This window comes from Bidens hawaiensis, unplaced genomic scaffold (genome assembly GCF_021521415.1).
Source record: "Bidens hawaiensis isolate Kalapana, Puna unplaced genomic scaffold, B.hawaiensis_p1.1 tig00022328_1, whole genome shotgun sequence".
In the NCBI taxonomy this organism is placed as follows: domain Eukaryota; kingdom Viridiplantae; phylum Streptophyta; class Magnoliopsida; order Asterales; family Asteraceae; genus Bidens; species Bidens hawaiensis.
Window position 1 is genome coordinate 73,624 of NW_027493477.1, and position 72,089 is coordinate 145,712.

At 35.8% G+C, this 72,089-nt stretch overlaps 3 protein-coding genes and 1 pseudogene across 3 annotated transcripts; all 4 read right to left on the bottom strand.

Annotated features, from left to right (window-relative positions):
• Positions 1-27,002: 27,002 nt before the first annotated feature.
• Positions 27,003-29,472, bottom strand: LOC143565407 (uncharacterized). Its single transcript, XM_077052388.1, has 3 exons — positions 28,734-29,472; positions 28,018-28,651; positions 27,003-27,903 (listed from the first exon to the last, which is right to left on the bottom strand). Exons 1-3 carry the CDS (start codon positions 29,470-29,472, stop codon positions 27,003-27,005), a joined length of 2,274 nt encoding a protein of 757 aa, XP_076908503.1.
• Positions 29,473-29,867: 395 nt separating this feature from the next.
• On the bottom strand, positions 29,868-31,715 carry LOC143565409 (uncharacterized). The gene is made up of 5 exons (XM_077052389.1): positions 31,568-31,715; positions 31,098-31,479; positions 30,909-30,968; positions 30,028-30,794; positions 29,868-29,956 (listed from the first exon to the last, which is right to left on the bottom strand). Exons 1-5 carry the CDS (start codon positions 31,713-31,715, stop codon positions 29,868-29,870), a joined length of 1,446 nt encoding a protein of 481 aa, XP_076908504.1.
• A 1,824-nt stretch (positions 31,716-33,539) lies between these two features.
• On the bottom strand, positions 33,540-40,221 carry LOC143565410 (uncharacterized). Its single transcript, XM_077052390.1, has 6 exons — positions 40,075-40,221; positions 34,380-34,647; positions 34,177-34,276; positions 33,979-34,106; positions 33,797-33,881; positions 33,540-33,705 (listed from the first exon to the last, which is right to left on the bottom strand). Exons 1-6 carry the CDS (start codon positions 40,219-40,221, stop codon positions 33,540-33,542), a joined length of 894 nt encoding a protein of 297 aa, XP_076908505.1.
• Positions 40,222-56,998: 16,777 nt separating this feature from the next.
• On the bottom strand, positions 56,999-57,751 carry LOC143565392 (uncharacterized; annotated as a pseudogene).
• Between the last annotated feature and the right edge of the window lie 14,338 nt (positions 57,752-72,089).

Genomic DNA, 72,089 nt, shown 5'->3' on the forward strand with positions numbered 1-72,089 from the left:
GGACCTTGATGCAGAATTTGGTGGTCAAGGATTCTTTGATATGGATCGGGTGGATCCAGAGGAGAACGTTCAGGTCCCAGTTGAACGTGCCTCGACTGTGCATGTTACTAGGGCAGCTACAATGGTGGCTGGCTCAGATTCCGATGATGAAGTGGCAGAGGCGAGAAGGATTATGGTGACTCGAGAAAGACTACATGGGAAAAGAAAGAGAACAGATGATGATGACGAGTCAGACTTTGAGGAAGAGGTACAACAGTTGATAAGAAGGTCAAGAAGGGAACAGATAGGTGCAGGATCAGGAGCCGGTGAAAGCTCTAGGGTGGTACGTTTCACTCCACCAACACTATCCGGTATAACAATGGTTCCCTCATCCCTACAGGTTACAAGGCCAAGCGCTACGGGTGTTCCCGTAGTGGCTACCTCATCTACATTTGGCCTTCCACCCACTACTTTCCAACTTTCGACTCCCGTGATCATTTCGTTGCCGCCTCCGACTGTTACTCCATCGGAGGTCGTGGCACGCTTTATTGAGTCGACTGTTGTGGCCACTGCAGGGCTATCGGTGACGATACCACCTGCGGTTACGTCTATTTCTACTTCTGAGGTCCCGGTGACATCGAAAATCCCTCCTCAGTACACTCAAGACATTTCACATATGAGGTTCGATGTCGATGCAACCCTCTCAGACTCAGAACGAATAGCAGCACTTGAACGGGTCGTGGCAGAACAATCAAGGGTGAATCTTATCCAGACCCAGGCTATTCAACGCCTAGTTGCAGAGAATCAGATGCAGTCGTCCCTGCTGGTAGAACATGGAAAGATCATAGATGCTCTGAAGGAGTTCTTGGCATCTCAGGGGGAGAGGAGCTGTAAAGGCGACGAGTTGAGGACCAAGAGAAGGAATGATAGAGACGATGATCCCAATGCGTCGAAAGATGCAGGTGGTGAGCTACCAAGAACTACTCAAGCTCTTGGAACTTCCACAACTCAGGGGGAGTCGACATCTGCAGCTGGTGGTGATAATGTGGTGGTGGTGGATGTAGAGGAGATGGATGATGTTTTGGTTGGTGATGATGATGTATTGCCAAGTGATGTGATAGAGAAGATTGGAGAAGATATTGTAATTGATACAGAGATAGAAGAGGGAGAGATAGTAGAAGAGAATGTGGAGCATGAGATACCAGATGTTGAGAAAGCAGGTTTGAGTGAACAGATTGGAAGCGATGAGTCTGAATGGGAAGAGCAGCCTAGGTGGAAGGAAGGCTATGCTCAGTGGTTCGTCAAAACGAAGAAACCGGCGGTCCCTACAATGTTTAAGGAGAGTTACAACATTAAAGGCTATGCTGAAGCGAAGAAAGGGATTATATGCTGGATCTATGATGAGCAGTTGAGGCTCTTCGTGATTAAAAGGTATGACGGTGTTCAGTATTTTAAAAGAATGTTAAGATCGTTGAATACACTGCCGAATGTGAAGTGAAAGACTTAGCCAGATTGGGGTTAATCAATCGAAGTGATGATAATATGGCTAGAGTCATTGGGAAAATTGTATGGAAAGAGAGTATAAAAGAGAAGAAGTTTGAGCTGTTGAAGCCACAAAAGGGAAAACTTGTTGAAGACAAGGATAGAGGTTTGAGAGCTGATGGAAAGCCTTGGATGGTCATGAAGTATAAACCGATCCGGTGTTTGAAAGAAGTACCGATGAAGCTTATGCCCAAGGATGTGCTTAAAGACCTAAAGTGGTGGTTTTTAGATTGTGAGACAGCTGAGGCGGTGATGGAAGACGAGGATGAGCAAGAGGTACTAAGAGTGTACGATCCGATGCATTTGGTAAACTTATCGCAAGCTGATATGCAGGTGCTCAATGAGAAGAAAATCTTTTATATTCCTGCTTGAAAAGACGAAGCGAGGAAATATCAAAGAGTTGTGTCGGTTTGTGTTAGAGAAGGAGTGCATGCGTGAAGATACAAGGTTGAAGATTACAAGACACGTGTTTGAAGCTAAAGAGATGAAGCTACTGCCAAGGGGGAGTCTGTTGGTGCATGATGTCAGTAGTTCAGTGTCTAGTGTCTGTAATCGCGTTTGTAATATTTTATGTTTTGTATAAGCGAAGTTGCTAACAAGTTCGCTGATATGGGCGAACTTGTTAGTCAAGCGAAGTTAGTGACAACTTTGCCTGAACATGCCAGGCGAAGTTGTCGTGATTATATAAGCCATCTGTTACGGCTTAAAATAATGGAATTCAGTTTTCGTGTATTCGAGTCAGAGAGAGTCTGTAATCAAGTGATCTTCGTATCATGTGTTTCAGGTTGGTATACAACGTGTTTGATTATCGTGTGTTAATCGTATTGTTTTCTATACTCGTAACGTCTTACGTAGGGATTCCGCACCTGCGTAGTACGCGATATCTTGTGTAGATCCGGCTGGGAACCTACATGAGTCCAAAGCTTCATGCTTCAGGCATTGAGGATTTCATGTCACAAAATCTTCTCGTAAGCCCATCGAATGAAATATGCACCTTTAACAATACCGACATCATGAATCTACAGTCCAGAGGCTGTTTCCCTCCGGGAACTATTTTCAGGCCTTTCGATCCTGCCATTCTATCCGATCTTGTTTCCAAAACTTGGATTTGCTTCCCATACTTGCCTTTCAAAATCGGCTTTTCTTACCCTTTTCCGTCTTTTACCACTGAGTTCTTTAATAGGACTGGATTGAGCTTTATCCAAACCATGCCCATGGTTTGGAGAACTCTATTCACGCTAGAAAGGCTGATTGCCGACCATGTCCTTGATTTCACTCTTTCCGAGCTCGCTTTCGTCTATGACCTCCGCAGTCACGGTTCCTCAAGATACCTCCTCAAGACCATGTCTGACCAAACCCCACTCGTTTTGAGAAATAACCAAAACAACGATCAATGTACGAAACAATTCTTTTTTGTCAGGAGAGACTCCCTTCCTCATCCTGAAAATCTTCCATATCTTTGGGTCACTAAAAGTAGGATACGTTATCCTGAAGCCATATGCTGATATGTCTTTAAGTAATACACTTTGTCTTGTTTTCTTGCAGCTTTGAAGTTCTTTGAAATTTCTCCCCAAGCAGAGTTACCGATAGCAAACTGAACTCGTTCTATCTCATAGACGAGAAGAGAGAACCTTTCACCTTCAGTTAAACTTTCAACAGCCTCTCCCTTCGGAGGAATCTGATATGTCTGGTAAGAAGTAGCAGTATGTTAGTAATAATGGTTAAGAATTTAGGGATACTAACCTCTGATCCAATAGGTAAATCTGTCGCCGCTTTTGGTCTTGAAGATATTGAGAACATGGTGTCCACCCGCAGCTCCGTCAAAAAGGAGGTCGCTTCCAGTTTCTTGCCTCGACCTAAGAGCAGTCGAGCAAAAAGTTCAAAGAAGAGGAAGAACCAGGAGACCACTAACTTTACTCCTGTGCACGATATCGACTTCCATGAAGCTATGAACAAGACTCTCAATAGGTATGCTGAACATTTATTATCCTGAAGATACTGTATCCTGAAAATAACATGTGCTGAACATCTTTTAATCTGGCAGGATCTTGAGGTTCTTTCTTCCAGGTTTGTTGCCATGAGCCTGGAGCTCCATGAAGCCCATACCCGCATTGATGAGTTAGTGAAGATCGGGACTTCTAAAACCAGTCTCCTTGATAAGAAGATCAAAGAGCTAGAATACATGAAGCATGAGCTCTCATTGGCTAAAAAGGAACTGATTCATCAGGAAGCGGATTGCTTGGTAAGAATCCAAGAGGTCACGGAAAGGGCGAAGAGGTCGGCGGCTACATCTATTTTCCAATCCCGTCTTCGTATGGCAAAGGAGGCCCAGGATGCTGGCATGGATACTCCCTTTTGGGATGTAACGGCCTGGAAGAAGGTGCTGGCGGAGTTAAGTGGAGAAGGCATGGAAGAACCAGGTCCGAGTGGAGCGGAGAAGATAGCCGACAAAGCTGTGAAGGTGGTTACCGGTGAGGTGGTGATCGGTGATGCTGCGAAGGTGGTTGGTGGTGGAGACCAGTTGGCCGATGAGGGCAACAAAGAGAAGGCCTGAGCCCAATTTTTATGGCTTGTTTGCTTATGGTAAATGATGGTTTGTGTTGGTTTGTGAACAATTTCGATTTCCTATCTTTAAACAGTTTATGCTTAGGATAATAGGATACACGGGTAGAGGGATCTTGGTTTTCAAGACGAAGCCCGTGTTATCCTAGCTTTTGGACATTGATGGTTGGGTAAAAGTTAGTTATTCTTATATATTAATTAGTAATATTTAAGTAAATAAATGAATGAACATTGGTACTTCAAGCATTGTTATGTGTTTATAGGACATTGGAAGTTAAGGAGCTTAAACGAGCTAATTCAGAGCCATCCAGATGAAGATTAAGCAAGACTCGAGATGATGGAAGCATGGGGAAACATTTATTGAGGGTTAAGAAGGATTTGGGAGAGGATTGGATGAGAAACATGAAGCCGAAGTGAAAACTGAACAACATAGGTTACCAGGAAAGTGTGTTTTAGTAAAATGGGCATATCTTGGCCTAGAAAATGAGTTACGGAATCCATAATATATGAATTTCATGTTTCTCAACGAGAGGAATTCGAATATGAAGTCAGTTACATCTTCACATATTGAGAAGATGCAGGACATGCAACTTCACGATACGCGAAGATGCTCAATGTCGGCAAAAGTTAGGGTTTTCAATATATAAACGATTTTTCGACCCTATTTTGGATATAACGACTTCCAGAGGTAAAGGAGGAGTTCTAGGGCGATTTTTCATCATTCCAAAGCTTCCGGTTTGTCCTACGATCTTAGGTTCATCAAGATAAGTGCTTTAACGATTATGTCGATGTCCGGCTAGTCGTGTGTGTTTGTTCTAGGCTAAGGTTTTGTGTAATATACTGTTATGATCAGATTCTTATGCTTAATGAATATAGCTTGATTGATTTTATATGAATTTGTCTTGCTCAGTTTGTTATTTGGGTGATTAAAGTTTGTGTTTGAGATTATTGATTTGTGTAACGTTTGTTTGGTTGTTCATCAACATTTTGGGTATAAGCTCTTGTGTTATTAAACTAGAATCATCAAACCTTATCATTGAGTTAGCTGTCCTAGACATAGATTTGACAATTGTGGAGTCCGGGTTCATTTGTGTCAACAATTCGGTTAGGGTATCGTTTGTCATCATAAATCAAACCATAGGACTAGCAATTATTACAAAACCAAATACTAGAGAATCTGTGATTGATGTATGGAACACATAACCCGAACCTAGAATGAATTCTTTTGATTAATATTGTTTACAAATCTTTTTAAGTAATCATTTAGTTTTAATTAATCTTTTTCTAAAAACCTCTTGACATCGTATGTCTGACTTAGTTTAATAATTAAATTAGTAGTATTAAAATTAGCACTTTCCTTGAGTCCCTAAGGAGACGACCTTACTTACCCGTACTTATTATAGGTATTTAAGTCTTTAAAATTGATTGTTTGAGTAGACCGCGACAGCCTACGTCAGACATCTGGTAGTGCCTGGGTGGAAGGGTCTTTTGTTTATTAAGAACGAAGCCCGGGCATTGCCTTTTATTTTCCTGCACTTAATGTTAGTAATGACATAATATTTCGGCTTTAGCAATGTGTTTTTATTTATATGTCATTTTAGATAACTCATTTGAATATGTTTTAATTAGAACATATCCGCGAAACATTTCTAAGTTTTTGAAATAGAATATCTTGAGGATATCATACCCTAAACATATTCCTTGAGCTCCTCATAGTTCCAAACAAAATATCTTAAGGATTATATCCCTAAAAAACATGTTTTTAAGTCCTATTATATATTGAGATAAATTATCTTAAGGGTAATATATCCTTACGTCTTGAGTGTTGATATATATTTTTAAGAGAAATCAACTTGATATGTTTTTAACATAACACATCCAAAATGGTCTTAAACTTTTCTATTTTTAAAGTAGGATATGTTAAGGATAATATATCCAGGGAATATATCTCCCAAACTTATCACATTTAAAAGTACAATATCTTATGTTTGTATGTGTAGAAAACATGTCCTTAATATACTTAGAAAAATATCTTAAGGATAACATATCTCGAAGATATACGTTTCAAATTTCTACAAGTGAGAGTTAACACAATTAAGCCGAAAGATCATACTTAAAACTCAAGGCAAAATTAAATGTAAATGTGCACCTCTGTAGTAGACAATAAGTCAACTAGCTTACATATGATGTCCCCAACTGTTGAATCTTCATACATCATTCTTCCAAAATTTGAACTATCCGAGCTTAGATTAACTAAGTATTTTTTGCACTTTAATGACTCAGCCAACTTTCGATCTGTCAAAACCAAGTTATATAATTCTGGCGATTAAGCCTGGTTACTGGCGATAGAGCATGTTTACTGGTGATAGAGCATGTTTACTGGCGATAAAGCCTTTACTTGAGAGACATGAAAATGTCTAAACCTTAGATAAAACTGGGGAAAATCCCAAATGTGAGAGACATGAAAATGCCGAAACCTTAGAAAACATGAAAATGTTATAAACCTTATGTGTGACACGTCTGCCACTTATCTTGAGGATCCGATCTATAGCCAACAACAACCGGATTATCAGTTGGTCTGGTCCGGCTGCCTCGAACTATGGTCGAACATCGGGCGCTCCAGGTAGGGTGTTACCCAATTCGATAGAAAGGTGAAGACCTTTAAGCCTTTGAAGATATCAAGGATATCTTATTTGTGTGGGAAGTGATCAGCCTCTAACTGTTGTCAAGATAACGTATTCGATAACTTTATCCTAAGATGGTGAGGATATGATCATACCAATTAAGGATACTAACAAAAATATGCCTTAAGATGGACATCATTCCAAGCTCTTGGTATAGGAACACCTTCCATAGTGATCAATCTATAGGCCCCTTTGCCTGCTTCTGAATCGATTAAATAAGGGCCTTCCCACTTTGGAGCTAGCTTTCCATCTGTTGGGTTAGTGGTGTTATGGAACGCCTTCCTTAACACCATATCTCCTACTTGTAATCTTCGAACTCGGATGTTCTTGTTGTAAGACTTAGCTATTCTTTGTTGGTAGGCCGCCATTCTGATCTTAGCTAGATCTCTGAGCTCGTCAATAGTGTCTAGGTCTTCAGAAAGGCTTTGGTTGTTGGACTCAGTATCTTGGATGCTGGTTCTTGCTGTGGGGATCACTATCTCTGTAGGGATAACAACTTCAGCCCCAAACACCAAAGAGAAAGGTGTTTAACCCGTTGCATTTTTTGAAGTGGTTCTATCAGCTCAAAGAACGAATGGCAATTCTTCATCCCATTTTCCCTTTTTGGACCCCAATTTTTTCTTTAAATTTTTATGATGGCCTTATTACTTGACTCTGCTTGACCATTGGCTTGAGGGTGTACCGATGTTGAAGTCACCATCTTGATTCCCCAACTTTCACAAAAATTGGATATTCTGCTACCAATGAACTGTGAACCGTTATCACAAATGATCTCTGCCGGAATATCGAATCTTGTCAGGATATTGCGCTTGCTAAATGAGATCACATCCTTCTCTTTAACTTGGACAAATGCCTCAGCTTCGATCCACTTGGAGAAGTAATATGTCATGGCCGCATAAAGACTTTTCCACCAGGAGCCTTGGGTAGCTTCCCCACAATATCCATTCCCCATTTCATAAAGTAATATGCCTTGGGTAGCCTTGGGTAGCTTCCCCACCAAGAGCCTTGGCCATTTGGTTTATTGTATGGCTTAGAGTTACTGTTCCTGAAGTAGGATTCTTGTTTCTTGTCTTGAGATTCATTTTTCACCGGAGTGCTCAATTGATCTTGTATTATTTAATCCTCCTCCAACCTGATGAATCTTAAAGCTCTGTTTCGGACTTCATCTAGATTCCTGCAAGGGGTCATCACAAGATCTTGATAAAATGGAGAGTCCTTTTGTAACCCCATTTTGAATGCCTCAACAGCTATCGGGACATCCAAATTTGGAATTCCCAAGGCCTCTCTTCCAAACCTTGTAAGGAACTGCCTAAGAGGTTCCCCACGAGGTTGGACAACTCTATATAAATCACTAGTTAATTTTTCGAAAGATCTACTGCATGAAAATTGACTATTAAATAAATTGATTAAATGAGAAAATGAAGTAATAGAATAAGGAGGAAGACTTAGCAGCCATTTAAGGGCGGATCCAGTGAGGGTTGAGCCAAAGCCTTTACACAAGCAAGTTTCTTTTAATCTCTCTGAAATCGGGTTGATTTCCATTCTTTCGCGATATTAGGCTACATGTTCCTCAGGATCCATGGATCCATCATATAGTTTCATACTGGGAGCAGTAAAGCGCTTTGGTATCTCGGCATCGCAAATTGGTGGAGCAAACCTGGATATGTTGTGGCTTCTTGCTGGTACTTCGGGAATAGGTTTGATGACTCCAGGCACACTCGATATCATATCCTTGAGCTTTTGTAGCTCATGGGCTATGGTTTGGTTGATTCCAGTATCCTGCATACCACAATGATTAGTGCCAAAAGATAGATTATCATAAATGTTACCTCTCATGTGATCAAAAGATCTAGCTCCATAGCTGCGTCCGGGGTACACTGTTTCAGCATCAACAGTTGGTCCAACAGGAGCAGCGGTTTGCATGGGTATGAAGTCGCCTTCATGGACCTCCAATGGCCTGGACCAGGGTTCCTTCAGAGGTTCTTTTCCATAAGGATAGTAGGATTCTGGATGCTGATGGATGATGGATTCTGTTTGGAAACCTAAGGATCCTGGTTGAAAGACTAAGGATCCTTGAAGTTGTTGGGTGGAGGATCCTTTACGGAATCCTAATGGTTCAAGTTGGAATACTGAGGATCCTTGCAAATGGTGATTGAAGGATCTTAAAGGTTGACCCAATGATCTTTGTTGAAGGATAGAGAATCCTTGCTAATATTGGTCAGAGAATTTTTCTGGGAGAGGTCCGAGAATCCTTGTTGAGGATAAGTGGATGCTCGGCACCTTTGATCCGGGAAATCCGGAGTGCTGAAATCAAGCATCCTCGGCATAATGGGGCTTGTGTTTTCAGCGGCCTTCTTGGTCCTCCTGATTTACTCGATCTCGTGGAGGATTATAACAAACCATAATAAAGAATAAACTAATCAAAGAAAGAAATGAAGAAATGAGAAAGAAAAGAGAAGAAGTAAAAGGAAGAATGGAAAATGTAAAGGAAAATTCCATCCCACATTGGTGGAGGGAAGAAAATGGAAGTCTTCCACCATGGTATTCACTGCCCGGTCCTCGACTTCAACCCCAAATCAACCAAAAAGAAGAAAACGATATATGGACTAGAGAAAAGAAAATGAGAAACAAAAAAAAGAAAGGTTATGACTCCAGTACCAAAACCAAAACCAAAACCAAAACCACAACCACAAATTCAACCACCAACTGCACCACAACCCCCTCCAACACAACCCATCGCTAAACTTCCCATGGAAGAAATGCTAGGCCGATGCCTAGATCAGTGTGAGTTTTTCCAACCAATAGTTAACAACATGGGAGCAGGAACCTCGACCAACCCAAACCAAAACCAAGAAAACCCGCTTCCCCCTGATGACCTCATAAACCAATCTCAGTTTGAGGAATGATGGACAAACGATTGGCAATTCCATACAATGACCACAAACCCGTACGCACTATTCCAGCCGGAAATTGCCAACTACCCCACGATGACACCGGAGCTAACCACACAACTCCGTCATTACGGGGAAGAACTTAATGAAACCACCAACCGACTGAGAACCATCGGGGATAGCCTGATCTGGCGATTTTACGATAGAGAACCCTATATATAATATATATATATATATATATGTTTATTACCGTAATTTCCTCTTTGTAAAAAAAATGGTGTGTATGTATAAAATATAGTGATGCATATATATAGATTAGATATAGAATATAGGGACACATATGTATAAATATATATATATAAAAAGAGTAAATGTCGCAAAGCTCGACGATTTTGACATATTCTGTGCCTATGTGTTAACATATTTTGTGCTTATGTGTGGATAATACCTTGCTTATTTTATTATTTAATTATGATATTAATATTCCTTCTTGTTTGAAATTCATATGTCAAATCAAGTTTCTGTTAACAACCGTGAAAATAATCACGAAAATTCCAATCAATAAAATGCTCTGAATATGAATGCTATTGACGATATGATAGCCCAAAGAATTGCTGAAGCAATCCCACAAATTGCTGCAGCTATTAGACAACCAGTAACTGTCATTAGAGATAAAACCGAAAGTAATAAACGAAAATCTGACACTGAAGCTAGTAATAGTGTGAATGGAGGAAATAAAAATAAACAACCTAAAAAGTTAAAAACTAATGGTTGTACTTACAAAGATTTCTTGGCTTGTAAGCCAACCGAAATTTCTGGAAATGAAGGAGCTATTTTAGCACTACGCTGGTTAGAAAAGACAGAAGCTGTTATAAGAATTAGTAAATGTGCTGAAGAAGATAAGATATTATATGCTTCTAATCTCTTTATTAATGAAGCATTAGAATGGTGGAATACAATCCTCCAGGCAAAAGGAAGCAACATAGTTTACATTATAACCTGGGGTGAATTCAAAGAAATAGAAGAAAGAAAATTTTGTCCTCCACATGAAAGAGAAAAGATTGCTACTATGTTCTTGAACCACAAGATGGAAGGTGTGAAATGTCATGAGTATACGACAAAATTCTTTGAATATGCAAGAATGGTACCGGCTCTGGCTTCGCCAGAAACAGTAATAATTTCTCGTTATATTTGGGGATTAGTAAGTGAAATCCGCGATCTAGTAAAATCGGCTAGACCTTAGACTATAGAGGAAGCAGTTGAACTAGCCAATACCATGACAGACGGATTAATCCGAACATAGGAAGAAAACAAAAAGAATTTAGCCCAGAAGATTTCTCAAGAATTCCGAAAGAAAGGGGCAGGGCAATCCTATGCTCAGCCTTTCTGTAAGGTCTGCAGAAAGAGGCATTCAGGAAGATGTGCGTTTAAAAAGACCAAATTCTGCAACTACTAAAGATGGCTGGTCATACAGATAAAGAGTGTAGAAGAAAAGAAACCCGTGTTTGTTATAATTGCGGAGAACCTGGCCACATCCGTCCAGAATGTCCCAAGTTGATAAAGATGCCTAACAGTAAAGCTAAGAATACAGATGGACCTAAGAGGAACGCATGAGCTTTTCAGCTTACTGCACAAGAGGCAGCAATGATTTCGGACGTCATTGCGGGTACGTTTCTTATTAATGACGTTTACGCTAAAGTACTATTTGATTCCGGAGAAAATCAAAGTTTCATAAACAAGAATTTTTGCCAAGTCCTAAACCAACCATTAACCAAACTTAAACAAGTTTGCATAGTAGAAACAGCCGATGGAAATTCCACTTATATTCATGAAGTACTTAAGGAGAAAATATAGACTTATTAGGTGAAGAGTTTAAAGAAAATTCGCTTCCAATGAATTTGGTCGGATTCGATGTTATATTAGGAATGGACTGGTTAGCAGCCAATCATGCTCGAATCTTATGTAATAAGAATTCTGTTGAGATTTGTACGCCAACAGGAGAGATTATTACAATTTAAGGAGACAAAATTCTTAGATCTACGAAGTTTATATCGATAATGAAAGCAGCAAATTACTTAAGAAAGCAGGGTATAGTATATATGATTTCTGTAAATACTAGCGCCAAAGAAAGGGAGCTAAAAATATTCTGGTAGTATCAGAATATTCTGATGTCTTTCCAGAAGATTTACCGGGACAACCGCCTGATCGTGAAGTAGAATTCATAATTCATGTAATTCCAGGAGCATCACCAATTGCTAAAGAGCCGTATCGTTTAGCGCCAACAGAAATGTTAGAATTGAAAAAGCAATTAGACGATTTGCTAGAAAAAGGTTTTATACAACCAAGCTCATTACCCTGGGGAGCACCAATGCTGTTTGTTAAAAAGAAAGATTGATCGATGCGTATGTGTACCGATTATAGAGAATTAAACAAGGTCACAATTAAGAATCGGTACCCCTTACCGAGAATCGATGATCTATTTAATCAACTTCAATGAACTCGATATTTTTCAAAGATCGATTTACGCTCAGGATACCATCAGTTAAAGGTACAGGAAGAAGACATTCCTAAAACTGCTTTTAGAACCAGATATGGTCGCTACAAGTTTACAGTTATGCCGTTTGGTTTAACCAATGCACCAGCTGCATTCATGGATATGATGAATCGGATATGTAAACCGTATATGGATAAATTTGTGATCGTCTTTATAGACGATATACTTATTTATTCCAAAACTAGTGATGATCATGTCAAACATCTTCATACACTTTTAACACTATTGAGAAAAGAGAAGCTTTATGCTAAATTCCCAAAGTGTGAGTTTTGGTTAAAAGAAGTGCAATTTCTAGGTCACTTGATTAATCAGGAAGGTATTTATGTTGACCCTGCCAAAATAGAAGCGATTATTAAATGGGAAATTCCTAAAACTCCTACAGAAATTCGAAGTTTCTTAGGATTAGCAGGATATTATAGACGCCTCATTTAAAACTTTTCCCGAATAGCGGTTCCGTTAACAAAGTTAACATGTAAAAATGTTAAGTTCGAATGGGGATATAAGCAAGAAGAAGCTTTTGTAACTTTGAAACAAAAATTAACAAATGCCCCAATACTTGCATTACCGGAAGGAACTGAAGATTTCACAGTTTGTTGTGATGCTTCCAAGTCAGGATTAGGATGTGTTTTAATGCAACGTGAAAAAGTTATTGCTTATGCATCCAGACAATTGAAGAAGCATGAAGAGAATTACACAACACATGATTTAGAATTGGGAGCAATAATTTTTGCCCTAAAAATCTGGAGACATTATTTGTATGGCAGTAAGTTTACTGTATTCACAGATCATAAAAGTTTAAAGTATATATTTAGGCAAAAGGAGCTTAACATAAGGCAAAGACGCTGGATGGAAATTCTTAGCGACTATGATTGTGAAATCCAATATCGTGAAGGAAAGGCGAATGTAGTAGCCGATGCATTAAGCAAAAAAGAGCACGAGAAACCTAAAAGAGTACGAGCTCTAAGAATAGAACTTCAAATCAATTTAATTGATGAAGTGAAAAATGCTCAAAAACAAGCAATGGAAGGAAATAACATTGCTGATGAAAAAAGAAATAGTACAATTGACCAACTGACAAAAGAAAATGATGAGATCCTCCGAATAGGGAATAGAATTTGGATACCAATCATCGGAAATTTACGAGAAAGGATTCTCGAAGAAGCTCATAAAACCAAGTATACGATGCATCCCGGAAAAGATAAAATGTATCAAGATTTAAAGAAAACCTATTTGTGGATAGGAATGAAAAAGGACATAGATAATTATGTTTTGAAATGTATAACTTGTTCGCAAGTTAAAACTGAACATCAAAAACCATCAGGATTACTTCAACAATTAGAAATGCCAAAATGGAAATGGGAATTAATAACAATGGATTTTGTTACTAAATTACTTACAACGAGAAGAGGTAATGACACAATCTGGGTGATTGTGGATAGATTAACAAAGTCAGCTCATTTCATACCAATGAAGGAAACTTTTAAAATGGAACAATTAGCTAAACTGTATGTAGACAAAGTTGTCTCATTACATGGAGTTCCATTATCCATCGTATCTGATCGGGATAGCCATTTTACTTCTCATTTTTGGAAGAGCTTCCAAATAGCCATGGGAACAAGGTTAAACTTGAGCACAACATACCATCCACAGACTGACGATCAAAGTGAAAGGACCATACAAACGTTGGAAGACATGCTAAGAGCTTGTGTGATAGATTTTGGTGGAAATTGGGATGACCATTTACCACTGATAGAATTCTCTTACAACAACAGTTATCATACAAGTATTAATGCTGCCCCATTTAAAGCACTTTATGGACGAAAGTGCAGAACACCAGTGTGTTGGGCAGAAATAGGAGGAAAACAACTATCAAGTCCTGAAATCATAGTAGAAACTACTGACAAGATAATTCAAGTCAAGGAAAGATTAAAGACCGCACGAGATCGTCAGAAGAGTTATGCAGATCATCGACGCAAACCATTAGAATTTCAAGTTGGAGATAAAGTGCTACTAAAGGTATCTCCATGGAAAGGAGTAGTCCGATTTGGTAAGAAAGGAAAATTAAGTCCAAGGTTTGTTGGACCATTTCAAATTATTAAAAGAATTAGACCAGTAGCCTATCAGCTGGAGTTACCAGAAGAAATGGCTGGTATACATGATTATTTCATGTAAGCAACCTAAGGAAATGTCTAGCCGAAGAATCAGTAAAAGTACCCCTTCAAGATATAAAGGTAAACGAAAAATTGAAATTCGTTGAGAAACCATTACAAATTGAAGATAGGAAGATCAAGAGTCTCAAGCATAAAATAATAGTTCTGGTCAAAGTAAAATGGGATTCAAAACGTGGACCAGAATATACTTGGGAATTAGAATTAGAAATGAAGCGGAAGTACCCACACCTATTTCAATAGATCTCGAGGACGAGATTTAAAATAAGGAGGGGAGACTATAACAAACCATAATAAAGAATAAACTAATCAAAGAAAGAAATGAAGAAATGAGAAAGAAAAGAGAACAAGTAAAAGGAAGAATGGAAAATCTAAAGGAAAATTCCATCCCACCTTGGTGGAGGGAAGAAAACGGAAGGCTTCCACCATGGTATAAATAGGATTTCTAACTCTTGTCCCACAACGCTAGATTACAAAACTTGTAAGCTCTTTATAAGAAAGAGAGTTCACATGATAATATTCTTATGTGCCAAATCACACCCAGTAGTCCTAGCGGAGGGTGCGAAGCACCCGACGCGCACGCGCACGGGCTCGGGCGAAGTGCGATGGGCGCAATGTGGCGCTTTGATGGCACACTTTGCACTTCGCATCGCCGCTTAAGGGCCGCCTTAGTGTTTTTGCATCTTCGCAATACGCGAAGAAGTATGCTTAAGCTTCTTCGTGATACGCGAAGATGTGACGTGAAAGCTACGCAACATTGACACCTAGCCTGACACGTGTCACGCCACATGGCATAGCTAGGGCTGACTAGGCAACCCTACTGCAACTTCGCGATACGCGAAGATGCTCAAATTCAAGCATAAATACGGCAGCAATCTGGAGGTCACAAACTCGTCCCAAAAATCATACTTTCTCTCATATTTCTTATATATAAGGCTAGCATTATACCAAGTAATTGTAACGGTACCTCTCCGATTGAAAGGAACTTTTATAACACGAATCCAAAAGCTCTACCTAACCAAGGTATGACATTATGCTATCGTGTAAAGTTTCATGTCTCGTGATTATCGTTATGATTATGGGTTTATACTAATAGAAATATACTACATTGTGTTTAATCTAGGTGCTTAACACCAGAAGGCTTGTTAAATATAAACTTGCAAGGTGAGACATTCGAAATTTTTGCATAACTCACATTTGTGTGAGACAATTGATTTTCCAACACTGTCATGATGCTTTTCCAAAACCATCAAACTCATGACGGATAGTTTAAATATTTTCAAAGGATTTAAACTACATTACAGTGATTAAGTCTCTGTAGACTTACGGGATGGTTACTACTGGTATTGTGGGGTTTTGTATACAAGGCTTGCCTACTGGGCTATTACACGTTACTTATTGGACAAGTGTTAGCCAATAAGTAATATGACCACAGTCACAGATACGGTCGAGTGACAAGTACCTTTCGGTAATTTGTAAGCAGGCAGATGTAAAAAAAATTTAATGCTGTAACTGTAAAATGTGTCATTTATAAATGAATGTACTCACCAATATTTCCTGTTGATCAAATATTTTTAAACATGTTTCAGGTGACTTGTTAGAAACAAAGGAATGATGCCAGCGGGCTTCCAGCTTAAATAAGTGGCTTGTCACCAGAATAAAGAAACGTGTTTTGTAAATTAGGGTTTATCCCTATAAAACTTTTGTTTGTATAAAAATGGGTTTTTATCCTAGTTTGTGAAATAAGAATTATGGTGTTTTTATAACTCTGATTAATTTTCCTAACTACGGTTCTGATGAAATATTCCGCTGCTAATTATTTTAATAAACATCGATACCACCACTCAACATTCACGGCTCCATTCCCGGGGTATAAGGGTCGGGGCTGTGACAAGGATCCTCTGGTTAGTCTTGTTTTGCTGCTCCATATAACTCTTCATCTGTGAACACAAAATAGAAACATCATTGTTAGACGTTACCATTTAGGAGACAGTACTGGATTTGATCCGGAGAAAATAGAAGTCTCCTTCTTCTGAGCGACTGTTGCCAGGTAGCGGTGGCAAAAGTCACTTGAGCCGGGACACTTGAAGTAGTGGTTGTAGGAATAGCTTTTCCTTGAGAGGCCATTGAGTGAGATGATAATAAAGGATTGAATAAAGGTAAGTATTTTTTGTGGTTAAAGCACCAAATGCCCCACGGTGGGAGCCAAACTGTTTTGGTTAAAAATCGAGCTAAGGATCAATAAACCAAATTTGTATGTGAGGAGTAACAATTGTAGGCAATGAACACGAAGATTTATATGAGGAAAAGCCCTTGGTAACTAGTATCCTGCCGTCATAAAAACCTCGGGTAGTGAAAACTATCACTACCATATATATTAAGTTCAAAAAGATTACAAGATGGCAGAACAGTAGCTGATCGTGAATACAAGTGTTATGCTAAGTGTTCTAAGTGCTTCAGAGTTATGTGCAACGAGTGCCGTGATCAGCTATAGCTTAATGATTAAATACATAAATATACAACGGCTAATAACTATATCCCTACTATTCCGGACACGTTCGTTTACTTCTTCAGCTTGAACGTTTTAGGAGCGTGGACGGGAAGGGAAGACTGGGTAAAATACTTCGTCCGTAATAATAGGAATTCTGGTAAGCACGTGTTATACCTGCAAAAATACATTAGAATATAATCGAAATTGACTGTTGAAGATCCTTGAACCACTGAGGATCCTTAATCCTAGAAACAGTCTCCAATGATACTTGATTTTCGAGGATCAGAGATCCTGGTCCCAACATTTAGTAGAAGCCATTATAAGTGCTAAAATTAATTTTTCAAGATAAGAATACCTAGATTCGGCATCTAGTAGGATTTTACTTATATAATATATTGGACGTTGTTGACCTTCATGATATTTGACTAGGACAGCACTAATTGCACTTCCCGAAATGGCTAAGTACAAAGATAGTGGTTCACCATCAACTGGCTTCATCAGGAGTGGTGCTGAGGATAAGTATTCCTTCAAGGATACCAAAGCCCTTTCTTGCTTCTCTCCCCATTCAAATTTTTGGTTATTCCTTAGGATATCATAGAAGTTGTTACACTTCTCTGAAGATCTTGAGATGAACCTGTTGAGAGCTGCAATTCTTCCGGTCAATCTTTGGACATCTTTGACATTTCTTGGCGATTTGATATCTAAGATGGCTTTGATCTGCTCAGGACTTGCTTCTATTCCTCTTTTGGTGACCATGTACCCTAGGAATTTTTCTGCTTTGACTCCAAAATGACATCTAGTAGGATTCAGCTTCATGTTGTACTCATCCAGGATATCAAATGTTGTTTCCAAGTCTCTGAGATGATCCTCAGCTCTTCTTGACTTTACCACCATGTCGTCTATGTAGACTTCCATCGTGTCCCCCAGTTGGTCTTTGAACATCATGTTGACTAGCCTTTGGTATGTTGCACCTGCATTTTTTAGTCCAAAAGGCATTGCAATATAACAGTATATACATGTGGGAGTCATGAAGGCTGTGTCTTCTTGATCTAAAGGCTCCATTTGAATTTGTTGAAATCCCTAGGATGCATCCATGAAGGTTAGTAGTTCGTGGCCAGCAGTTGCATCCACCATTGAATCAATGTGTGGGAGTGGAAATGGGTCTTTTGGACAGGCCTTATTCAGGTCTGTGAAGTCCACACACACTCTCCACTTTCCATTCTTCTTCTGGACTACAACTAGATTGGCCAACCATCTAGGATAGTGAACCGCTCTTATCATTTTGGTCTTGAGTAGCTTCTGCACTTCTTCTTGTATGATAATGTTTCTCTGAGGAGCAAACTTCCTTCGCTTTTGATGTATTAGCCTGAAAGATTTATCCATACCAAGTTTATGAGTAATTATAGATTTAGAGATACCTGTCATATCCTCATGTTTCCAAGCGAAGGTAGAAGCTCTTTTCTTTGAGAAGGATACCAATCCTTGTTCGATATCCTCAGACATACCCGATCCTAACAAAACTTTGATCTCGGTATCCTGAGGATCCAGGGATACTTCCTTCACATCTTGATCCCTAGCTTGAAGGACCTCCCCTGGTTGTTTCTGTAATTGCTATGCTTGAGTAGGCTTCGCGCCCGACTTCCTTGACGATGCATAGCAATCTTTGGCGTCTTGTTGGTCACTTTCTATCTTGATAACTCCCCAAGGACTTGGAAGTTTCACACATTGATGATAAGTTGAAGGTACTGCCTTCATATCGTGGATCCATGGCCTGCCTAAGATCACATTACAACAAGACAATGAGTCAATAACACAAAGTTTTTGTAGAGAGTTTACTCCCTCTATGTATACTGGAAGTTTGATATCTCCCAGGGTATTCTTAGTCTCCCCACTGAATCCCACGAGGACTGAGGATCTCAAAATAATCTCAGTATCAGGAATATCCATTTTCTTCAAGGCGTCCAGTTGGATGATGTTCACGGAGCTGCCCCCATCGACGAGTATCCTGCGCACAAAACAGTTAGCTATACATAAAGTGATTACCAAACCGTCATGATGAGGATCCACAAGATCACATCGATCCTCCTCTTCGAAGGAAATAATCCTTTGGGTGGTCAACGTGGATGTACGGAGAGGTCTTTCTCTGTTTTTCATCTTTGTTTCCTTGGAACGCTTCTTGGTTGCCGGGTATGAGGTTCCACAAATGTCTGATCCTCCCGAGATAAACGACACAACCTTAGCCTCGGGTGGTGGAGAAGGTGCCCTTTCAGGTATCTTGACAGGATCCTGACTCTTGTTCTTGCTTCTTCCAAATAGTTCCTTCAGGTATCCGTTGCCGAGGAGGTATCCTATTTCCTTCCGCAGTGCTATACAATCGTCAGTGCCATAGCCAAAGTCTTCATGAAATGCACACCATTTGGACTTATCTTTGCTGGATCCGGACTTTTCATTTTTCTTGGGCCACCTAGCCTTGTCACCTAAATCCTGCATGGCACATATCACACCACCAATATCAATGTTAAAACAATATTCGAAGATTTTAGAATACTTCTCATCATCTTCGTCTTCTTCCAGTGCGTTTATCCTGGAACTATCTTGTTTGGAATAAGGCTTGGGCCTAGAGAACTTTTGTGGAGAATCTGACTTTCTGTTGGCAGACTCGTACTTCGGGATAATTAGATTTCCATGAGCCTTCTTGTCATCCTCTAGCCGGATGTATCTTAACGCCCTATTTCTGACTTCGTCAAGATTCCTGCATGGAGTCATGACAAGATCGTCATAGAAAGAAGAATCCTTCTTCAATCCCATCTTGAGAGCTTCAACAGCAGCCGCCATATCGAGGTTGGGGATATCCAAAGCTTTCCTACTAAATCTAGTTATGTAATCCCTTAGGGATTCATTATTATGCTGAACAATTCTATATAAATCACCTGTCATTTTCTCAAAAGATCTACTACAAGAAAATTGATTATTGAATAAGTTAATCAAATGAGCAAATGAAGTAATAGTATTGGAAGGAATACTTAATAACCATTTGAGGGCTGGTCTCGTCAGTGTTGAACCGAATCCCTTACATAGACAGGCTTCTTTGATGTCAATAGGGATGGGGTTGATCTCCATCCTTTCTCAATACTGAGCTACGTGTTCCTCAGGATCCGTAGTGCCATCATATAGCTTCATGCTGGGCGTCTGGAACTTCTTGGGGATCTCCACATCGCATATAGGCCAAGTGAACCTGGATAACCTATGGCTGCCTATGGGAACTTCAGCTATGGGACGGATTATCCCGGGGATATTAGAAATCATATCCTTCATTTTCTGCAATTCCCTGGCTATCTCGGGGGATATCCCCTTATCCTGCACAGATCCACGGTTAGTGTATAAACTAGCATGAAGTATTGTTACCGAGATCATGGTTAGGCCTCTGGTATCCTGAGCCTTGACGACTAGTTCCTCCATTGAGGGTATCTTCAGGATAAGGTGACATCAGCATAGGGATATCATCCCTGACATGCACTTCAGAGGATACCATGGGGGATCCTAATGAGAATATGCCGGCTGGCATGGTTGAACGAGGCTTCATATTGATGGAGTCTGGGCTCGTTGGTCTGGGTAACTCCGAGGATACCGGAGGATAAATTCCCCAGTATCCTGACTGCTGTTGAGATGGAGTCCTTGTTGGTTGTGCCCCCAAGGATCCGGGATTCTAAAGGATAGATGATCCTGGAGAATCATAATCAAGGACCCTCGGCATGATTGGATTGGCCTCCTACCCTAGTTTCTTCTAGATCCCTTCAATCTCCTTAAACAACCTTGAGTTGGTCTTCTCTTGCTGCTCCATGTGAGTTTTGACATGTTTCATCAAAGCAAAAATGTCACTGTTTGAGATTATTGGATCTACCCGTGTAGAGGTTCCCGCATATGGTGGAAGTTCTCCTCAGGGCTGAGTGTTTTTCTTCGGAACTGATGGAGGACCAGGAATGACAGTTGAAGCAGTGGTGACCACCAGAGCAAAAACAGAACTGGTTTTTGGTTGTGAGGCCATAATAAAGGGATGAAAATGATTGGGAATGAAATAAAGGGAATTCAAGGATTATAGCACCGTTTGCCCCACAGTGGGCGCCAAATTTTTTTGGTTAAAAATTAACAAAGGCAATTTCGTAACCAAATTAGCGAGTGAGACGTGGTGCTTGGTTGAAATGAATGCAAAAATGCTAGAACACAAGGATTTGTTGCGAGGAAAAAACCCGTTATCCTGAGGATAACAAGAAAAAAAACCTCGGGTGATAAAAACTATCACCACCAGTTTATTAATAACGAAAATCGGTTACAAGTGGTGAAGCTCAAACTGGATCGTGATTACAGAGTGCGAGTACTACTAAGTCTCGAGTGATAATTGTGTGTGAAATGATCCGAGTTATAGCTATATTTATACACAAATGTAGCTAACAATAATTCCTAATTATCCGAGGATAGTGGACTGCTTCCAATTTGCCGTTTGATCTCCATAACTTCTATTTAACACGTTTTTATTTGAAGTAGTCCAGCTGCTATCCGAGTCTTTAGGAATCGTGGGAACATTATTGACCAGGTAAGCAACAAACAACAGATATTGAATCCTTAGTTATAATATATTAAGGATACCTATTTCTTCAAAGGATATTGTATCCTTGAGTTATCCTAAACATATCACGTGCTGAAGATACCGAAAATATGAGCCCTAACAGTCCGCATAACTTGTTTCATCATGTTGGTTATAAAACCACCATTTTGAAAGAAACAAACATTTTGATTTAATAAATATTCATGTTTGATTAATAAAATAAGATAAGTTCTAAAATATATTTTGCTTATGAAGGAAACAAATTTCGTGAAATAAATGTTATTTATGAATCGTGATAATCGAGACTAAAGAAATTGAGGTATAGTTATAAGATTCTAATAAGTATACCTTGATGAAAGGAATTTTATTCAGGGGATGAATTACGCGAATGTTTAATTTATAACAAATCTTAAAATAGTTAATAGCATGTGGAGTCTTTAAAGATCAATGAGTTCTTAAGATCGAGAGTATAAGTTTAAACATAGTTAACGAAAACTTTGGTGAGTCGAATTTGGTTAATTTGAGTACTTATGAGATTAAAGAGAGGTTAATATAAAGTTATAGCTTTTCAATTTGGTGATTTTGAGATTAGATTAATTCAATTAAGATATTCCAAAATATTATAATAGTTAGTAATTAATGATTTAAATATTAGTGATAATGCGGAAATATACATATTTGAATCAAATTGTTAATAGATTAAACTGGGAAGCGGATATTCCCGAATCACCGAGATAGTCCTATTCTAATTAAATCTTTAAAATTAGATAAATATAAAGTGGGTAATTAAAGATATCCTATTCCAATTAAATCTTTAAAATTCGTTCATCTCAAGGACGAGTCGGAATCTTTAAAATTCGTTCTATTTTAAAGAATTAAAGAATCACCGAGATAGTCCTATTCCAATTAAATCTTTAAAATTCGTTCATCTCAAGGACGAGTCGGAATTTAAAATAATGTGTATAAGTTTGAACCATTTAAGTAAATAATGTTTTATAAAATTTTCCAAGAATAAAATAACCAAGCAAATCATTCGAGTTGACCTCCCAGGAGCTTTCAATGGCAATTTGAATGGCCCAACTAGATAAAGCAACATAAAGTTTGTGAATTGGCCTCCCATGAGTGTTTCATTGCAATTTATTGGCCCAATTCAAATAACGAGTAATAAACAATTGAGTTGGTCAACCCATGAGCGTGTACATGACATTTAACTGACCCAACTAATTAACGAATTATCAAATCAATGTAGTTGTTTGAACCATGAGCGTTACATGGCATTTAACCGACCCAACTAAATATCGAGTCAACAAATCAAATAAATTTAAAATAACTAAAAACACAATTTGGAAATATAACCGTTTAGCCAGTTATGCTTACCATGCAACCGTTTAGCCGATTACGGCTACCACTTAAAGTTATGATTGTACGAAATTTGCCATACCCCCATGCTTCAAGGTGAAGAAGCAAAATAAAACACAGGAATTTTTAAGGAATTTCCCACAATAAAAGATAATCTACCAAAATAAAAGATTTAGAAAAATATTTTGAATGTGAGGCATAGCCTCGGAATTAGTGTGTGTGCAATAAATAAATAAGATAAGTACAACAAAATAATTAATCTAAGCAAGCTGTATACAATTTATTAAATAGCACATAAGGCAGTTCAAGTAAGCACGTATAGGGTCCTATGCATATGTCTAAGACAATTTCTAACGACCTATCTTATAACCTTCGGCTCTGATACCAAACATAAGGCGGAAATGTCGGGTGTGATCCGATTGCTCACAGCTCGAAGATACTATCATAATATAAAAGTGACAATATCTGATTAATTATTTTATTTCAATTATACACACATTATCCAAATAAAACAAACAATTTAAATAAATAAATATAAGCTCAAATAAAGATTAACTTGATTATATCCTAAGGTCTTGTCTACATGTCTAAACTTCAATCTTCAATACAAGCAACCTGCATGTGCGTAGAAAATGAAGTTCTGTCAACATAAAGTTGAGTGAGAATATCACCAGTTTTGACACAACAATAAATAAGCATAATGTGATAAGTGCAGTAAATATAATCAAACCATAAACAAGTATGTAGACCGTTGCCAAGCGAATCGGGCGTTGGTCACTAGCAAGAACACCCACTATATGAATGAATAAATAGTAACACAAGTAAGCAAGTAGCACATATGCTTTATTAAGTCACTCACGTATGCATTTGTTTGAATATATATATATATATATATATATTATGAAATACGGATAGGTACTCATATGTCCCCAAAACTTTTAGAAAAATTGGTAAAATAGGGGAATGATAAACTCACCTTAGATTAATGACAAACGAATATAAATACGAATAAGCGAGTTAATGAATAAGCAAGTCGTCCACTACACGTCAAACAATATAAACAATTAAGAATATGAGACTTTAGGACATGATAATATAAATAAAACAAACTCGTTTCCGCTGGAATCAATCCAAACGGACGTTTAGAACTCAAGTTATGTTTGTTTTAAGATTTAAGAGAGCTGGTATTGACCAGAATCCAAACAGCGAGTCGGAAGTCAGGTTTGGTCAGTAGCCTTAAAATTTCGTTACGAGAATAAAAGTCTTCCGGACCGAATGTTGAATCCGACTAGAAGTATGAGAAAACGTTAAGTCAAACTAGTTGACTATTTTGCCCTTTATCGGGTTTTAAACAATTTGACCAGTCAACACCCTTCAACCACCGAAATTGATTGAAGGTTATTGACTAGGGAATATATATGAACGATTTATATGTTTACAACTTACCCGGAAAGTGAAAGGATCAAGAGAAACGAAGAGTCAAAGATCCTAAAGCAAGCAAAGTCAACCGTTTATGCGCGTATCTTCAACAATAATGCAAAAACCAAAGAGTTTGATTGTGACGGTTGGGATTAGTATATTAGGTTATGAGGAAAGTTTATGACAGAGATTATGAGGATTTTTTATATAGAAAACACTAAAAGGAACCATATTTAGTAAATTCACTCGTTTAGGAAACCGGATATGTATTTAATGATTAAATCAATGAAATAAGGTGTAGATTTCGTGCATGATCTGTATTTTATGAATATAGACTTGTATTTAGTTATAATCCTTTTCTTGGACCTTAATTTACTCGATTTATGCAAAAAATAAGCGATTTGAATGCTAAAAACAAATTAGGAAACAAAATAAGCTATTTAATGAGAAAACCTAGTATAATAACTAACAAAATATGGCTTGGATACCAAGAAAATCGAAATTGGACCAGTTATAACATTTTTTGGAGTTTAAGTTTCGTTAATTTTAATCGAAAATAGGAAAAAAAATTGACAAAATTAGTCCCTATAGTTCCCGAAAATGCAATTTTTAGCCGTTTTAAGCGATTTTAAAGGTTTCTAAAGGCTATTTGGCATAATTGAAAGTTATGAAGTTACAAAATAAGTTAAACCAAGTTAAATACCAATAAATACAAGTTTTAAATAGTTCAAAGATCCGAATTACGTTCTCAAATCAGTTTAAACAGATACGAGAAATCCGAGATATTACATGGCCCGCTTGTTTAGATTAATATAAAACTAAGAATACATGAATAATGAATTTTATTTTTAAGTTAGAAAATACTAGATTTAAAACAACACGATTCGACCTGAATTTATTCGAATCATAACCCTTTTTGGCACGCATGTTTTGACCGAACCAATTTGATATTCTTTTAAAGCACCCCGTTTCGACCCGAACACTTTTCGTTCATAACCTGTTTCAAGCCGAACTAATTTTACTAAAAAATCATTGACCTGAACTAAATATGAACCTGACCCATTCGTTTAAATTAACATAGAAACTAAGAAGACATGAATAATAAATATATCTTTGTTTCTATATATACAACATTTATATAACATTGTAGATGTTGCATTTGTTTGTAAAGGCATGCAAAGAAAGAAGTTGAATCTTACACATACACATATAAAATAACTATGACCATCTTTTAATTGAAGTTGGTTAAGCTTGCTCACTAACCATATAGAGAAACGACCTTAGTCACAACACCATTGGTTATGTCGTTAACTGATTATGAGCGGATTGGTTTCATCCATTACGGGTTAATCATAACTGTATGAAAAACAGTTCAAGAAACTTTGAGATAAACATAAAAAATAGTATAAAGGCAAATTATTTGCAAAATATTATGAACAATTTGATAACAAATCGTATTCTTGAACCTAAAATATATTAGATTGCTATAATTTCTTTTCAACTACGCTTTAATTTTTATGCCCAAATATAGTCAAGTTGTACCAGACAATTTTGACCCGTAAATCCGTAATACCTCAGTCAAAAAAATCAGTCAATTGGTCAAGCTGTTGAAACCAGTCATTCTTTCTTAGGTAATAACTTAATTACGGTAATTAGAAACTGTTAATCATATAATTTTAAGAAAGTTATAATTGGTTTATTGATGTAATTAATAAATATTAAATAGTAATAAATGCATTAGTTGTGCATCATTTAACATAAAAATATATTAAAATTGAATGAATGGTAATTAAAAAAATAGTTATTTAGGTGGAATAAGCATAAATGAAAATTGAATAGTTGGCATCCCATGTGAATGACATATTTGAAGGCCATATGAAAAACATGTGTTGCTTTAATAGATTAGTTAGGTTAGATAATAAATATTAACTAGTAATAAATCCATTAACTGTTATACCATTTAACATAAAAATTTATTAAATTGAAGGAATGACAATTAAAAAATTAGTTATTTATGTGGAATAAGTATAAATGGAAATTGACTAGTTAGCATGCTAACCTATGTGAATGTCATATTTAAAAACCATGTGGAAAACATGTTTTGCTTTAATAGATTAGTTAGATTAGTTTGGTTTAAAATGAACATATTTGTTAATTAGTTTATAATATGTTTATAAAACTATATTCATATACTATTAAAAAAATAAAATAAACTTTTCTTAGAGGGCCAGTGTTATATTTCATAGGGTGGATTTTAAAATTTCATATGATCAAAGTCAAAATTTATTGGGGGTTGGTGTGTATTTACTCGCATATATGCTAAAGTAAAATAAAAAAAAAATAGTAAATCATATGATATGGTCACACCTTATCATCCAAAGGTAGGTACCCCGTTGCTTATACTCACAACATATGTGTTAGATAATCACCCATCAGCTATCACACTTTCTTAACAATTACTCCTCCGAGTTTTTAAATATGTAAATCACTATCTTATTATATATATATATATACTAGCTTTTAACCCGCGTGTTACGCGGGTTACTTTTAGGTTGTTTTTATAAACGACTGTGAGTATATATAACTACATAAGTATATTAAAATTAAAAGTAGTAACTTATCTATGGGCTACTTAAAATTTTTCTAATGTACATAGTATTTATGGAGTTTATTGTAGAAATCAATCAATAACATCACAGTATGAACTTCAAATATTTTATGAAATAAAGAATTCAAAATTACAATTAATTTTAGTTCAAGAAAGAAAAGATTTCCTTGAAGACGACATTTGTTGTCTTGCTAGTTTGTTTGACATATTTGTCTAGAATAAGTATCTTCAAACCCTTTTTGCTTGTAACTCTTGATAAGGCGACATATAGTTGGCCGTGTGAGAAGACATCATTCTTTAGGTACAAACCAACCCTATTTAATGACTGCCCTTGGCTTTTGTTTATAGTCATAGCGAAACAAACTGATAAGGGATATTGTCGTCTTGTAAATTTGAATGCTATGTTCTTGTCAGAAGGTGTTAAAGCGATTCTAGGAATAGATATTCTTTCACCAGTATTAGTTCCTGAAAGGATTTTCACTTCAATTACACAGGTGCCTAAAGAAATAACCTGAAGCCTAGTTCCATTGCATAAGCCTTTCTTTTGATCAATATTTCTTAGAAGCATAACCGGCACTCCTACTTTTGGTATAAGGCTATGGTTTGGTAGTCCCACTATTTTTAGACCATTTAATATCTCGGTAGAGTATAAAGTTGGATCAACATTTCCGTCTATATATTCAAACTTCGACACAGAATCTGAGCTTAAGTACTCAACTGGTTCACCAGGGAAGCTTTCGATCAGATGGTCATTTATTTCATGCACGACCTCATTTGTTGGTGCAAGTAATGCTCTCTGTTGAAAGTAATTAGGGTCTTCGTTGTTGTTTAAAATGTCTGGATACACAAACTGAATTAGCTTTGAGATAGGGTCATTACATTTTTCGATCAGTAAATCAGTTGGTATCTCTATTTTTGTTGTACCGTCATCAGGCCCACCGACTTTACCTTCTCCGATGTCTAGCAACCATTGTGCAAACTTTTTTGTTTCCTCTATATCAGGAGATGGTTGACCAATTGTTAACCTTAAGTTTCTTGTTAATCTAAGGACATGACATTCATTCCAAAAGTATGAAGAACATAGAGTTGCCTTTACTATTTGTTGTCTGCTTCCTTTCTAAATTACTGGCAAAATTTGTCTGAAGTCGCCTCCAAACATAACAACTTTTCCTCCGAACAGTAGTTTAGATTGCAACACATCTTTGCATGATCTGTCTAGAGCTTGAAATGCATGTTTGTGGGTCATTGGGGCTTTATCCCAAATTATTAATTTTGTTTTTTGTAATAGCTCCGCCTCATCCGAACCTCGTTCTATTACACAAGAGGAGTCCTCATTCAGGTTAATGGGAATGTGAAATCTCGAATGTACTGTCCTACAGCCGGATAGCAATAATGATGCAATTCCACTTGAAGCAACATTCAAAACAATATTATCTTCTGATCGTATTGATGAAGTTAACGTCTTCCATAAGTATGTTTTCCCTGTTCCACCATAACCATAAACAAAAAAGGCGCCACCGTTGTTCTTGTGAATAGCTTTTGTTATTGTGTCAAAAATAGCTTTCTGTTCTGAGGTGATTGTGGAGAAGAGCTTTTGAAATTCTTTTCTTTCAAATTCTTGATCGTATGACTGTTCGTCAAGGATTAGCCTATTATTGATAACAGATAAGGATTCTTCATCGGGAAAAGGCATCGTCTCATACCTAGTTAAGCTAGTGTTGTTTTGTTGTAGTATTTTCTGGATTTCAAGTAAGGTAAGGTTCTTTATCTGTTCTTCAGTCAGTTGCAACTCTGTGGAAGGTTTAAATAAATGAGAATTTTAATCATTAGACTAAAATTTGACATTTAATGTTAGTAAGGACATAGCATATACCTGGAGATTTTAAAAGTTTGCGTTGCTTATAGATTATATCTTCTGAGAGGAGGTTCCATGTACTGTTCCATACATGTTCGGGTCTAGAGAGACTATCAGTAGACAACATTGTAGCAAACAATGATCGTAGGTAATCACCTGAACCTGAAAGGCTTGCTTCTTCAATTCCCTCAATGTATTCTGTGTCATCATCAAGTAATCCAAGGGCATAGCATGCATCTCTGAAAGTATTGTATGTTTGACCGTTAACGATACGTATTTCTTCAAAACTCTTTGGACCTTTCACTCTATTTATAAGTACCCTTAAAAAATATGCTTCTCCAAGAGCAGGAGATATTGCATGTACTCTACCAATACTAAATCCCGATTTTCTTCGTTGCCATCCACGTGGACTTAGATGCCAGACGAATTTTGTAGGGAATTCTGAGTATGTTAGTTTACGTGCCTCATGATCATTTCTGTTACATTCCATCCATAATTCAAACAGTGAAGATGAAACGGTGTCTGTTATTTCTAGCACATTTTCAATGTCATCGTCTGTACCATAAATAACTTGTTGCTTGCCAGGAAGGTGGAAAGGTAGCCTCATAACTGCTGGAACTCTATAATGTACATCGTATGCAAATATACCCCATGAAGCCTCGCATGCTGACAGATATCGACAGTCATAGAACTCTTTAATCTCATCAATGTTTCGGTCTACGTTATTCTGATGCTCTCCACCATTAGCGAAATACATAGTTGCTCAATCAGGCCCTTTGTTTATGTATTTGAAAAGATACTTGATAGATGACCCCTAATTACACCATTCAACATTTATGTGAGCCTGATATCTTTTTAAGAGTTTGATGTTGTATGGTACAACACTTCGGTTATCGAGCTTGATATCTGACTTTTGAACAAATGCGCCATTATCACGTCTTCTGTATAATGGAAAGCCGTCTGTGTCTACTGATGTTTCATCTTGAAAGTTCTTCGGGAAATTTTTGGAACACTTTTTGTCTATAACACATGAGCAAGGTTTATTATAATGGGCGCAAGGACCATGCATCATTAACTCAGACACAAGGTTGTATAATTCTGGGTCTTCATTTTTATCTGGTATCTCTGCGCTGATATAAGGATCAACATGCTCTACGTTTGGAAGTTTATCTTCTTTTTGCATAAATAAACAAAGATGGGGATGAGGTAACCACGTTTTTGAAACTCCACTGTATAAACGACTGCAAAAATACAAATAATAGTTTAGCATATAAATAGAATTGTTTCTTATTATGATGTATAGAATACCTACCTGCTTGAAGTTTACCAAGAACATGATTATCTTTCAAGTCTTTAATTAATGAGTCTAGTTTTATTTTAAACAGCCTGCATAATATGTCTGGTCTATCATCTGCGTTTAGAGACGTGTCTTTAAGGAATCTTTGCACCTCAGGCCATTTTGGATTGCATGTAACTGTGATAAAGAAATCAGGATATCCATACCATTTGCAAAGTGTCATAGCATCCAGATAGTTTTGCATCATATACCGAGCTCCTCCTATAAATGAAGAAGATAATATGATACGTTGCCCAACCTTTGAGACATCAGAATACCCCTTATCCTTTAGAGATTTTAGGTTCTCAAATGTTACAGATCTTAGTTCTTTTTGTTTGCTTCTTATATAACATAGCCTTTCGCTTTCAATCATCGTATAACCGTCTACCATTATCTGTTGAAGTAGTCTTCTTGAGTATAAAGTAGGAGAGAACTGAACTACTCTGTCTTGAAACAAAAATGCAAACCATTCCCTCATTGTAGTATAAGGTCGTTTGTTACCATCATCATCTTCAACTCCTCTATGCTTAATTTTAATTCGGTAACCATCCTCGCCATTAATAAATATCAAGGGGTATTGAAGAGGCATGTATGAAGGGTGGAGCTCATTAAGGTATTCTAGATTTCCTCCTATTTTTCTTACGACAATATCACGTGGCTCATATGATTCCTCAATATCTCCTACAATTAATGCTGCGACTTCTGAAGAAGTAGGAAGGTTATAAGTTCTGCCATCTTTTTCCCTGTTGCATATAAGGCGAAGCTTCAGTTCTTAATCAGGCTGCTCATAACAAAAATCTCTTGCCATTCTATAAGTTTTGACTAAAACATTTTGGCGATCAAGCATTTCTTTCAACCATGTAATAATCTCAGTATCCAGTCTCTTTTCGTCATATGTCACACTAATTTTGTTGTCGCTGAAAAAATTATAATAATTACTATTAATGTTGGAAAATAAATAAAAAGGTAATAAAAATGATAAGACGATCATATGTGTACCTCAAAATGTTTTGTCTATTATTTCGTTGTCCGTATCATATATGTACAGCTGTGAGAATTTGGGTTTCGTGCCATCGTTGGGTAGAAGACTGCCAATAGCATGATAATTCTGGCCGCTCAATCTGAACACATACGGACCTTTCCCCTTATTAACAGATTTGTCAATTTTTCCGCCCATGGAAGTAAAAGAAAACATCGAGTTATACCGACGAATGTTCTTCAAGAAGAATTTGCTTTTAGCATCATTTGATTTGAATAGTTCTTCATACTGAGGGTTTGATGTTTTTACTTGTGGTAACTCAACAGCCCCATATTGACAACACAAATTAAAACTTACTTTTGATTTCTTGCTTTGACCTCTTTTGCCCTCGTCGATCCAGAGTTTAGCATGGCATATCACAAATGACTGGTCTCCATGATCGAAGTAATCTGTAGTTAATAAGCAACAACATTAATAATTATTTTTAACCAAATTTCTAAATATGTAAAATTAGGAAGATTATGTAATTGTACGGACCTTTAGAAACTCCTTTATATTTTTCATCATCGTCTGCAAAATGAATTCTTGTTCTATTATAATCCATCTTTGCTCTCCTACTCATACGATTCTGTTTAGACACAGAGTTAAGTATGTTTGAATGAGTTAAATTTGATGATGATGCCATATTGGATAAGCAAATCTGTTTTCCTCTCTTAGCATCCAAAATAATTATCCGTCTCATACGATATACTTTTGTGGCTTGGGAGTAACTAAGTTTTCCTCTTTTTGCATTCAACAATAATTTCCTTAGAGAACTATTAGTTTTTGAGATAGCCTTCTTTATTGAATGACCTAAAATAATGTGGGTGTGTCAATAACCAATGTAAATATAAAAGTATATATGACATATAGAACTTATTAAACCATTTGATTCATTAGTAAACAAATTCGTCATTAAAGAAAAATGAGAATGTCAAATACTTTATTCCAAATAACCAAACCAAAAGCAATAAAATGAAAAATTGTTTTGTGAAAACATGGAGATCATTATTTATTTCTCTCTTTTTGGGGTTAAGAGTTTGTTCTTGCCAGAATTTTGAATGATAGCTTTTGAAGATCTTTTGGCTTTTGTAATAGGTTGCAGCGGTGGGTTATCAACTTCATAAACATCTTGAATTTTCCTTTTGAAAGCTTCAATATTCTTCTTGTGTTTGTTTATAGCTGAACTCTTTGAGGTACTTTGCACAAAAGATGTGTCACTATCATCCACAACATTAGTAGAATCCTGGAAAATTAAGTTTAGCAAAACTTAACAAAACTTACGCTTACATTAAAAGCTGAAAATTTGAAAGATTTAACAAAAACAAAGATGTGAAAAGTACTGATTCTGAGTTCTAAATTCCTATATTTCAGACTCAAGTACAGAGCTTAATTGTTCTAAATTTAATGAATAACATATAGGCAATGAGAGATAGAAATCTATGCATTATCAATCAGCCAAAATACTCTAGAGCAAAGAACCTGAATTATTATGATTTTATCCTATAGTAATTGTTCAAATGAATTACCTTTTCAGATAGATTTGCAGCAGGAAATTCAACAGACTCGTCATTTGAATATGAAGGCTGCTCATACGAAATAAAAAATAATATAATTAAATATAAAACGCAAGTAAATATTATAATAATAATAATAATAATAATAATAATAATAATGATGATGATACATATCTTACCAGAGTCAGCCCATGTTTTTCTTATAGCTTGTTTATTATCTTGGGATCTTTTGTAAGTCTAAAAATATTGTAAGAAGATCTTTCATTATCTAGGTTGTATTGTTGAATGTTGATCTTCAAAGCATAAATTTGATCCTCAATACTTTCTATCTCTTTAGGAATTATATCAGTATCATCACCACTCTTCACGGAAATTAAAAAAAATATTCGTTTGTTAAGAATGTGTCATTATAGATTAATTGTAAAAACTGAGTCATATATTTAAATAATATTTCTAAAGCTTGTATAATAATATTTACCTCTACCAACTTCTTAAAAAGTTCCACAGCGGTAATTTTGAAGATCGGAACAGCTTGTGTTTCCCATAAAGTTAACGCCAACGATCCAGTTGAGTCTTGAACATCAAAAGGAATTCGGTACCTATATGTTGATGATGAATAATATTTTTATAAACAATATAAACAATAATATATATATATATGTATTAATAAAAGTTATTTTTTACGAACCTTGCAACTGCATCGACAACAGCGCCGTTGCATTTGTTACTTACGCATTTATACTTTCCTTTAAACCGATTCATTGATTTTTCCCCAACGATTTCTCCTTGATTACTTACCTTGTGTTCTTCATTAAGTTGGGTAGTACATATTTTACATCCAACATAGTACCAACTATTGTAGTTGGATGATAGAGTTATGCTTCCACAAATAAATACTTTCTTTGGCTGGAAAAGTAAACAAAAGTCATATTTTTAATAATTTTCAAATTACATTAACAAATAAAAACATAAGAAAAGGTTACCGTTTCGATATCTTCAACCTCTCCAACATTACTGAAGTCTGTATCATTAACAAACTCTTCAAAATAAGGATCACGGATACTTAGTGGAGATAGAAAACTGCTTGAAGATGTTTCAGAACCAATCATTTGAAGCAAACTATGAAAAAAGATTAAACTATCAGGTATAAAACAAAGAAGATTTGTTTAAAAATATGTATATTATTCTAAAACAAAATATAAATGTTAACCGTTTTTTGAACTCCACAATTTCAGGTAATTCTTCATTGATGATTAACTTTGTAATGCCAAGTGCATTAGAGATACCAGGTGCTCCTGAAAAAAAAAATAAAAACATTGTATCTAAATTCTACTAAGTTAGTTCAACATAAATAGAAGCATTAATAATCTAAAACTGGTTTTGTTAGCTAACCGTCATAAGGTTTGTATGTAGCAAATTGTAAAATAACAACCACGGGAGCCTCTTTTGGATTGTTTTCGATGTAAGACCGAACATTTACCGCATATGAATCCCATAAAGTCATGCCGATTTTGCTGCCACTGAAAGAAATATATAAAAACTTTTAATAACAAATGGTCAGCATATAATTTTTTTAATTAAAACCCTTACTTGCTTCCATGTAAGTCGATTGGTAACTTTTTTGCAGGTTTTCCGCTTTTCTTTGTGATATCTTGAACAAAGACATCATCTTTAATAATTCTAATAACATCTGTATTCAATATTAAAAAAGATAATATAGAATATTACTATCAACACAATTTTGATACTAAATATAAATATAACAGTAAAAAGTAATATGTAAATGTACAAACCAATGCATTTATTGGCGGGGATTTTTCCACAAAGTAGATCATCAATAGTTGTAAAGTTGAATGCATGAAAACTTCCACCAAATTCATCACATAACTTTACATCAGTATTTTTTGAGAAAATTACTTTGTGAGTGTTTTCCACATACTTGAAATTATTAGAATAACTTGCAAAACTTGCTTTTGAGATTTCATAGCAGTTGTACTCATTTATCTTTTTATCAAAACAGCTTATAAACTTCTTCAATATTGAAGCATGAACTCTATTTTCCTGAAACAGAAAGACACATGTTAGCAGAAAATGTCAAGTAAAATCTAATTAAAATCATGCGTAACCTCTTTGTCTTCTAAGATTAAATCCATGGAAATAATGGCTAGAGGTCTGTCAAGTATATGGTTTATCCACTTCCTTACAACCCTTACTAACTAAACTGATTTGTCATTAGCATCACTTAAATCATTCAGCATCTTCAAGTTTTTGGTATCCATCATCCTATATAAACATAAAATAATTGTAAAACTTGAAAGCAAATGATTTTATGCTGATTTTAAAGAGAAAACCGATCCAAACAGCTAAAACCCAACCATCAAGCATCTAAATATGGTCAGCAAGCCAGTCTAAACCACCCAGCCCAACTGGTTTGGTTTGTCTTAGATTGAAAAATATATATCACAGAATCTTTTGCATGTAGTAAAAAAAATAACTATCCACATAATACAAAAACAATTTGGGCGATTATGTTAAAAATGTAGCCTTGTCGCTTCATTAGTTCTTTAATAATATCTGTTGACACTTTTTAACCTTTTTTCTTGCTTTTACTTTTGGTCTAGATATATGACAAGTGCAGTACGGGTAACCGATAAACCATTGTCTCTAAAGTTAGGTCTCTACCATATAGCAACACATACTCTTTCATAAGAGAAACAATTCTTATTAGTTTCAAACAATAATTTGGATGAATGGATTTTATTTTTGATTATGCATAGGTCAAATTAAGCGATACAAAAAAACATACCGGTTTAATTTGGAATTGGTCAAAACAGGTCATCCAAGTAATCAAAGTGTAAATTAATTTGTTAGTACATTGTAAACAACAAAAGAATTGAGCATTAGTCCATATGTCTATATTACCCTAAGCAATGAAAAAGAAGATGATGTACATTGTGAAAGTAGAAATAATAACATTTATTTAATTTTTAGCATCAAGTGTTATTTTGACTTATGATTCAAGCTGCAACTTCCAATTCTCAAATATTCAAAAATCTGAACATGACCATTACCTAGGTTCAGAAGTTACTACATCAATCCTTTAACTCAAGTTGGAAACTCAAGCTTTTAAGTTTTGTCTAACAATAAACCGAAACCAAATAATTTGTTGGAAACTCAAGCTTTTAAGTTTTGTGTAACATTAAAGTGGAAGCAAATAATTTGTTATGACCTGGGGTTTCCTGGTCAACTGCACCAACATTTTATTGGTGGGAGTAACCGATTAACATTCAAATAAACTTGACGGGTCAAAAGCAAACGTACCTCCAATGAAGATTAGATCCAGATGCTTTGAATGAATGAAGATAGATGAATGAATAAATGTTTTTGTTTATATAGACAAAGAGATATAATTATATACAATACAAAAATTTAGATCAAAATAGTTATCGTATATAAGTTTTAAAAATTGAATTTATATTCAAATCCAAAAAATAGGATTTAAATATATATAACTTTTATCTGCAAGCTAGATCTGCCAATCGACCCACTCATTTTAAATGAGCAATTAAACAACTAATAATAATAATAACTATATACAAATGTAAATAAAACAATTGCAATAATCTATTCTGCTTAGGCCTTTTGAACATTAACAATGTTATCACAATACCATCATCCAAATTCCAAACTGTCATATTAATACTCTCACTTTTACAAAAAGAGAAAAAAATAAGTAACCAGAAATTGTTGATGTTCACACATAACTCTTCCCAAATTCAGAACATAGACTCTTAATAAAAATAAATGATCCATTCAAAATATATTTTTTTTATTAACAAAAGCAAAACAATTTCACGGTAATGATAAAGTGACCGAAAGCCCTTTTACTCGTATCTTAAAACCGTTTAAAAATCTGCAGTTTGCAAAATACCGATTTTGTCCTTGATAGCAATTACTTAGCACTCTTAAAGCCGCAGGCACTGTTGCAAGTCTGGCCCGTTTACTGCAGTGTGCGATTTAACCCAACTACTTTAACCTATTATGAGTAACGCCAAGGTAATAATTCGCTAATAATTGTTTATAATAATTACAAACACTCGTGACAATTGGTTAGGTTTGATGTAATATTGGTGTTTATTACTAAACACATGGCAATCAATAGTACAACCTACAACATACAATCTAAATCAAAAGTAATTAATAATTAGCAACTTAACAATAAAGAAACAAAGCACAACCTGCTTGAAAACGTATCTTTAATGAAGATTAGCTCCAGATTATGACCTAATTTGGATACAACAATCGGTTGTACTACAGGCATAGATGACAGTTTACAACTATTATGCAAAAGGGGAACAACAACAACAGCAAAGAGAATCTTACTAATATGCAACATATTTAGGGAGAGACTGCAAAATAAGTTTTAATTTTTATTTGACTTCACTAAAAGTAAAACCTGTTTCCGCTTAAAACGTGTTTGCATACGTGTTTGCATACCGCTTAAAATATGGTATTTCCCTTACATATTTTATTATTATTATTATTAGCTTTTATATTGCGGTTAAACTGTGACCTTTTTATTAATATTATTATAATTAGTAGTAGTTTTTTATATAACTGTTAAACTTTGATTTCCTTTTTTTGCTTCATACACATGTTCTTAGAGCCGAGGGTCTCTCTGGAAGCCACCTCTTTATTCCTTTGGATAGAGGTACGGTGTGCCTACATCCCACCCTCCCCAGACCCTACCTATAGCTCTGCTGTCGGTGGGATTTTACTGGGTATGATTGATTGATTGATTGATAGATGGGTTCTCGAGTTAGTATAAGGTGCCTGCATTCAAAATCATAACAATTGTTATTCACAACAGATAACTAATCTAATTCATTTAAGGGTTATATTTCCAACACTCATAACAATATCCAATATTTAACCCACCTCAAATCCAGTTATATCACAAATCTGCTTCCGGGGGTACATTGACGGTTTCATTCAAATTACATCTACAACATTATAGAGACTCTTAGGTCAAACAAAAATATAACAAATTTCATAATAATAAACAATTCCTATAAGGTGTTTGATGAAGTGCCTAAAATAAAATTCCCAAATTAGGGTTCAAAAAACAAAGTAATAAACGAATTGAACTCACAACTGGGTTCATCAGGGGGTTAATTTTGGTTACTTTCAGCTTGTATGATGTGCTTGAGATGCTTCCAATGTTTTCCTCTAGCTTGGCCTTTAGGGTAATTTTCATCCATCTGAATCTTCTTGAAACGCATATGGGTAGGTAAGATCATCTCTGATTCGATCACTTCTTGCGCCATCTGAATTTGATTGGATGTTATTCAGGTTCAATTTAAGAGTATAAACCCTAGCGGTGCGAGATTGGAGGACTGCCGTATTCCACCGCAAAAAACATGTACGATACTTCAGTATTGGAATCCATTGTTGTACCATGTGATGACCTTGAAGGGGGTGTTGAGGATGGTCAGGTAGGGAGAGTTTGTGGTTTTAGAAAGGAACATTAGGGTTTAGGATGGTGAAGGAAAGGGTTATTTGATGTCGGGTTTGGAGGATCCATTTGAGACCCATATCACCCATATGACCCGCGAATTTCTTTTAAAAAACTCAAATCAATGAAAGGCCACTATTTTAAAATGGAGTAATCTGGTGGCACGAGAGGGTGGGGGGAGCGATGTGAGGACAACAAATAGGATTTTATGGTAGGCAATTATATATATATATATATATATCAGGATCATGTGATAACTTTTTGGAAATTGAGAACTATGAGAACCATTTTAGACCACAAAAAAACCTAAAAATAAAAAAAATCATAAAACACAAAAATAAAAAAAGTAAAAAAACCAAAATTCTTATTTATCATCCCGGTTTCTAAAAAAAATCGTAAAAAAAAATTTTCTCTTTATTTAGTTAAATTATACATATACATATATGTATAATATGTACATATATGTACACACATGTTTTTTTCCTATACACATATGTATAATTTAAGGTAAATGATAATGTACGTATGTGTACATTACATAACTAGAGATTAAATGAAAGTATACATATGTGTATAGGTATAATACGAATTATAAAAAAAATCGGTTTTTTTATTATACATATATGTATAATATGTACACACATGTTTTTTCCTATACACATATGTATAATTTAAGGTAAATGATAATGTACATATATGTATATTACGTAACTAGAGATTAAATGAAAGTATACATATGTGTATAGGTATAATACGAATTAATAAGAAAAAAAAATTCGGTTTTTTTTTAATGAAACCGGAATGAAATATAAGAATTTTGGTTTTTTTACTTTTTTAAAATTTTCGGTTTTGTTTGTTTTATAATTTTTTTAATATTCTTTTAGAGGGATTTTTTAGTGGTCCAAAATGGTTCTCAAAGTTCTCAATTTGCCAATGGTTCTCTTAGGATCCTTACCCTATATATATATATATATAAGGGAGAGATCTTTTAAGAACCATGTTGAGTTTTAAGAACTTAAGAACTCCATTCTATGTCACACATTTAATTAAATGGATTGAAATATGTGGTTGAGATTAAATCTGGCAAAAAAGTCAAAATAGGAGAGAGAATAAAAATGTAAGTGGTTACAGTAACTTTTACGTCCGTTACACATATGTAATTTTTACGTGTATATAACCTACATATATTACGAATGTGTAAAAAAATTCGGAAAAAAAATCGTTACACTGAATTCTTTCGAGTTCTTAAAACTCAAACGGGATTCTCATTTGAAATCTTCCATATATATATATATATATAAACCCACTTGAGTTGTGAAAACTCTATAAACTCATTCTCATGTTTTTAATTAAAGTTTAAATCGTGTGTTCCACAATTAAAGTAAATAAAAAATGCAAATACAAATATAACTTTTTCTATCTCCTGAAAACATATATAAAAATTAGTAAAAAAATATTAAAAAATAGCAAAACAATTTTTTTTTAGTTTTCGATATTTTGTATTAAATGTAACAACATATATTACGTGTGTAAAAAAAATGATGTTACATAGAGTTTTCATGGGTTTTCACAACTCAAGTGAGTTTTCATTCTATACTTCTCCTATATATATATATATATATGCTAAGTATATATATATATATATATATATACTTAGCATATATATATATATAGGCTAAGTATAAAATGAAAACCCACTTGAGTTGTGAAAACTCTAGAAACTCTTTCTCAACCACATGTTTTTAATTAATATTTAAATCTTATGATTCACAATTAAAGTGAATAAAAATGTAAATATAAATACAACATTTTCTTTCTTCTGAAAACATATATAAAAATTAGTAAAAAACTGTTAAAAAATAACAAAACATTTTTTTTTATATTTAATATTTTATATGTAATGTTACAACATATATTACATGTAAAAGCAAAAAAAAAATCAATAGTTCATAATGTTAATACATCTAGGCAACCTTGCACTCTCTTTCTATAAGACGCCGATGCATTGAATGCCCGTTAAGTCTCCGGCGTAACTTCAATGCTCTCCGGTAAGTGAATTCAACAGGACTCTTCCTCTCTCGCATTAACAACCCATCAGTGTCATCAATTGAAGATACCATTATTATCCGTTATTGCTCCCTTCTGTTTTCCACCAGTCCTAATTCTACTTTGTTACATTAACGATGGTTTAAAACCTCTGCAATTGAATCCTTGGCAGGGGTTCTGATTTGAGAATAAATCAATTGAAGACTGCATCGGATTCTTTACCCAGGTTGGGTCGATTAATTTTTTTCTTATCGGTTTTTTTATTATGGTTATGTTGCTCAATTTCAATTCAATCAATCAATCAATCAATCATGCCCAGTAAAATCCCACCGACAGCAAAGCTATAAGTAGGGTCTGGGGAGGGTGGGATGTAGGCACACCGTACCTCTATCCAAAGGAATAAAGAGGTGGCTTCCAGAGAGACCCTCGGCTCTAAGAACATGCGTATGAAGCAAAATAAAGGAAAATAAAGCAAAATAAAGGAAATCAAATTTTAACAGTTATATAAAAACTACTACTAATTATAATAATATTAATATTAATATTAATATTATTATATAATATTAATAATAAGATCACAGTTTAACAGCTATATAAAAGCTAATAATAATAATAATAATAATAATAATAATAATAATAATAATAATAATAATAATAATAATATATGCAAGGGAAATACCATTATGGTATGTGGACTAAATAAGTTAAGTCTAAGCCCTAAGGTATTCAATTCTCTCTAAAAATCCTTAACTTTAATTCTACTTCTCCACGAATTCCTATCCTCAACCATGTCCTCGGAGAGGTTTAGGTCTATCAAATCATGCCTAATCCTCTCATCCCAAGTCAATTTCGGTCGTCCTCTACCCCTCCTCCCCTCTATAGTAATGTTTTCTACGGATCTAACAGGATTCGTCGTCTGTCTTCTCTTTACATGTCCAAACCATCTCAATCTCCACTCTCTTATCTTGTCTGCTATGTTCGCCACCCTAATCTCTCGCGAAACACAACGTTTCTTATTCGGTCTAGCCTTGTGTGCCCACACATCCAACGTAGCATTCTCATTTCTGCTACCTCCATCTTCCGCACTTGTGCCTTTTTGATGGCCCAACAATCTGTTCCATATAGCATTGCAGGTCTAACTGCCACCCTATAGAATTTTCCCTTTAGTTTAGTCGGGAAACTCTTGTCGCACAATATACCTGTGGCTGCTTTCCATCTACACCATCCTACCTGAACTCGGTGGGTCACATCACTGTCTAATTCCCCATCGCTCTGTACAAAAGATCCTAAATACTTGAACTTCGTTACCTGCGGGACCACCTGCCCTTCAATTGTGATCTGTGTGTCTTCATTGTCGTTTATCCCACCAAAATCACAGTGGAGGTAATCCGTCTTAGATCGGCTAATCTTTAAACCTTTTGTCTCTAAGGTTGTTCGCCACTCCTCAAGCCTCATGTTTAGATCTTGTTTTTTCTCAGCAAGTAACACAATATCGTCTGCGAACATCATGCACCACGGGAGAGTCTCCTGAATTGACTTTGACAACTCATCCAAGACTACTGCAAAAAGAAACGGGCTCAACGCTGACCCCTGGTGAAGACCTACCTCTACAGGAAAGAAATCAGTATCCCCCACTGGCGCACGGACACTTGTTTCACTCCTGGTATACATATCCATAATTATCTCTATGTATTTCCTGGGCACTCTTCTACCCTCCAAGCACTCCCAGAGCACCTGTCGTGGCACACTGTCGTAGGCCTTTTCTAGGTCAATAAACACCATATGTAGATCACGCTTCTTCTCCCTATACTTTTCCATTAATCTTCTTATAAGGTGTATTGCCTCTGTGGTGGAACGCCCCGGCATGAAGCCAAATTGGTTGACCGTAACCTGAGTTTCTCGTCTAAGTCTACCCTCAATCACTCTTTCCCATAGCTTCATAGTATGACTTAGTAGTTTGATTCCTCGGTAGTTACCACAACATTGGGCGTCTCCTTTGTTCTTATAGATAGGAACTACAACGCTGCTCCTCCACTGGTCTGGCATCTTACCTGATTTGAGAATACTATTGAACAGAGTAGTTAACCACATGACTCCTTCCTCCCCCAGACACTTCCACACCTCGATGGGTATGTTGTCTGGGCCAACCGCCTTAGACCTTCCCATCCTCCTAAGTGCATCCTTCACCTCTTCTCGTGTGATCCGACGGCAGTAGCAGTTATTCGATTGTTGTCGTTGAAAGTTTGTGTTGTCATGTTCTTCTTGGAAAGCTGTCCCATTGTTAAAAAGATTGTGGAAGTAGGTTTGCCATCTTAGCTTGATGTCCTGCTCTTTGACCAGTACATGCCCATCTGTATCCTTTATGAACTTCACCGGTCCTAGATCTTGCCTTCTACGCTCCCTGGCTTTGGCAATCTTAAACATAGCATGTTCCCCCTCTTTTGTTTCTAGACTTTCATACATCCGTTTAAAGGCCGCCTTCTTTGCTTCCGCCACTGCCTTCTTCGCCTCTATCTTGGCCGTTTTGTAGTTGTCCCTCAATTCCACTCGCTCCTCCTCATTCGTGCATCTCATTAGCTCCCTAAAACATCCTTGTTTGTCCCTTATCTTGTCTTGCACTGCGTCATTCCACCACCAAGACTCCTTATGCCCACTTGTCTTTCCTGTTGTGACCCCGAGAGTCTCCTTTGCTACTTGGATGATCTTTGTCTCCATAGCTTCCCATATATGAGTTGAGTCCCCATTTAGTCGAACCCGCGTATGCATCATGAGTTTATCCTTAAACAGTAGGAGATTTTCATCCTTCAAATTTCCCCATCGAATTCTCGCTGTACCTTTCTTCTCTCGAACAGTCACCTTATTTCTGAAGGCTATATCTGTCACTAGTAGTCGATGTTGAGTCACAACTGCCTCTCCAGGTATGACTTTGCAGTCCTTCCACCAACGTCGGTCTCCTTGCCTCATCAAAAGGTAGTCAATTTGCGTGTCGCGTCCGCCACTGCTAAAAGTGATTAAAAGAGAATCTTGTTTCCTAAAAAAAGAATTTATAATACCTAGGTCATGTGCCACCGCAAACTCTAGAAGATCTGTTCCGGTCTCATTCCTATCACCAAAACCGAAACCCCCATGAACGGCTTGAAAACCATCGTTAGCCTTACCAATGTGTCCATTAAAATCACCTCCTATGCAAATCCTCTCCCCCCTAGGTATGCCCCCTACCACTGCGTCTAGGCAATCCCAAAATTCTCTCTTTTCCTGATCCCCTAGGCCTACATGAGGCGCGTAGGCGGAGACTACTGCCACTACTTCCTCTCCTAGTACTAATTTCAACACCATAATCCTGTCATTATGTCTTATCACCTCCACCACACTAGTGTATATTTCCTTGGCCACTAGAAACCCCACTCCATTCCTAGCTCCATCAGACCCCGAGTACCACAACTTATACCCATTACACTCAGCCCCTCTATGTCCTTTCCACTTAGTCTCCTGGAGGCATGCTATCTGAACCCTACGTCTTTTAAGCACATCTACCAATTCTAGCAACTTACCATTTAAAGTTCCTACATTCCAAGAAGCCAAACGCAATATACGGTCCCTATCTTTACTCTTTCCTACACCCCTCATTTCAGGACATGGTCTCAAGTAATAGTCATGGTTCCTACGCTCTATGGTTGTAACTAATCACACAAACACAAGCAATAGAACACCAAATCAATAATAATAATACTAGTAACAAAAACTAATAATAATAATAACAATAATAATAATAATAGTGTGTAGCAATAACAATAATAGTCAAGAGATCTTAAAATGAAAATAAACTCCAAAGATCCGGATCACGTATGTTCTAATGATAATAATAATAATACTAATAATAATAGTGAGAAAGGAACGAGTATACCGTGAAGATGATGAAGGCAGATACAGCTCAACCGGGAGACCACCGAGATATAACGAATCGAGCTAGACAAACCAACAAGGTGAACCAACAATTCCGGCGACTTTTACGGCGGCCGTGGGTGGTGACGCAGCGTCAGGAGGCGGCTCGACAGCAGATCCGACAAGCTCGTGTTTGTAGAAGAATTAAAAGTTTAGGATTGAGTGCACTTGGTGTTTGTTGCGAGATCGTCAGGTTGAAAACTGAGTCACTACTCAAGAAGCTTTCGGAGGAGCAAATATTGACGTAGCAGTTGCCGGAGATTCGAAGATTAGTGGGTGTGGTGGAGCTCCGGTGGACCGTTGGGTGTTTGGTTGAGCTTGGTGGACCGTTCGGTGATTAAGTTTGACAGAGCTCCGGTGCAAATATCGACGGAGCTCCGGTGGACCGTTGAGTGTTGAGTGTTTGTGTGAGCTCCGGTGAAAAATGTGTACGTTTCCAGTGGGCCGTACTGCAAAATGTGTACGTTTCCGGTGGACCGTACAGTTGACGGGAGAGAAAGTTGTCTCTTTTATATTTTTAAATTCAATTTCAATTCAATTGGGGCAATTCAAATTTCAATTGAATTGCCCTAATATCTATCTCTTGATCTCATCGGACTTGGATTTGGGTTTCAGTCTGTTACCTTTGTTTCTAATTTAAATCTTGTTTATGTGATTAATTGGGTTCATCGTTATGATTATGCTGACTGCAATGTGGTATGACTATGTCAAATGTTGCATATATTAATGTTAAGCTTGTGGTTTTCTTTCAGGGTAATGACAACAAGCAATTATGGTGATGATGATGATATGTTTTTAATATTAACATATAAGTATCATTTTTATAGCGAGATGTGGAGGAATTTAGTATCAAATATAACTTGAATTTTAATCAGCTTGCGTTTCAACATATTTGGCGGTTTGGGAACGAAGTGTTTGCACTCAGTTTTGTAACGGGCCTTCTTATAACTGCTTTGAAGAGTTGTAAAACACGATTTTGGTGTTATGGGACCGGTTAGTGTTTCACATTATTTGCTTTCAGCGGGGATCACTATGGTATTGAATATGAAACCAATCATGTATAGCTCTACAGGATTCCTTTTTGTGTTTTTATTTTAAATGTTGTTTTCTTAAGGGTGTTTACGGGGCTCATATTGGATTATGCGTTCTTTTGATGGTGGTTGTTTGTAGTTTGGACCACTGTTTCATATATGCCGGTAAATTATGTCCCGGAAGGGATACCATGGCGGCTTTTCAGTCCCAAACCATGGTTTCATGCTGCATAGACAAATTGGACTGTTACAAATGTCTGACATATACATACAATTACTTTAGTTTACATCCATATTTAGTGTGTTGACCTAAATCTCATACTTAACCTGCAGGAAATGTTGAATGTGCCACTTGTGAATATTGGTGGTTCCAGCATTGTTGACAGAGATTTGAGTAATGCTTGTAGAAGATTAGCTGTAGGTTTTTTTTGTTGTATATAATTATGATAAAAGTATATTTTTTATTTATATCCTTAAATTGCATTACAACACTCATATAAGAGTTAAACAAGGCATTCATTCGATTTATCTTATTTGTTGTTTGTTCTCTCTGTACTCTGTAGTCAAATGGTTGCAGGTAGACTCGAGGGACCTATTCCTTCAAATATGTCTCTTATTAAAGGTTTAACAACTTGTGAGTGAAGATTCTCTTTTAATATTCATAACTAGTTAACCAATATTATTAATATTTTTGTTTTGTTGTCAAACTGATTTTTTCACCAATTGATGTTTATAGGAAGATTGGTGACATGGCACGCGTGCAGGGATTTTCTCCACTCAATGGCGGAACCTGTGCCGGATTTCCTTCACCCGTTCATGGTGCCCTTACTTTTTCAAGTATCTCATGCGATTCGAATTAAAGCATTTAGGGCTCAACAATATTAAGTCACCCGTTCATGGTGACTTAATTGGTATGCTTCTTATTTACAATTTGGGATATTATTCATTGTCCCATGTTGAAACTCGCTTAAGACCCTTTTTAAGGAATACAGGGTTAGTAACTTAGCATCACTATGGGTAATGGAACGAATGCACTGAGCCAATGGAGGTTCTGGTCACCTTAAAGTTACCAGACTTCTTTCTTAAAAACACAGAATCTGTCAAAAGGACTTTTAAGGTATCATAAACTTATAGGTTTTTATTTTAACCTACATTTTTTGAATTCATCTTTAATTTTAGTCATTCAATGCATTGATCTCCTATATGTGATTCGCTGCTGATTTTGGTCAGATGTTAATCCAGCGGTAATTTAGTCAAAGCATCATATTTGTTGGTAACAGGTTTTAAATTGGCAAAAAAAAAAAAAATCCCTCGTCAAAGGTAATTTGATTTTTTAATAGTCTAAAAGTGTGTAATCAGGTCCTGTTGTTTTGGGGCTGATGCATGTTAATTTAAAAGAAGATTCAGCTCACTTATATAACGGGTCAGGTGTTCATTTGGATCAAAAATTTATTAGAGGCTTCTTTGGTTGAAAACGAATCATATTGTTTTCAGACATTAAGGTTAATTTTGAGACTTTTATAAGACAAAGTCGAAGTGTTGCATCTGTTGGTACCACATCAGATTATCAGTTCAAAATTGAAAATCTAAAGTGTTTAATGTTTTGGAAACTGAGCTGAGGCAAAACATATGGTTCTTTTCTGATGCATCTAGGAAAAAGATTACGAATCAAAATGTGGAAGGATGGCTCAATGATCTCCAGCATCTAGCTTACAACATAGATGAAGTAATCGATGGTGGCAACTGAAGCTACACATCAGGAGTTCACCCACGAATCAGAAGCCATCAACAGTGAGGTAAGAAAACAAATCAGAATCAGAAGCCTAAACTTCACTTTAGGCATGTAAACGAAGACGGGTGTGGCATGTTCGTATTTGTTCGTTTAACTCTAACGAACAAGCGATTGAGCATGAAAAATTAAACGACCAGGGTTTTCTTGTTTGTGTTTGTTTATGTTCGTTTGTTGATAGTAAAAACAAACAGTTCATGAACGCGAACGGACATAAGCGAGCGAACATGAATTATAAAAGAAAACGTGAATATCGATATATAGGGCTTAGAAAATAAATAAATAAAACTAACCGAAATTGTGATATTAATGCACTATTGGTTTTGCCAAGAACTTTGTTAATAATATGTTATAGTTTGACTCATAGGTTGGTCAAACAGTTAGCTTAATGGCTAAATTGTGTTTTGTTGGTTGATAATAATTTCTATATAAAATTTGTATATTTTGTCATATAATTAGCAATGCCAACTCCAACTTCAAGTGTCTCATTATTCTGGCTGTGATATGCCATCTTCATATATATCAACCATGCATCATTTTAATTTTTACCGGTTGACCATTTCATGCTAGAAATCACGGCATGCTAGAAATGTTCACTTTGGTTCAACATCGAAGTAAATAAATTAGGAACTTACAAATTTGACTATATTATAGCTTGTATTTTAGATTGTTTCCAAGAGCTGATTTTGCTGATTGTATTGATTCAGGTCAAAGGGCAATTTGATCATTTTTAGATATCTTGCATCATCATTTGTCATTAATTCATTCCGCAATGTTACATGCTCACTTTTTTAATGCGTTTCTGGTTTGCAGCCGAGAAATCATGAGCGAGGGGAGAAATCATTTCTTTTACTCTGGTAGCATGTTTTTAAGAAATTTGGGATCGGAAAATTCAGGATCAGTACCGTTATGGTACCGAGCTCATCCTTACCTAACATCTTCTTTTATTCATTTTTGGACCCTTTTTTTGTATTTTTTACACATTATGGTAAACATGAGGGTATTTTACACTTAATTTGGATATTTACTTCCACTTTATAGTTAGTGTTGTTTTGTATTTTTTTTTTTACTTTCTTTTATCTTCAATTGTTGGTGTTTTGTATTTGGCGCCATAACGAACCAAAGGTTCGAAACACCATAAACCGAGCTCTCATTTCCTACCCGCCACAACGCTAAAAGATTTTAATAGAAAACCAAAACTAATATTGTAAAGTAAAATAACGATAATTAAAAGTCACCGATACTCCACCACGCCATAGTGTCGGTAGTTGGTACTATATTGGTTTATGTTCACAAGGGAGTTTATGGTGATATATACCATGGTCATATGTAGAGATTCGCTACTAAATATCTTTCCACTGCAACACTCAGTCCGTGTTTCTATGTAGTTTATTTTTAGTATGTTGTATCATTTTTATGTTTCTTTTTGTCGTAAACTATGCTGATTTTAAATTTTGTTATACCAAATATCGGTACCATAAGAAACTAAACCCGTACCAACCGAAACCCTCTTGCATCTTCGCCGCAACGCGCAAGCACTAACACTAGTATATATATATAATTCTATTACCTTAGATAATTAGAAATATAAAAAACTAGCTTTAAACCCCGTGTAATGCACAAAATGATTAAAAGAAATACAATTAAGCTATAGAAATTAAATGATTATTTCTTTTTTAAAAACTATATTTTCTAAAATTAAATGGCTTTATAAGTTCAAATTAATTTTCTAATGGAATTTCATACGAATACGCGATGATGCACCTAGTGATTTCATAATCATGAAAATGATGCACCTAGTGATTTCATAAGTTGTAATAATATTATTAATAGAATAGCGAATTTTAACAATAGATCATATCATGTTTTATTATGAATGACATAAAAAAAGAGCATCATATATAAAATTAGCATGAATAAAACACGATTTTATATTACAGTTTCTAAAGAGATGGGTAAAACTTCATGGATCCATGGATGTTGAATGAATATGTAAGAAGAAAATTGCTATTCATTCATAATTTCTTTTTGTCTTCATCATTTTAAACTTATAAATATCGTTAATTAAATTTTACCACATTTTTATCCTACACTTAAAAATATATATAAATTGATTTACTAAAAAAATTGTAGATGTAATTTCATTAAATATATACATATTTTGATTGTATTGGCATAAATATTCATATAATTTTAATCCATGTAATTTAGGTAATTAGTTAATTGATTAAAGGATTGATATGTTTTGATTATACCAGCATAAATATATTTTTAATAAAATATAGAAGAATAGTTTGAGCAAGAAATTCAGGTTAGGAATGAATCTTCAATTAGCATGTTTCTCGGTTATTTTCTTTTATTAGAATAGGTAGATTAAAATCAATGAATTAATAGATGATTCTAATATATAAGACATGTAAACAAATCATACTTAAATTCATTCATTCACTGGTCTTCATCTTCAACAATTGAATTAACAACTTTTTCATATATAGGGATATCACAATCTTCACTAAAAATAGTGTGCACCAAGTATAACACTGCTGATTGTATCCTTTAGTAATTTTCTTATCACTAGCTTTGTATTTTAACCACATCATTTTCAATATCTTATTATATTTTCATAACTTTATTTGGAATAGCGATTGTTGCTCAACATCAATACTTGATCATCACCGATACTGCTTCATATGCAAATATGAAATATGTCTTACCTGTTGCCAGGAAATACGAAAGTTCAGAAAGCATATAGGAACTTCAACAAGACAACAACCCAATCTGGTTCCTAACTTATTGTCCCAATTTGGTAGCTAAAAATAACAGGAGTTTATTTTGTCTTAGTAAAAGTGGAAGATGGTCGGTGTATCTTAGGCGTATCTTAAAAGAAACATAGATCTCTAATTTGGAAGCAAAAGTAGAAAATATAATAAAAAATTCAGTCTGCTACTGGAGAATAAACATGACTCGTAGAAAACTAGTTGTGATTATTACCTCAAAGCAGGTAACAAGGAAAAATCAGATGATAATTGCCTATATTCGCATTCGTCCAAAGATATCTTATTGAATGTTGAACTTCCCCTTTCGTTACCATTTTAACTAGTAGTGAGTCGGTAGTTATCAAAGATGTTTTAGACCAGAGTTGTGGCATAAGTTGGGAGCTGATGGTGATGTCGCGTGCATTGCGTGTACATGTGGATCCAAAAGTCGGTTCAAAGCATTCAGAACTCCAAGTTATTGATTGTTTGACTTGGAACGGGTAATTATGTTTCTTTAATGTTCAAGTTCATATTGTGATGATTGTTTCTTGTCATTTGCATGACAATTGACCATAATATGTAAGTCATGATTAATACTCAAGAATTTTTCAGTTGGTGATATTCTGTCACACTATTATGATGAGTTCATCACAACATTGCCTTTAAGAGAATACATTGATCCAAGACTAATCTTGTTGTGAAGTTACCACTAACTGCAATAACTCCTGATTTAGGTCTAAAAACATATATTGCATATGGAATGACTCAAAAACTTGGAAGAGGCGATTTAGTAAGTAAACCATATCCGGATTGCAGCAAACAACCCTTCTAGCCTTCCAAACATTGAGTAGCATCTAGACAATGGCCAACATTGTAAGGCCCCGATCCCGGAAACCCTACCTTGGCGTTAGATTTACTCATAAACACAGTTCTAAAATAAGAGTTAATTAAAACTTTCGCGGAATAGTTAAAAAACTTCATACATTACATTACAAAACATCGAATCTTGTCTAAAAATACAAAATATCCTTTCATAGACATAACATAAGACAGTCATGACACTTCTTCATAGATACCAGTCTCTTTAGCTCATGCCATGTGTCCCTCCTCAAGCCAGCTGCCTCAACCTATTTGCCTGCATGCATACTAAAAGTCAGCTACGCTGAGTGAGTTCTAGTTAAGTAGGTAACATACATTTCATTCTCATTCTTTACATTCTTACTTCCATACATTCCTATTTTTACTTACCTTCATTATTTTATACATACATAACCTTTCTACGTTTTTAAAGAGCCTTTCGCCCTATAACCTTCGCATATATTATTAGGGTATGCAACCCTTTATTCTTCGCCTATATTATTATGGTAGGCATCCCTTTATTCTTCACCTATATTATTAAGGTAGGCAACCCTTAATTCTTCAACTCTACATATCATACATACCATTCATACACTACACATATCATACATATCTTTCTTTCGTTAGCTATATCTGTTCTCATATACCTCTTCACACATACGTTTAACTCTTTCTACACTAATTAGGTATATTTATAAACATTCATACGGCATACACTTACCACTTAAGGTAAGTGTATTAACTAATCACATTGAGTATGCACACAGCCCCAAAACATAACACAGAAATGGGCTAGAAACTCACATGGGTCCTGTTTATCTCGGAGTTAAGTGTGATGTCCTTCCTTATCTGTGCACGGCTAACTGTGTAACAAGGCACGGGTATCAATTATCCATTTCAACTACTTCTTACATCTAGGTGAATGAAACCCTCAACTAACGGGGGTCCGGGGCAGTGCCCTGGTAGCGGGGTCTAGGGGCGGCAGCCCCTAGCAGGGTCCAAGGGGTAGAGCCCTTGGCTGGGGTTGAGCTGCCAGGTCAGCTTGGAAAAATTTTATTTTCACTAACAGTCATTTAACAAAAATGCATCAGAAAGTGGATCGGGCCACGTTTTTCATCAATTTAAAAAAAACAATTTCGCATGAAAATTTCGCTTCGCATGCTTTTTCGCTTCGCATGGAACTTTTTCGCTTCGCATGACTGTGCGATGCGAAATTACCTTTTTCGCTTTGCATGGCTGTGCGATACGAAATTACCTTTTTCGCTTCGCATGGCTTATGCGATGCGAAAATTTTCTTTTTCTTCGTTTTTTACCATTTTATGGCCATTTCACTCCACGACTCTCTCTTAGAACCCAATTTAACCCTTTCCAAGGGTTTTGGGTTGTATCAACTTTGTATACTTGCGTTTTATAAGGCTCCGAACATCGCATTTTTACCATATAACACTCTTGTGGGGTTATAACTTATCAAGTTCATGTTTTTCTTCCATTTTACACCCCGATCTATCCTTCTATCGGTTTGCATGTCAAGACTAACCATAAAAAAAACTTAACCTTTTAAACCAAAACCCACCTTTTTGCTTCGGTTTGGTTCGGATCGTAGATCTGGACGTGTTCTTGCTATTCGAAGGCACTTGAACACCAAAATCTTCCTTACTTTTGCTTGGATCCGAATCCGAAATGCTAGAGAGAAAGTGTGTGTTTTCTAGTGTGTGTGTGTGTTGTGTAAAGAAATGATGAAAGGATGGGAGATGACCTTATATAGGGAGCCATGGGCCCCACCATCCACCTCCATTCCAATCTTATCCAAATACAAACACGCACACAACCAAATTAACGACACACCGATAATAATAACACTTTCCGTTATTTATTAATTCTCAAAATACGGATGTTACAAACATCCCATGGAATCTTAGACAACGGCCATTTTTTTGGGCATTCTATTTTAACTTTTTCATAGAAATTGTGTTATTGACCCCATATTTCATTTATAATAGATTTGATTTTATTTATCGAATCACGGACAACCAACATCTCGGTTGTAAATTCTTTATGGAATTCAAAAGCTTCAACCTTCTTCGTATACCCCGTTTTGCTCGTTCTGTTCACAAAATAAATGAAAACATTTTAAAAACCAAAGATTATAAGGACATTTTATGTTTCTCTATTTATATTGGTCCTTTGTGGGTGCACATTTTTTGTCTGGGGTTTTGTGGTCAACTTGGACAATTTTACCATCGTGGTCACTTTTTCTTATCATTCTTTGGACTGGGATGCTAGATCTGGAGACTCTAATGGCTTGAATGTTATTATATCGTTGTAACCTGATATGTGTTATGTATGGTCTACATTGAGTGTTTTTAATTTTCTTGATGATATTACCTTTGAGTCTCTTAAAGCCCCTCATCTAGTGATCTAGGTTGTTATTGCTGGTTATGGCCTATTATTACTTGTAACTTGAGATTTGTTATGCTTGGGGTGCATTGAGTTTATTTCTAACTTAGATGGATGATTTTACCCTTGAGCCTTTTATGTTTCCTCATATAGTGTTATTGATTGTTAATGATGGTTATTGCAATTGTTTGTGTATCACTTTATCTTTCTTTTGCCCCTTGTAATGAATTTGCACATCTGTGATTGGTGAATATTTTTCAATGGAGATCATAATGATTTTATGGATGTGAACGAAACTAAAATAACCGTAAGATACCAAACTGAACCGGACGATTCCAACTACCTGACCCGAATCGTTCAAAAAACTTTCCAACCGGGAGAAACGGATCTTTGACTTTATGTGAACCAGTTCCACGAAACATTCTTTTTAAAATTTTTAGTGGCCCAATAAGAAACTGTTTCCAACGCAATTCAATACTAATTTCAATCGGAATAGGATTGAAAAGAAAATTTAATATTGTGCATGATCTATGCATTGTGAAGTTGGAGGTTAGAGTTTATACAACATGCACTTCTTGAATATACATATCATGAACATGCACGGTTTCTCTATGCATTAAAGAGTATGGATGAGTTAGTTTCATTGAAATTGAATTATGTTGGTTATTTACTTATTTTGGTTACTGATAGGCTATTTCATTTTATTCACAACCGTAAAACCATTATATGTCTATATAATGTGTGAATTCCTCAATGAAACATAATATGTCTATAAAATAAATTTCAAATGGCATGAACACAGAGAAAACATTTTCTAAACAAAGGGCAAAATTAGGGTAATAAACTAAAAATCGATGATACGAATTGGCAAGTAACGGATTGCATGATTGCATTGAGACATATACACGCCTGGAACGGAAGGAGCAACGACCGGCACATTAACGATCGGTGCCGGTACGGTCGATGGATAATTCGTCGCCTAATCAACTTCGGATTTGTCAACAGGGATTCCAATTAAAGCAGATTTACACTACGGATCAAATTAAGGTTATGTTGTACGAATTTTCGAAGAAGAAGAAGAAGATTCTGCAAAAACAGCATACATCCGATCACCAAAAGCGATGCAATGCAAACACCGATCTGATCCAACACCCCAACCATACTCTCGACATTCTCCATAATATCTTTTCGAATTGGTTAATTCCTGAGAATAAGATTCCTGCGTCGTACGTTATCCGTATTTCATTTGATGTGTGAATGTTTATATATAGTTACGGTCAGAGAGAAGGCGACGGTTTGATGGCGGTTACTGAATGTTTAGATATAATTATGGTCAGAGAGGAAGCGACGGTTGGATGGCGGTTACTGATCTTGTAGAGCGTCGCGACTGTTGGTATAGAAAAAGAACAGAATAACTGTGGCTCCATTTAATGATAAATGGTGATGGAAATATTTGGTTAAATATACGTCATAAAAAAAAAAGTAAGTTATTTTTATCCTCCCAATTCTAATTGTATTTATTAGAATTCCTTAATAGACTTACAATGCTGGAAGACAATTAAAATGTCAAATATATAGAGAGTTAAGAAAACAGGCAACCATTTTAAAAAAAATAATAATAATAACTCACGAGCAATAGCTCGTCTTTTGCGACACTTGGCAATGTGTCCAATATGCTCCGATTTTGAATTATCCTCTTAGGCCGGAAGCATGCCTACAGTTAAAGTAGCCTATGGATTGTGTAGGCCTATCGCTGGTGCCCTGTATAATGATTATTCGATATGGGTTTTTAATATCGACTTTCAAAAGGAGGGCAACATTACCATACTGGTAAATTTGAAACCTGAAACATTCAAAACGCGTAATAGAACAAGTTTTTAAGAATGAACACCTAATACAAACAAGTGGATCTATGTGTGGCATAACTTTACAATACTCGTCGCAAACTCGTTTCATTATCAGCTTCTAACATAAACACATATTTTTCTCAGTACTTTTAGTTATAATTTTGGTCGGTTCGAGTTGATCTCCTACCGTAACATTGTTAAAATTATTGCGTTGTAAAACTTTAGCACAATATGTACACACGTACCGTATGTATCTCAACTTGTCTAACCTAGATATTTAAACGATCAAATGGGTTAATATTACGACAACTTGTTACACATATATATATACTATTTCGAATTGTTGTGCGGCGCCTCCTATGACGTCATAAGTGGTGGTCCCCTATTGAGACCAACCTCAGGTCACTATCCTTAGGTACATCATGTTATAATGTGGACCCCCTGATGATTGTGACATGGAGCGTACAAACCCCTGTGCATCTGTTGGCTGATCCAGTGCCGTGTGCATGTGCTTCAATACAACGCAAGTAGCCCTAGATGATTGAAGCTCTATTAGGATATCACCCAAATAGGTTGGTTGGTGATTGAACTTAAAAGATATATTTTGTATGTTAAAAAATTAAACAGGCTGGTGTTTAATTCAATTATCCACGATCCAAACCCAAATTGTTAATTAATAGTAAGCGAGTCGACAGTAAACATGTTAAAAGATGCATGCATAGACCAGGTGTAGTGAGGCGCTTTGCCCACCCAAAAAGCCTCAAAGCGATCGAGAACACCGCTCACCAAGGTGCTTTGGTGGGTGGGTGTGGGTGTGGGTGTGGGTGTGGGTGTGGGGGGGGGGGGGGGGTGAAAGGTGAGATTGGTGGCTTCATTATTTAGTTATTTATTTATTTATTATTATTATTATCGATAAATAAAGAAAATGGTTTCAGGAAAAAAAGAATAAAGATGAACTAGATGAATGCACCAACGTTTGAGATCTTTCCAACGCGAAGTTGAAGAAGAAAAGTGGTTGCAAAACCCTAGTGCTCGTTTAGGGATTAGGTGATTAGATGTAGAAACATGGGTCAAGTACCATATATTTAGGAGTGAGCCTATTACGATTTACGCTGAAGAATTAGCGTCCCGTATTTCAAAACTCATACTAGAAGGCTATTTTCCGCTTTTTTTTATTTATATTATTTAATAAAATTTTATTTGTTTTTATTCTTATTAAGAAAATAATAATGAGGTAATGATTGGACCAATTATCCGTGGTCATACACTTAATAAAACATAACTTTACGGAAATAGATAAGTTAATAACTATCAGTCGGTTTCTATGTTACACCTGATGTATATACAACCCCTTAAATCACTTGAGCCACATCTAAACCATTATCCAACTATTGATCAATATGCATACACAGATGAACAAATTCTTTTCTTCAACGTGCACACATACATAAACAATAATCAAACCTTAACGAACAAATATAAAGAAACGAGACTTGTAATTGTTCACTCGTTTAATGAAATGACAAAGTAAATTATGTTTTGGATCATTGAACATGAAGACAGCCCACATATAATACATTTATTAGTATCAAAACCATCATAACCTAGACATACGCAAGAACCAGTGAACCACTCATTTAATCAGGGCCGTCTCCAAGAGTTTGATGGTTTTTGTAGGCCTTGCACGAGATATAAAAATGGGCCTCAAAATATATTAAAAGAAGTTAAAAACTCATATAATATATAAAATATATTCAAAGATATTAAAAACTTATGAGCCTCAAACCTCGATGGGCCTTGCACGATTGCCTAGCCCGCACATACTCTAAGCCAGCCCTACATTTAATACACATGTAAGCAAGTCCAAAACGTCACGGCCTTGATGATTAAGTTCTAAATGTGTGAAACCTGTTGAAGGGTTGTTATAACTTGGTTAAAACAGATTAAACATGCCACCCGAACGTGACTCGATTATTATGACAACCCAAAACCAGATTGTATGTTAATTATACAAACAAACTTCACAACAAAAGAATCAAAGAAACATTCAATTCGTTTATGTTCTTATGTATAAGAAAAGAAAGCAAACACACCACAAAATTGATACATATTCCATGTATTAATGAAATACAAACTTCTCAACCCAAAACTCAAAAGGATTGATCCTTAAAACAGTTAAACTAATCATGTTTTCCACTTTTAAACATCCAAAACAATAATAAAACCTTAAATCAAAGATTTAAAACCTCTCAGCTAATCTTGCAGTAACAGTTCTTAGCTTCGAATACACCTTCCCAGCAGGCGATCCCATTATAAGACTACACAAAGAATCTCTTGCAACCTTAATATTCGCAAACGATCCCAAAATATGTATCTTAGTATTCGCGATAACAATTCTCGTTTTTGTCGAATTCTCGATTGCAAACTTCGTTTTACCCCCTTTACCAGAAAGTCTTCCGATCGCTCGGGCGAGATGCTCCCCTTTCAATGTTTTAACATCCTTAATCTCAAACGAATCAACATAAAGTTCATCCATTCTCAACAACGCAACCGCATCAATCACATCAAAACCGAGCATAAACGCTGTGAACAAAGTCAGCACATTTTTGAAGGTTGCTAACATCAGTAGTGTCACGTCTAGTCATCATTTCAACGTGTTTTGATTTCACGTTCATGCGAATGTCAATTTTCATTTGATCATATACTGGAGTGTATATATCCATCCATGCTTTTCTTAAGGGTGTGTACCTATGCTTTGGAACTGGGATTTTGCGAGATTGAGCCTTACCATCGGATACTTCGTGAGCGGTCAATGGCTTAAAGTTCGGTTTCGATACGGTTTTTGTCTCGGTTGGAACGGTTTCTTCAACCTCCATGGAAGCAGCTCCTTTGTTGGATTGCATTGTGTGTGTATGACAATAAAACCCTAGAAACAGTGAACTTGAATTAAGAACAAAATCTGTAGAATATGAAAACCAATAAACTGAAATCATATGAAACCGAGCTCGTTCCAGTGAAGAATGCAGTAACATTGAGGATTTTAGCACACTAGATGATCTAATTTTAACCCCCAAAAACAATGAACTTAATTTAAGAGAAAAACCTACAGCATATGCACAATCAATTGAAATCATAAAAAACCAATGAATAACGATAGGGACTTTCATATGCCAAACGATCTCTGTAATTACATGAACAGCATCTAGATTAAGACATAACAAAATACGGCGGTGAACTAAGAGTGTAATCGTCATCTTTTAAACCAAAAACAGAGCAGCGAGAACAAATTCTGATGTAAAAATCGTACCTTTATCGATTGAAGTGCAAATTGTGGTTCAGTTTTGACCCTTAACCTTAGCCATAACCGCTAGCTTTGATTATGGGATTTCCTTAACCATAACCATAGCCCTCGGTTAATCGGTAATGAAGCTCGGTTATGGTTTGGTTTGGTTTCCGTTAATTATCCGAGCCAAGTTTAAACTAAAATTCAACTAAATGAACAAGGCGGTGACATCAAATGGGCATTGCATTAATATATACAAACATATTCCCAACAGCTTTTGGTTACAACATTGACGCATATATACATGTGGATGTAAGCATGCCGTGGGACATAACCCTAACCGTCGGTTAACGGTTAAGGTTTAAATTTATGATTGCTGATTCCCTGCTAACACACCAAATTTGCAATTCGGATAAACTTTTCTTCCTAAACCACAACCAGATACATATAGACATGAAACGAGAAGATATATACTTACGATAACCAACGGCGTCGGAGGTACAGAGAGCGAAACACTCAACAGAGGCTGCACCTTTGAGAAGTGTTAAAGAGGGCTTTTATTTTATTTTATTTTATTTGATACAGAACAAGTTAGGGTTTATTGAAACACCCCTCGTCTATTTTCATTGAGCATATTGTTCCCCTATTGAATATAATAATACCATGTTTTCTAAATTATCAATACTCATGTGATTATTTCTGTGTAGATTATTCAATTATTTTGTGGATTTTACAAGAAGAATATTTGAATAATAATTTACGTATATACCAAAGTTTATGGCGCTAAAACAGTCACGCAAATATGTGAGACGCGAGAGTCTAACCCCTTTTCACGGGAAAAAAAATAGGCTTCATTGGGTGCTATCGGAAGATTTAAACATATAAAAGTCTATTTTTGGTATAACTTTACGGTCAGGGTATTAAATTTGACATGAACTGAAACATAACACAAACCCAAAGTCGTATCATACACGCATACAAATGAACACAAAAGCAGCACGAGTTTGTGCGGGTTGACATGAGCGTGATCCATTTAACCCAAAATTTTATTTTACTTTTTACGCATTAATACTTTAAATTTACAGCAAAAGATATAAACGTAAACAAGATAATTAAGACTAAACACAAATCTATAAATTTCATATAATAGAGCCTTGTTAATAGTGTTCACATCAAACAAGATTTTATCTTTAAGCACATGGAATTCCTAAAATTACAATTTGTTTTATGCTCTAGCATAATAAAAACGTTTTTTTACGCGTGCAACAACCTATAAATATTATTAAAACAATACGACACCTAGTCACATGCCGCACATATTATTTAACTAATGCATACTCACATATCTCGTTCAATAGTTATTGAAACTCATAAATACCTGTCTACCCATTCTAATTCTAGTTGCATGCTACTATCATACTATTATGACATAAACAGTTTTCCATTTAATAAGGGCCTTATAGTTATTGCTACAAATATAGGGGCCAATTATGTACTTTGTTTGCTTTGTTGGTTGTTCACTTTTCGTTAAGTTATATAGGGTGTTTATACTCTCATTTCCGGGATCAATGATAATTGTCCCTTTTCTTCTCTTAATAGCTTCTCTCTCTAACGAGTTGTTTATGAGATTCATATACATAATGAAAGAAAAGGAAAAGATATTATTTAACTTCATGTTCCAGAGTGGCGGAGTTTAACGAAAATATGCCCTCAAATGGATAAAAAATGTAAATCAAATCAAGTACTATTCACCATTGTTCTTGCTCTGCCATACTTCTAAACAAAATTCCATGATGTGCAAATTTTCATACTTTGTTATTTTATTATGCTAGTGCAAGCATTAATCAACGGATCGCAAAAGAAGCTATTAGTAATTCGTATTAGGACTTAGGTTACGATATTGGATAACGATTGGATCAACTGATAAGGGTCCAATTGTCCAAGCCCAAAGATATATTGCCAAACAAGTCCAAAATATGAATGACAATAGGAAAACCATCAATGTGCCAAACAGGTTATGTTTACAAGTGTGAAAAATCATCATAAAATAGTAATAAAGTGGAGTTATTTATATGAATATGATTATAACATTAATGAAACTTACTTACTATTAAGGGACATTTGTCTTAATTTTTACAGCAAATCATAAAAATTTAAGCCCTTTGAATCGAATAATAATATAGGGCATGCCTTTGAAATGCTTTAGTTTTAATTTCTTCTTTTAACCACTCATAATAAAAACATAAGCATCCTAGAAGGTGTGATTCCCTATGCAATACGAAAATAATGTTGGAAAATTTTGTGTAAATAAAATATATTTTAATTGTGAATTCTTTTAGTTTATATGATTAGTTGAAACACCTTTGATTTAGTAAAGACCATTCAACATGTTATTAAGTTTTGGTCAAAACTTAAATGCATTGGTTAATATTGATTGGGGTGTTTCACTTTTTCCTTTATAGATGGTTGAATGGTTTCAACTTTCTATTAGTATAAATACCAAGGGAGCTCATTGGTTGTAGACATACAAAAAAAAAACACAAAATAACACATTCTCTCTTGTGTTTTCTCCAACTTTCTCCCTAAAAAATTCCAATATTCTTGATCATCTTCATCATTTTCTTTAAGGTACTATTCGTGTGTTAGAGCCCTCCCCGGCAGTACATATTGCTTAACCCGTTGTACCCTGGGAAACAAAACGGGGAGATACACGGAATTTGTTTTAAGGGCCCCGTGTAAAGCACGATCCTCGGCCACAAAGACCATGGCACCATTCTTCTTCTACACCTTTCTTGCATTATTTTTATTTCGATTGTATTGTAATTTTGATTTTTCCGGTGTAATTCGTATTGTAATTTACTTGCTTTCCTAGATAGATTTGATTCCTTGAATTATAATCATTTTATTAAAAATGTTTTATTTTTATACGCGAACGGGTTCCTACAATCTTAAAACAAATTTTTTAAAAATCACCGTTCGTGTATTCAAAACATTCTCGTGTGACTCAAACTAGTTTTGTTTCACGCGGTTGTGTTTTTAAAAAACATTTTTTTTCCGTTTCTATTCAAAGGAGCGACTTTGTAGAAACGGAAACCGGTTCAATTCGGATTTTTTAACGCTAAACTCTTGGAAAACCCCATTGTTTGGTCCCTTCAAAGTTGGACTTAGAACACCTTCTATGAGTTAATTCGAGTGTTCGGATTTAAAAGTTTTGCGTAACTTTAATTTAGTGGGAGCGACCACTATTAGTATTTTTGAAAAACTAACTTAGCATAGTTTATTTTTCAAAAAAAATGACATCATCGTAATCGAGTAATGTTATTTTAAGAATCTGAGGATCTTGAATTCTTAGAACAATCTATTATTTCAAGTAATAACAATATGAGGATCTTGGATTATCGTAATGGTTAAAAATATATGTCTATTTGAAAAACTTTCGTTATAATTTTTCAAACAAATTATGTATGCATAAAAATGAGTCGGATTAACTATTGGAGAACAATATAAAATCCGAAAACGAATGTTTTGATTAAACAGATTCGAGTTAATGGGTTTTGGTCATGTTTCGTTAAGTCGAATCATTTATAAAAATATATAAATGTTTCAAAATGCTTTTTGAATCACTAGATTTTTTTTAATGAGTATGTTAGAAAAAGGTATTTTTTGAAAAACCCCATATAATAAAACATTTGTCAACGTTTTGCCTTTCTAACGAGCGTGTTAGAAATTATTATTTGCTAAATAATATTGGTTTCAATATTTTGGAACATGTATTTTCTAATTTGTGTCTTAGAAAAGATATTTTCTAAACCATAAAATGTTTGTGTACGTTTAGTTTTAACAAACATTTAGAAAGTATCATTACTGTTAAATAATAAAGGCTTATACACTTTTACTCTCTAATGAGCGTGTTAAAAATTGTGTATTTTCTTAACCTATATTGGTTAAAATGTTTTGTAAACGTTTGACATTCTAACATGCGCGTTGGAAACAGGCTAATGTTATAAAATAAATGAACGTTTTGTGTAAACGTCAACGGTTTTAACATGAGTGTTAAATACGTATTATTTTATAAATCGAAGCCTTAAAATATTTATCTAAATATTTAACTTTTCTAACGAGCGTGTTAGAAACGGTTTATTATAAACTAAAGTTTTAAAACGTTGATATCTAAACGTTAATTTTCTAATGAGCATATTAGAAATGGTTAATTTATATTAACCAAAGTTTAGAAACGTTTTATCTAAGCGTTTAATTTTCTAACAAGCGGGTTAGAAGTGGTTTATTTTATAAAATCGAACGCCTAGAAATGATTTTGTCTAAATATATTATATTTTCTAAGACATCTTATTTTCTAACGAGCTGGAAATATATTATATTTTCTACCGTGCTGGAAATGATTTTATTTGTATAAGACATCTTATTTTCTAACGAGCGTGTTAGAAACAGTTTATTTTATAAACCAAAGGCCTTGAAAATTGTTTTGTCTAAGCATTTATATTCTCTAACGAGCGTGTTAGAAACAATTATATTTGTATAAGAAATCGGTTAATATTCTAATGAGCATGTTAGAAGGGTTTGATTTTGTAAAACAAAAATTATAAAAACGTTTTGTATAAACAGTTATTTTATTTTTAATGAGCGTGTTAGAAACGATTTAAAGGCTTCAATACGGTTTGTTTAAAGCGTTTAATTTTCTAACGAGCGTGTTAGACGCGGTTTATTGTATAAACCAAAGGGTCTTAAAAATGGTTTTGTCAAATTGGTTAATATTCTAACGAGCAGGTTAGAAGTTGCATAAATATTATAACGAGTGATGTAACACAAAGTGTACATCTTATTGCATCGAATTATCCTCATATTTTTGTCGAACTCCATGCAAATTCATTGTTTTAGGTACTTATTTGAGTTATTTGTGAATTTGCAGGTCCGGGCGCCCACCTGACAAAGAAAACATGAAAAGAGGGCGTTTCAAGGACAAATACAGCAATCTGCCAGACCTGCACGCCCATGCATGGGACCATACCAACTAAGAATTCGCCAGTGCAAGCCAGTGCAGGATCTACAGCCGAGAAAATTCAAAATGACCAGCCCGTGCCAGAATAGAGAAATTTGACTTTTTGGTCAGATTAAAGCAAGGGGTTAACTTTCCACAATTAGGCACAGCCGTGCAAGCCCGTGCACTTGCCCGTGCCAGACGTCTAGAATGCATAAATACACCCCTATTATCCTCATTTGAGGTGTGGAGCCTTAGGGGAATTCTCTAGAATTGCTGGAAAATTGTATTGTGTGTGCTAGAGAGACTTCAAGGCTTCCATCTTGTGTGATCATCCTTGCAAGTAGCAATCATCTTTAATCTTAGTTTGTAATCTTTTGTTCTTAATAATGATTTGTAAGATTACTTTGATTTTGATTGTTGTATTAAGCCTTATGGGCTAATTACTCTTGTTACTTAGATTATGTTGAAACTTTTTCTTATGTGATATTTATCTATGCATGATTTTGGCAAGTTGGTGTTCTTCAATTTTATGACATGTTCTTGAATAGAGTTTAATGGTTGAATGCTTGTTTTAATTCCTAGTCTTGTTAGTTTGATAGATACTTAGCCATAATATGTTGGAAAACTATGTGTTGAGTATTTGTTTGTGAACTTAGTTTGTGTATGCGTACTTTGTTTATATCACTAAGTTAGGAATGACTAGTGGAAATTAACTTGATTATGAATTTTAACAAGTATGAAACCTATCACTTGATATTGGAAAATTGTATGGTGATAACATGATTCTTTGAGTTGGTTGATGTTTGCTAGAGATTAAGGCCATAATTCTTAGCTCATATTTTGCTAATTAAAAGATTCATGTGTTTAATTAGTGTTCTTGAACTTGTCTATTTACATGATTTTAGATGGTTAGTTTGTTGTTTTCATGCTAGCTTTCCTTTAATTGTGAGATTAGGTAGTTTTGACAAACTTACAAATCTATGGTTATTAACTTGATGAATACCCATCATGATGTTTTGTTGTTAGTATTAGGTTGCCTTGATTGGAATTTGATGTTGATACTTAATACATGATGTTTGTCATTATCATTGTCATTTTGTCACTAAGTTTAAGTGAATGCATAGTCTAAGTAGCTTTGTTTGGATTGATTGTTAGTTGTATTTTATTTGCTTTGTTATTGTTGTATGCTAGTTTAGTGACTTGAAAAATCATTTAGATTGTTTGTTTGGTTAAATTAATTACAAAGATTTAGTATCAAAAGTTAGCCGTGTCTATGGATTGACACTCGGTTCTTACCGATACTTTGCTACAAACGATAGGTACACTTGCCTTTCGTGTGTGGTTTGGTTGTTGGTGAAAACCATTTTTAAAACCCGATTTGTGTGAAACTTTTATTCAAATTTTATATATATATTCGCACACGTCAACGAGCGCGTTACATAATAATTTTTATTAACCCAAAGGCGTTAGAACGGTTTTAAACAACTTGATGTTGTTGTGAACAAATTAAATTGTTCAAATGTAACTACATGTGTGTGGTTAATAGTTGTTCAATGTGAGAGTACCACTGAGGGAGAACCTCAAATAAGTGATGTTGTGATTGCATAGAGCTCTTGTGCGGGGGAGCCTAATTGCATCATTTGAAGACATCATGGGAACGATTTCGGAGATGTACGAAATCATGTACATTTGGGGTTCGTGGATAGTTCTTATTGTTTGAAGCATATATTCTGTTATGAAAAATAATTCAAAATTAAGAACAATCTTCTTGCTAAGAGAAGCATGATACTTATTGATGGTCGTTGGACATCAATAAGAAAATGTAGAACTGGGTTATCTACATTAAGTATCCTAATTTGAGAGTTAATTTATATGTTCCCAAACGTCTCAAAAGGGTATAATATTTTATAGTAAGCTTACTAGAGATGGATACTCATTGAAGTATAGCAGTTTATTGATTTACGTTCAAATATTGTTTGGGTTCAATATCTTCGGATAACCCATATATAGAAATTAATCAAATGTTTATAGTATAATGAATAGTGAAAGAAGATATTTGCACAAAGACAATTTGTGAGTTGTCACCATGATTAAATGTCAAGGATGAAACATCATACACCATGTAATGAGTGTATTAACATGGATACAAGATATGTTGAGAGTATCAACATTGTGAAGATTCACATTTGCGAATTATAACATATGAAAGAAATATATGTTATTATTGTAAATGACTTTAATAAACCGTGTGTGATTTATTATAGGAGACTTACAATAACGATGGATTTGTAGTTGCGTCTACCACCATCAATGTTGTTTGAACTATGTGGAGGATTTATCCTTCATTTTAGGAGAGTATCCCAATACATGGTTTCAACGAAACAAACAACGGAAATGTATACATCACTTTAGGCACATGCAATTGTCTTGTTTGATAGTCAATATACTTGACTATATTTCAAACTTTAGTGATCTTATACGGGTAACATTCATTATGTTGAATGTGTTCACCAAACTAACTCGTTTTAAGACTCATGTTTGAAGTTCTTATGAGTAAATGGTAAAGATTTTGGAGAACAAAAGTATATATATTAATTTGACTAATGAAGTTAAGTATGTTTGCGTAACGTACTTTAACTTTTGAGACTTTCCTAATACCAAGGTGTTAGGATGATGAATAAAGTCTCATTAATTTGTCTAAACCAAGATATGAATGTTGGCAAGAGATAGTGCGGTATCTCTTGAGGCTGTAAAGAATTAGAATGATGCATCTTCTATTCACATGCTAAAGTATTGTAGTCTAAAGCATGCTAGACTAGTACTTGCTAATTTACATGCTCCGCGGAGATTAAATTAACTTAGAAAGCATTCATAATATGGGTACACACAAGAAGGAATTCTTATATGGGCTAAACCATAAGTATAACTCCATTAAGTCAAAATGGGATAGCTAGATCATGAGGAGAACTCGTACGCTAGTAAATGTGGGAAGCTCACACTAAGGCATATTTGCCTAAACTGGATCAAAGTGCAAGCAATGTGGGGGATGAGCCATTTAAGAAACAACCCATTATGGTATGTTGAAATGGTCTTTGAGAATGCTTTCTCAATCCTCGCGTGAAAGGGAGAACCTTTCATTACCCCTCTTAGTGATTGGATAAGTTTATCCAATAAGACTTAAATATGGGGGTAACTTGCAATTTGATAAGAATGTGGAATGTTTGGCAATAAGGATGTTGGTAATCCAATTAAAGATTGCAAACATGTGACCAAGTGGAATAGACAAGGTCATAACAAGTCTATCTAGAATATTAGACTTGGATGCCAATTGGTAACATTCAAAATCTTGGTAGATTTCTGATATAGTTTACCAAAGGCATGATGGAAACGTGTTGAGCCTTAAAGAGCGTTTCATGTAATTCTAAAGACTAAACGATGTAACTAGATCCAGGTAGAGATTATGAGTTATAGTCTTAGGAATGACAAATGGCAAGAATGACTTGTGAGTCAATAACACGTTAAAACAACTTATCTCAATTACAAATTATCGTTGTTGACTTTACAAAGTCAAAGATAATGTCTATGGATCCAACAACCCGAGGGTTGATGAGAGATCAAGTTGTGGAATGAGACTAAAGCCCATGGAAAAAGATATATGGAGATAACCTAACCTAGTTGACTAGAGATCCCAAGATCTAGGTTCAATAGGACAACTAATTTATATATCTAAGGGTGGTCACTATGGGGGCAAGCTGATATACATGTTTATATAGAAGCCAGTATATTTTATAATATATACCCCCTAAACTATAATGGTGTTTAAATATGTCCTAGTCTATTCCTACGATAAGTAGTGACAATTTTTAGGATAAGCATAATAAAGGTTAATGATTTGTGGAAATCAACAAACCTATTGTTTTTAATGATTCGAGCGAGAATCACCTATGTGAGAGAGAACTAGGGTGGTTCGAATGGATTTTGGGGCAAAAATCCTAGAGCTCTCGCAGAACCAGGCTAGTGTTCCAGGACCATAATAGGACACGACAGTGAGGAGTTGGCCAGACCATGGAGAGTGTTGTGTGAAGTGTATTGTTGTCTACATAAATGGGGGTATGTTCAAAGACATCGTGTCTACACACCGCTAGGAGACTAAGTATGCTTCACAAAGGAAGGTTCAAAGGGTAACACTTACCTATCCTGCAATGCTCAACCGTTGAATTGAATCTAAGAAACTTGCTTGTACGGATTGATCTCAATGTGAAAATGAATAAATTTTGTTTTCACATGTAGAGGATTGTTGGAATATGTGTGGAAATGAATGAGTTTTATTTTCACATGTGGAGGATTGTTGGAAAATTTTGTGTAAATAAGATATATTTTAATTGTGAATTCTTTTATTTTATATGATTAGTTGAAACACCTTTGATTTAGTCAAGACCATTCAACATGTCATTAAGTTTTGGTCCAAACTTAAATGCATTGGTTAATGTTGATTGGGGTATTTCACTTTTTTCTTTAATGATGGTTGAAAGGTTTCAACTTTCTACTAGTATAAATACCAAGGGAGCTCATTGGTTGTAAAAATACAAAAAAACACAAAATAAAACATTCTCTCTTGTGTTTTCTCCAACTTTCTCCCTAAAAATCCCAGCATTCTTGATCATCTTTATCATTTTCTTTAAGGTACTGTTCGGGTGCTAGAGCCCTCCCCGGCAGTACATATTGCTTAGGCCATTGTACCCTGGGAAACAAAACGGGGAGAGACCCGGAATTTGTTTTAAGGGCCCCGTGTAAATCACGATCCTCGCCCACAAAGACCACGATACCATTCTTCTTCTACACCTTTCTTGCATTATTTTTATTTCAATTGTATTGTAATTTTGATTTTTTCGATGTAATCCGTATTGTAATTTATTTTCTTTCCAAGATAGGTTTGATTCCTTGAATTGTAATTATTTTATTAAAAGTGTTTTATTTTTATAAGCGAACGGATTCCTAAAAATAATCATGTTTTGGATTGATTCTAAATGTGTACGAACCTACGATGGGTCATAACGGATTGTCACGTGACACATTAACAGGTTTAATGCATGAGTTGTGTGTTAGGTTTGGTTGTAAGGCTGTATGCTATGATGGGGGGCTTTGAAGCCCCGTCACAGCGCCATGTGGGCACGAGGGGCATCGAAGCCCCAAGGCATTATGCCCCTCTATTGTTTGTGTGTGGGGGGGGGGGGCTTCGAAGCCCTTTAAATAATATATTAAATAATAATATAGTAATAAGATTTAAATTTAAATAAAAATAAAAAACATACAAATAAAAATAAAAACCATACAAATAAAAATAAAAAAATAAAAATATAACTAATATTCGTCGTCCTCGTTTGCATATTTGGCCAATATCTTTGCTTTTCTTTTTTCCATCACCGCTCGCGTCACAGGATCTAGATGCGATAGATCTTTTGTGAGGAGCTCGAATTCCTATTCTTGCTTTCGCTCCAAGTGAGCCTTTTGTCGTTGTTCATGCATCGCTTTGTATTCCGCAAGCATCGCCTTTCTTTCTTCGTGCATTTTCATGAGGCCCTCCTGTTTTTGTTTTTTAGCGTTGGCAATCTCGGCTAGCCTCAGCTCCAAGTTTTCAAAACGCGAGCTCATGTCGAAACTCATAGAGGATGTGGTTCTGGACGAAGATCCTCCACCTCTAGCCGCCGCCTTGGCTTTATCTCTTTTTACCGGCCGTTGCAACTCATCCGGTTCGTCAAAAATTAATTTCGGATCCAACTCGTTTAGATTGAGTTGACAACGACCATCGGACATGGGTTGAGACGGCGATTGATTGGCCAAATTAGACGTTGTCTTTGACCGTTTGGACGGTCGCGGTGGTGATTATGTCGGGACCGGATGCCACTTTGGCGAGCTTATGCATGTCTCCAAATTTCCAACATACTGAAATCTTTATTATAAAGGGCCTTGTATTGTTTTAAGCAAGTCTCCAACACGTCGGCATCGCTCATGCCGCTTTTTCTGTTGTTCATAACGCGGGTGTGAACAGCCGTGAAGTCGCTTATTTTTGTGCGTAATGCCTTCCATTTGTTGTAGACGGAATCATTCCCGCGATACTCGCCTCGACCCATTAAAGCAAAGAACTTGGTGCGTATTTCTACCCAAAACTCCGACGAATGTTTGTCGTCACCTTCGATACATATAAAAGCTTAGTATTAGTAAACAAAAAAATATAACATGGAAAACATATAAATATTTTTATTATATACCTTGAATCGAGTCTTCGGAAGAGTCGATCCACGCTAATGCTAACGCCATTTCCTTATCTGCTTCCCACATTTGTCTTTCGACCTTTTCGGTTGTTTGAACGTCACCCGGGTTCTTTTTTTTATGACTTCTTTTTGGACGGCGGACTTGCATTTCGGGTATTTGGGTTTGTGGTACTTGCGAGGACGTATACGACATTGGCGACCGAAAGAACATATCGGGGGTAAACGGTTGCAAGCGTGGAGGAATCATCGGTCGTTGTTGGTTTGCATAGAACGGGTTGCTAAGGTCGACGTTATTTGCGAGCAAACTAGCCCACCATATACAACTCGGATCCCACGGGTTTGGGTTTGGGTTTGGGTTTGGGTTCGGGCTCGAGTTAAGATTCATGGCTAATTTGTTTTTGGTGTGAAGATGGTTAAATTTGGTGTGAAAATAAAAGTTGTTTGAGTAAAATTGAGAAAATGGTTTGAATTTATATAAAAGTGGTTAATTATTAATTTTTTTTTAAACGGCTCCTTTTTTGACCGTTGGGGTCCCCTCACCCCCACCTTCCTTCCGCTCCGGTCGTCCTCTCGGCGCCTAGACCATCCTCGCCTGCCTCCACGGCGGTGTTCACTCCTCCACGACGCCCCTCCCCTCCTCCAAGGCGCCGATAGCAGGCAGTCTAACTGTCTAAGTAACCGAGTGGGCCTGCCATAACGTTTAAAATTAGAATTTGAAAATATTAAATTTGCAGGTTCAACATGTTTATGACCGTTTACAACTTATTACAAGTGAATGTGTTAACCACTTGATCACAGCTCATTTATAAACCACAGCCTGTTTTGACCTTTTTGGCCCATTTAGAGTCTTAGATAAATTCGATACAAGGTTTTTAACGTCTTAGGGTTAGGATTAATGACTTTGACAAAACAAATATACACATGTTCAGGTTCATATTCAACCCACCAAACTGATGCAGTTAAAACAAAGACCGGTCAATCACTCTTGCTTGTGGAATCTGCAATCTATGAATTTATAGTTTTAGTCATTTACTACCAATTAAAGTATTATTTAATGCCCGGTTTTCTTGTTGTTTAATTTTACCTACTCTATACATTGTCAGCTACTGTTTCATCTTTTTAAATGCCATTAAGGCTGAGGGGTGTGGGGCTTCAGCGGGGGCGCGAGAGCCCCTCCGCTCGCGCCCCCAAGCGCGAGCACCACACCACCGAGGCGCGAGAGGAGCGCGAGAGGGGCGCGAGCGCGAAAAACAAGGCGGGCGCAAGGTGGGTCGCGGGAGGCATATGGCGTAAAGGTGGCTTGGGAATGCGTGAAGGAGCCGTTGGGATGAAGAAAAGAGCCGTTGGGCTCTTTAATTTTATTAAAAAAAAATCTGTTTTTCCTATATATAGATCTAAACCAATTACCACACCCAAAATCACATACCACACCCAAAATCACATAAAACAATTACCACAACTTCAAAAAAAACCCAAAATCAACCCATCTTCCAAACCTTTTTTAAAAAACATGGCTGGAAATTGGTACCCAAACCTAGATTCAGGTTATAGTTACGACGATTTATGGTCGTCACCAGACCAATCGATGTTTTTTTCGGGGTCGCAAGAAACATCCGGCTTTCAACCATCCAACATACAACCGTCTCCTAACTTTGTTGTTCCGGAGACACAAGAATCACACGGTGATGCTACGGGAGCAAGGAGACGCGTCCACCGGAAAAAACAACTTGCAACGGACGGGCCGGGACCGGCTTCGACTCCGAGGACGAAACGTAAAACCACTCCGTGGTCATCGGATGAGAAGGAAGCCCTGTGTCGGGCTTGGATAGTCATTTCTGAGGATCGGCGTTGCGGTAATTGTTTTAACGTTTTTAAAAATGATTTTTAATAAAAAAGTTAAATAAAAAAGTTAAATGACTTACAAATTTATTTATGCATTTTGCAGCCGACTACCAAAAGAGCAAGGTCTTTTGGACAAAGGTTAGGGAGACGTTCTATTCGCTCGTTGGGAGTACAGAGCGGAACGCCGATATGATTTCGGGTCGGTGGTCCGAAATCAGAAAATTTGTCGGCTTGTTTACTAATCTTTTCAACAGGAACGCCGGTCGTATGAGACCAAGTGGCAGTGATGATTTGGCGGTTTACAATTTCACTGTCGAAGAGTGGAAGCAGGAGTGTCTGTGGAGGTATGGGACGGTGAAGACGTGGGACGATGTAAAGTTGTGGGAGAGGTTGAAAAGGTGTTCCAAGTGGGTTGAGCTGGTGGCGCCGGACCATGATGCGGAAGTAGGGCCGAAACGGACTAAAACTAGTTCGTCTGGAGCGTATAGCACTTCTGCCGCGTCGGATTGCCGCGTTGGATTCGACCTAAACATTGCGGGGGAGGAAACGTCTTCACCGCCGAGGAGGCGGCCATTGGGACGGGACGCCAAGGGGAAAAAACCGGCTGAGGGGGGAGCCGTAAACATCGTCGATCTTGTTGAATCCCTCAATAAATTCAACAAAACCATGGAGGTGGTCTCTAATGACAAAAAGGAAAAAAGTCGAATGAGAGATTTGGACTTCCTTACAAGAGACTTCAGTAACCTAAATCCGGTCGATCAAATGCTGATGGAAAAGCAAAAGGAACGTATCCGAAAGAGGTTGATCGAAGAAGACCAAGCCGAAGAATAAGAATAATGTTTTTTTAGTACTTTAATTTTTATTTTATTTTTAGATATTAATGTTTTTTTTTTAATGTGTGTTTTTTTTAATAATTTATGAGTTTT

Bases quoted from the DNA above. Each gene is read 5' to 3' on its own strand.
- LOC143565409 (XM_077052389.1), bottom strand. From the start codon at position 31,715: ATGGCATCATCATCAAATTTAACTCATTCAAACATACTTAACTCTGTG. The intron at 31,480-31,567 runs GTCCGTACAATT...TATTAACTACAG, and splicing joins ATATAAAGGAGTTTCTAAAG to ATTACTTCGATCATGGAGAC. The intron at 29,957-30,027 runs GTAGGTATTCTA...GTATTTTTGCAG, and splicing joins TCTTGGTAAACTTCAAGCAG to TCGTTTATACAGTGGAGTTT.
- LOC143565407 (XM_077052388.1), bottom strand. From the start codon at position 29,472: ATGTATTTCGCTAATGGTGGAGAGCATCAGAATAACGTAGACCGAAAC. The intron at 28,652-28,733 runs GTATATGCTATG...AACCTTCCACAG, and splicing joins CAAACTTTTAAAATCTCCAG to AGTTGCAACTGACTGAAGAA. The intron at 27,904-28,017 runs GTTTGGAGGCGA...TCATGTCCTTAG, and splicing joins TTCGGAGGAAAAGTTGTTAT to ATTAACAAGAAACTTAAGGT.
- LOC143565410 (XM_077052390.1), bottom strand. From the start codon at position 40,221: ATGGTATCTTCAATTGATGACACTGATGGGTTGTTAATGCGAGAGAGG. The intron at 34,277-34,379 runs GTTTGTACATTT...TATTGAATACAG, and splicing joins CCCCGCCAATAAATGCATTG to ATGTTATTAGAATTATTAAA. The intron at 33,882-33,978 runs GTTAGCTAACAA...TTTTTTTTTCAG, and splicing joins TACATACAAACCTTATGACG to GAGCACCTGGTATCTCTAAT.